The 72,089-nt window shown below is 39.2% G+C and overlaps 6 protein-coding genes and 1 long non-coding RNA gene across 21 annotated transcripts; 3 read left to right on the forward strand and 4 right to left on the reverse strand.

Annotated features, from left to right (window-relative positions):
• Positions 1-5,150: 5,150 nt before the first annotated feature.
• LOC126799011 (glycerol-3-phosphate 2-O-acyltransferase 6) lies at positions 5,151-8,035 on the forward strand. Its single transcript, XM_050526118.1, has 2 exons — positions 5,151-5,858; positions 6,882-8,035. Exons 1-2 carry the CDS (start codon positions 5,241-5,243, stop codon positions 7,758-7,760), a joined length of 1,497 nt encoding a protein of 498 aa, XP_050382075.1. The 5' UTR covers positions 5,151-5,240; the 3' UTR covers positions 7,761-8,035.
• Positions 8,036-16,867: 8,832 nt separating this feature from the next.
• On the forward strand, positions 16,868-34,259 carry LOC126797957 (protein ENDOPLASMIC RETICULUM-ARRESTED PEN3-like). 15 transcript variants are annotated; one of them, XM_050524739.1, is made up of 4 exons: positions 16,868-18,612; positions 18,727-18,779; positions 19,329-19,537; positions 33,603-34,259. In XM_050524739.1, exon 1 carries the CDS (start codon positions 16,919-16,921, stop codon positions 18,344-18,346), a length of 1,428 nt encoding a protein of 475 aa, XP_050380696.1. In that variant the 5' UTR covers positions 16,868-16,918; the 3' UTR covers positions 18,347-18,612; positions 18,727-18,779; positions 19,329-19,537; positions 33,603-34,259. The 15 variants fall into 15 exon arrangements, with proteins under 15 accessions (XP_050380696.1, XP_050380699.1, XP_050380694.1 ...); XM_050524742.1 differs by lacking the exon at positions 19,329-19,537 and adding an exon at positions 33,144-33,352; XM_050524737.1 differs by lacking the exon at positions 33,603-34,259 and adding an exon at positions 19,788-20,444.
• On the reverse strand, positions 20,673-21,546 carry LOC126797959 (NDR1/HIN1-like protein 10). The gene has a single exon (XM_050524750.1). The coding sequence runs from the start codon at positions 21,466-21,468 to the stop codon at positions 20,821-20,823; it is 648 nt and encodes a 215-aa protein (XP_050380707.1). The 5' UTR covers positions 21,469-21,546; the 3' UTR covers positions 20,673-20,820.
• Positions 26,139-29,523, reverse strand: LOC126796741 (uncharacterized). The gene is made up of 4 exons (XM_050523480.1): positions 27,819-29,523; positions 27,464-27,698; positions 26,997-27,267; positions 26,139-26,915 (listed from the first exon to the last, which is right to left on the reverse strand). Exons 1-4 carry the CDS (start codon positions 29,521-29,523, stop codon positions 26,139-26,141), a joined length of 2,988 nt encoding a protein of 995 aa, XP_050379437.1.
• Positions 30,391-32,680, forward strand: LOC126796742 (protein ENDOPLASMIC RETICULUM-ARRESTED PEN3-like). The gene is made up of 3 exons (XM_050523481.1): positions 30,391-30,433; positions 30,972-32,427; positions 32,542-32,680. Exons 1-2 carry the CDS (start codon positions 30,391-30,393, stop codon positions 32,159-32,161), a joined length of 1,233 nt encoding a protein of 410 aa, XP_050379438.1. The 3' UTR covers positions 32,162-32,427; positions 32,542-32,680.
• Positions 34,260-34,487: 228 nt separating the features above from the next.
• LOC126799969 (NDR1/HIN1-like protein 10) lies at positions 34,488-35,462 on the reverse strand. The gene has a single exon (XM_050527229.1). It carries the CDS (start codon positions 35,281-35,283, stop codon positions 34,636-34,638), a length of 648 nt encoding a protein of 215 aa, XP_050383186.1. The 5' UTR covers positions 35,284-35,462; the 3' UTR covers positions 34,488-34,635.
• A 9,170-nt stretch (positions 35,463-44,632) lies between these two features.
• On the reverse strand, positions 44,633-45,290 carry LOC126800134 (uncharacterized). The gene is made up of 2 exons (XR_007672686.1): positions 45,151-45,290; positions 44,633-45,009 (listed from the first exon to the last, which is right to left on the reverse strand). It is a non-coding gene; the product is annotated as an uncharacterized LOC126800134 (long non-coding RNA).
• Positions 45,291-72,089: the final 26,799 nt, after the last annotated feature.

Here is a 72,089-nt window from a genome sequence, read left to right on the forward strand (position 1 = left end):
GATAGTTATAACAACCTATAAAAGCGGTTATCGTTTGCCAAAAATGAAAATTAGAAGGCTAGAGAAGGTTGTCCTCAAACTTTCTTAGTCCCAGAGATATATTTAGTGAACCTGTTAACGTCGAAATTTCATATTCATATGAAATCGGCAATTAAATTGATTGAGGAATTAGATGCGCGCGGCTAGGGCAAGCGCATGTGGTCTTAGTGTCACTATTATGATGACATTAACTTTAAAGCAACAATGTCGTGAAGATGTGACCATCCAATTATCACGTCTTTATCGACCCATAAAACTAATTCGAATGATCATTTGCTCCGCGCAACACTATTAAGGGCACCACCTTTTTAGCTAGGTTAGGTCCTTTAATTAACCTGCTACTTCTGATATATTTGTTCTCCAATCACTATACATCAAATTATACAAGCCTATGTATGCAATTAATCAAAGCATGGACCATTGTACCGGTAAGGATGAGATCGATGTGTATAATGGGTTTATTGTTACGGTACTGAATATTATTCATAAAACGAAAACACATAATCAATTATTAATCTAAAGTACTCACCTGCTGCATTAACTGAGATTACCATTTTGCAAAATCTCCAAGCTTTGTATTTTCGTTCTCTTCTATAGTTCCTTCAACTCAATGTTTTTTTTTTTTAGAAAACCTTCAACTCAATGCTTGTTGTAGCAAGAACACATATATATAGTCTATATTCAGAGTGAAGTTTAACTCTGAAATTAAAGAGTGAAATTTCAATTTTGGCACACTTTTCAGTCAAAGTTTTTCCACCATAAGCAATTCAATATTTAGATATGTTATTCAAGATCATCTCTACAAAATTTCATCTAATTCGGACATTGTTAAGGTATTGAAATTAGATTAAATCAATGAATGAATTAAAACTGTTCAACATGAAACGTTTGTGTAAATCTCAATTTTAAAATCTCAAACCATTGTCGAATTAGATAAAACTTTTTAGAGATGATCTTGAATAGTATACCTAAATATTGAATCACTTATGGTAAAAAAAATTGATAGAGATTCATATCAGTTATTTGGATGAATTCTTACATTTGTTTTGGGTCAATAAATGAATTCTTACATTAATATATCGATAATGTGGATACTACAATTTACATCTTCAAATATTTCTTGATCCTGAGCAGGTATACACCAACGTATTGACGTAATCTTCATTTTAACATAATTGTTCATTCATCTTCCGACTTTAAAGGTAAATAAACACCCAAGCTAGTTTTCTTTTACTTGCATTGGTTCTTCACCCACCATTCATATTCAGCAATTATATGCAAAATGACCGCAAACCTCATATCATGAACAAGCACACGAGAGTAGTCTGAGTATATTCTCTTTAATTGTCAAATTTCAACTTCAGTTTGATGAAAGTCGAATGAACTACGAAAACCTAGAGTATCTGACTTCTCAAAGTAGTTAGAGATTATAATCACGATTACTTTCAATCTAAGCAATCTTTGATTATCCCATTCTCTTGTAATCAGGGCTATCTTGTGATCCAAGATAACCGAAAGCAATGCATGACACAAGCTAAACAACATTTACTTGACTCACAAGGGTTGGAAATAAGTTTGATTCTCTTTCGTGTTGACCAACTACGACCACAACTTTTATTAAAACAACTTCGCTTAATCCCAAAAAGAAAATTGGTAAACAACATACACAACTTTCTCCTATAATTATAAGCCCCAAAGAAAGAAAATTAGGACCGACAAAGCATGTATCTCTTGCCTTTGTCTTGTGGTGAATGAAATGAAATATTAAGGAGGATTTGCTCTTCTCCATACACCTTCCTTTTCGAGCATTTTAAACCCGAACTGGGCATTTCCATCAATTTATTGATGAGAACCGCGTAGCGTCGAGACAACTAGGGAAGTTAATAGCTAGCTACCAGCACAACCACCTTAGAAAACTTGGTTATGGTTCTTAGTGAAAGGATTATTTTATTACGTTTGCTAGATAGGCAGTAATCTGAAACGTGCTGTGGAGGACCAAAAGTTTTAAGAGTTAAAAGCAAGTGTCCACATGTTCCAGCAAATTTTTGTGAATCCGGAGTTTTTGTATTTCTATTTATAAAATTTAGAGCGGTATAAAAGGGCATCCTAACCAACGAACGTATTTAGCTAAAAATAAATTAAGTAATAATTGGAACATTACACCTTTTCTTAAGTATTATTTAGCTATTCTGTTGGAAGATAAAAGTTTGTAAAAAACTGGCTAAATGTCAAGTCAAATAACTAGCATCTTATAGAAGTCAAGAATCATTAGTAAATAAATATATCTATTTAGTGCTATTTCAAAATTAATTTATGTTAATAAACTACTACAATTTCTAGCGATATTGAAATTCCGGACCTGGAAATTTTTCTTTGCATCAAAAACTATTTATATAAGTGAGTAGGCTGACATCACATATGTATGTGACATTTCGAGATGAAGGTCTTCCTTAGTTCAAGGCCATTTAGTTGCCTTGGTTAAGAGACGCTTACGTTAATGACCCAATATTTATTATGTATTCTCAACCGTTAATTTGTTAATATATAACTGTATTAACAAATTAATGCAACGTATTTCAGTGCTCTGTATGTTCTATCATCCCGAAAACTACTTCGAATTAATCTAGTTTAAGGCATGGAAAGATCCTGCAAAGATATGTAATTTTTTACGCAATTAGTCGCACGTTTCCATACAGCCATACAACTGATACAAGTCGTTGGCTATACCAGCGGCTTATAATTAATATTGAAGTGTCGATAGCCAAAGAAAAGGCTTCCTAGCTGATCCCAACAACAAATTCCGCAACTGTATCAATTATGTGGGCATGAAGCTTTCAAGCTATCTGTTACTTGAAGAAAAGAGAGAGAGATATATCGATCCCATAGATCGATTGATTGAGTGAGGGGAAAAGAGGGTTAGTTTAAGTTGGTATCTACCACATCGATAAGCTTATGCAGTAGAAGAATTTCAGTGTCTAGTTTCATTTCATTCATCTATAATATATTTCATAACTTGCATGTAATAAAAGTTCTGGATTATTAGTCCACATTCTCCGTATGTATGTACATACTCCTCCAATGACTATTATAATGTAAGCCCTTGCGCACTAATCACAAAATCGGTCACAACGTACGTAAACACAATCTACTCTCACGTACAGACTACGTAAAAATCAAATCATATGAGCACTTGATCTTAGAACTGCAACATGTTAGATGAAACTAACTTATTCAAAGTCCTTGAAAACTATCCAACACATAGTGGGCAACATAGCCGCCACTCGGACCTGCATGCTTCATGACCATTTTATCATGACGATTTAGGGAACAACCATGCCTATAAAGGATTTTGGAGGGAGAGGGAGAGAGGGAGAGAGAGAGAGTTTCTAGATGATAAGTCAGTCTCATCCCGGTAAATTTCGGGACGAGATCAGAACTTCTCAGTTTAAAATTACGGGTTTTCATGCCTTCTTACCAATGAGGTAACATGAGTTTTTTTAACTGAGGAAAAAAATTCACTCATATGCTATATATTGAATTTACAAGAACTTCATCTTCGTGCCTAAATTGGTGGACCATTGAGGATTAGGATGCCGGCATTTATTCACGAAAAAAGGAGCGGAATGTGCAGAAGTTGAATTAACCTATGGTATAGCAAAATTTGGTATTTTGTTTTCCAATTTACTCTCTAATGCACAATTGGAAATACGTGGTTCAAGTATAGCAGTAGTAAGTGTTGCTGTTAAAGTTGGTACGAACTCGTTTAAAGGCATAGAACATATAGCTTTAGCTGGCTTTTACTTGATCAGATACAAAAACCCCAACTTATAGCCAAATAAAGGTTTATTAATGAGGGAGGAGGTCGGCGCCTAAAAACTAAAATTGTGGGCTAATTGAATGTTATTTCTAGTCTTGGCATCGACTTCCAACTACTCCCAGCAACTGCCAGAAAAAGATTATCTCTAGCTCACAGTTAATCCCCGTAACTCTAAACACAATGTTACATTCGGACAAAAACGCATCCATTGTTATAACGACTGGCTTGTATCTCGTGTACCATAGGTTCGAAAATTACTGATTACCTATAACACAAAAGAATGACTATTCATCTTTTTATTGGAGAAAATCATAAATTATCACATAGTTGGCAACGTCAACGATGTCTTTTTTTTTAACGATATCCACGAGATTTTTATAAAATAAAAGCATGAATATTCATTATATACTCTTCCTTGTTGTCGTGCAACATACAAAAGGTTTGAGTCAAAACTCAAACTCAGTCTATAACATATGTCTATTATTTAAATAACTGATAGTCAACGATATGTCATTTGTGTTTCAAAAAATTAATAATATTGTAAAAATCTAATTTATGTAGAATGAAATTCACAATCCAATTTACAATGCACCGTCTTAAATTTATTTTTTATTAGACATTCTTATGAAAGACAAAATATGTTATTCACGATGAAATTAAAGTACTCAAATAACTAAAACAAAACTGAAAGAAGAGTATGTGGTGCGACTGCCATTCGATTAAAAAGTAATTGACTTGGAGGTGATAATGTAAGATATGATTTGTAAAATGATAATGTGAATGAGAAGTGATCGATATAATTTTTCATTAGTACCAAGCTGTCGTGTAAACTTTTCTAGACCAATGTTTGCCATACAATTGTCGATGAAAGGTACCAAACCCCCTGTAAACTTCCAAGTAGGAAAGGCAGAAGCTTGAACCTGCGTCTATATTTGAGAGCAAGTTAAACAAAAATAACAATTCAACTAAGAAACACTAACGTGAGTTACCTTAATCACTTGGATGATTCGTGACTCGGGTTGTATATATGTAGTAGCATATTTTATCGATTAGGTAAAACTAGGCACTCCTACAGATGAACCATCTCATAAGAAAAACGACCAAGAAGTTTCAGACATAGAGTCAATATGCAGCATTTCCCAATTAAACCATAATATTATCATTGCATTAGAAACTTACAACTTGGAACAACATGCAAGCTCATCTTTCCCCCTCCTTTAAAAACCCCCCATCTCCTACTCCCTTCTCATAACATAAAGAGAGCTTTGCTTACTATCAACAGCTCTCACCCCCACACAAGTTCTGTGACAAAACATTCAACCACACACCGTTATTTCTCCATCACTCTCCCTCCCTTTCTTTCTCTCCGGAGTCTCCGGTGGCCATGGGGGCACGGTGTCGTTTCGAGCCGATTTCGAGATGCAGCACGGAGGGACGATCAAACCAGACGGTGGCTGCAGACCTCGACGGTACCCTCCTCGTGTCCCGAAGCGCTTTCCCTTATTTCATGCTCGTTGCTCTTGAAGCCGGTAGTCTTCTAAGAGCACTAGTACTACTAGTATCCGTACCATTCGTGTATTTCATCTACCTGTTCATATCGGAGTCCGTAGCGATCAACACCTTCATCTTCATTTCTTTCGCCGGTCTAAGGCTGAGGGACATTGAGATGGTTGCCAGGTCCGTCTTGCCCAAGTTTTACGCAGAAGACGTTCACCCGCAGACTTGGAAAGTGTTCAACTCGTTCGGCAAGCGATACATCATTACAGCCAACCCCAGAGTTCTTGTGGAGCCTTTCGTCAAGAACTTTCTTGGTGCCGATAAGGTTCTCGGGACAGAGTTGGAAGTGACCAGGTCCGGGAGGGCTACTGGTTTTGTCCAAAAACCAGGTGTTCTTGTCAGTGAACACAAAAGAGATGCCATTATCAAGGAGTTCGGCGAGGACTTACCGGATGTGGGTCTCGGAGATAGAGAAACTGACCATGACTTCATGTCCATTTGCAAGGTAATGCTAGTTAATTCTCATTCTTGATTCCCCCTCTGGTAATTCTACCGGATTTGTTTGTCATAATAATGAGCCGGCATTGGTAGAAGCTTATATTCATATCTGGATTTGGTAAATAGGTTCAGTGATTACGACGGTATTCTACCTCTGTATTTGTTTTTGATTAGTTCTTCTATCTTTTTCAATATGAAGCATTCAAGTTCGAACATTGTTCTTGCATTGTGAGCTAGATATAACTTGTCCAATTTGCAGGAAAAGTAAATGCCATTTAACTAGGTTTATACGAGTTGGTGAGCGCCTTCATGACAACAATATGGTCGGTTGTGCTACAAGTAATATTAATGATAAACTTTTACCCAAAAAGCATATGCCTAGGCGTTTTGAAGTTTTACAATGCAATTCTATTCAACTTTCTTATATATCATCTCCAAAAATTTTGAGATCTTAAAGTTCTTAGTTAGTAGAGTACTTCAAGCACATTTATTTGACATTGTGTGACAACTGACACAATATGATCTTCATGATCAACCCACTCTCTCTATTTAATCCATTTTCTCATAATTTTGTACCTTGGATAGAGATATGAGTCATATGACTCGTATGAGAGCCGTAGATGGCTATACCATTTCCTCATTTACTTTTCAAGCACCTTCCTTGTGACCCTCGTATTCTGCATGTCTTCGTGCTATATATGGTGGACTGTTTTTGTTTTCCTGTTTCTTTTGATATGATTTTTCTTCTCATATACCACCAAATTTCTGCTGCAAAAAAATATTAATAATGAAAAAAATAATTCGGTTCCTAACGTGATTGTGTTTGGTAGCTTGAGTCCAGGAGCTTCTTTCTTTATAGAAATAGTATTGTTAGGTTTAAACACAATTGTGGTGCATTTCTATATAAAGCAAGGCCCGAGGAGAATATATTACTAGACACTGTTACAATATTGTTTCCCTGCAATCCCACTTTTTTTTTTCTGAAGAAGAAAAAAATCCCACTAAATTTGACATTTGACTTACTTTGCAGGAAGGGTACATGGTTCCAAGGACAAAATGTGAGCCTTTGCCAAGAAACAAGCTTTTGAGCCCGGTTATATTTCAAGAAGGTCGTTTGGTACAAAGACCTACTCCTTTGGTTGCCTTGCTGACCTTTTTATGGATGCCAATTGGTATAATTCTGTCCATATTAAGAGTATACACCAACATTGTATTGCCTGAGAGAATTGCTAGATACAACTATAAGCTTCTGGGGATCAAGCTGACCGTTAAGGGCAACCCTCCACCGCCACCTAGAAAGGGCCACCCTGGGGTTCTATTTATCTGCAACCATCGTACAGTTTTAGACCCTGTTGTGACAGCAGTGGCACTAGGAAGAAAAATTAGTTGTGTGACATACAGCATTAGCAAATTTTCCGAACTAATTTCTCCGATCAAGGCGGTGGCATTGACGAGGGAAAGAGAGAAAGACGCCGAGAACATTAAGGCTTTGCTCGAGGAAGGTGACCTTGTGATTTGCCCTGAAGGAACTACTTGCAGAGAGCCATTTCTGCTGAGGTTCAGTGCACTCTTTGCTGAGCTTACTGATAGGATTGTTCCTATCGCAATTAACACTAAGCAAAGTGTATATTACGGGACAACAGTCCGTGGACACAAATGGATGGATCCTTATTTTGTGTTCATGAATCCAATGCCAACATATGAGATCACGTTTTTAAATCAGCTACCGATGGAACTCACTTGCAAAGGTGGGAAATCGCCGTATGAAGTGGCGAATTACATTCAGAGGGTATTGGCCGGAACTTTGGGGTTTGAGTGCACAAATTTGACTAGGAAGGATAAGTATTCAGCGATTGCCGGAACAGATGGTAGGGTTAATTCAATCAAAAAGGAGAAGGAAAAGGAATAGCCCTAGCTAAGGAGAGCTTGAGTTACCCCCGATGATGATATTAATCATCAAATTTAATCTACCTATTGTTTTCCAGTATCTTCTAAACTTTTCTCATAATAATGAAACTGATTGATTATTACAGTTATTATAAGAGAAATTACTCCTAATGTACACATTAGCTTCTGTATTCCCATATAGTTCGTTGCAACCATCTCGATCTGATCTCTTCCGGCTTGTCCGAGTTCACTTTTTAATTTGTATTTCAACATGAATGACAAATAGATGAAACATTTGTACTTGTAAATTACATGATATATATTCTTCCGTCACTTTCGAATATATATACACACACACAACATCTGATTGCATTTTCCGGAATATTACTACCGAAATTGATGATAAGTATGAGCTGCGATGGTGGAGAAAATGATAATTTGAGGAATCAAAGGTCATTCTAAGATGATTTGTGATGTTAAGGGTATTCAAACTCTTCCAGGAGTGGGAGAGAACGTGATTTAACAAATTATGGGGGTTAAAAAGCTGAATAAATCTGCACTTTTTGAATGTGCGGACTCCGCTTCAGAACCTGCCTATATATATATATATATTATTGCTTGAGATATAGCTATGTCAAATGTGCGGCTACATGACATCCATTGATTTACTGTTCTTGTGGTGGGTCGATTGGGTGGCCAAGCCCGTGCCTATATTAGGTGACTGGTATAAATATGGCATGTAAAGGGATTAATGTTGTCTCATCAATTATGATCCAAGCTCAATTTAAAGGAAAAAGACAAATTAGTTAGGGTGCGCTATTGACACCTCACAATTCACTTTGTTCATCCCACAATTTATTAATTTATTAAAATACTGTAATATTCTGATGTAAAATTACTATAATAGATAATAAATTATTAAATTTGTAATTCATTTTTATTTATTTCACAAAACACACATCTATTAAATAGTTAAAAATGAAACTAATGGAAAAGATCGAAATCCTTACACTTATAGTATATTGAAGAGCATATTCTTGGTTTTTATGTTAAAATTTGAACTTCAATGTGATCAAATTTGTTTTTTAATTGATATTTTTAACCTTAACTAAATTATATTATTGATATACGTATAAAATAGAGAACTATGTAATAAAAATTGTTAAAATAAATATGAACAAAGTAAGTTTAGAATTGAAAAAAATTGTGTAATGTAAAAAGAGAATGTAGGTTGAACAAAACAAACTTAAAATTGAAGAAATTATGTTGAGTTATTGAAAATGTACAATTTAAGTATTATAATTAAATGAATAAAGTAATTTAAAAATAGAAAAAGATACACGTAAACTTAAGTTGAAGAGAGAATATGGGGTGGCAATAGCCGCACCAATTAGTTATAACCCTAAATATATATAGATATTATTCCTGACATTTATCTGTACCAATTGGAAATTTCTTTCTCGTGGGAGATCGATATCACAAATCACTCGGCAATATTATGGACTGTACATTTGTAACCTTATATGATTAAATGTCATGTATGAAGGGTATCTATATATATCTGCGTCAACTGTTTGATAGATACATCCTGCGTCAACTGTTTGATCATCCTGGAATTGTATTTGACCGTCCACTGTTTGATAGATACATAGATATATTCCGGCAATAGTCTGTCTGCCATTATTTGATCGTCCAAGAAGTGTATTTATTTTTTTGACATTATTTCTAAAAAAAAAAGTGCATTTGTTTAGGCATTTCTTTCACTATAATTTCTCTTTTTTAAATACACCTTATAAATTTGACATGCATGCATGCAGACATGCAGTACAGAACATTGAGTGATTTGAGTAAAATTACTTACTAATTAGCTACGGTTATGATTTATGATTTAATTATCAATTAAGGTAATCCAACAGAAGTCTGAATTAATAAAATGCGTCGTAACCACGTAATCGATGTTAGGATTATATCGTACGCTCTAGCTTATATATGTCATTCTACATCTCTCCTATAATGTAGCGATTCTCTGTGTTTTTCTTAATTTTTATGCACTTTCTTTTTCAATAATCCATGGTTTCCCACAATGTAAAGGGCCAAATGCAGGTACATAGATCTATCAACTCAAATATTCAACCAACAATTAATTATCATAAATGGAGCATGAACATGTCTTAAGCCCCCAAGGCCCCCAACCAAAGTCCACACACTGTATTTTTGGAGGGTCTCCCGATCAAGCTAAATTAGATAGGCTGTGAAGTTATGGGGATTTTGGATGTGGTCCTTTAAGAGTCATTGAGTCATAGCCATGGATGTGACATGACCTCATGTATATAAGGCAGTAAGGGACCATATATATAAAAATGTACCGAAACTGTATTAGGTCGTAATATGGTTGTATGACAGCATGAGCTAGCGTCTCCTATATTTCTCCAGTTAGATCAATTTTGTCCCTTGAACTTAATTATATGTTTGCATTATCTTCATACAGGCTTTGTATTGACTAGCTGTGTGATAGCACGGGTTATGTTAATTCCATAGTAGTATGTAGTGCTTCTATTAATAATTCGATCCTGGCAAGCTGGGACCTTTCCACCACATATCACAATGCTACTCTTAAATTTCACATGCACTGGTTAGGCTAGCCACTGTGTTGGGTTACAACTTGAATACTCATCCTCCAAATAGAACAAATAACGATGGAATAAGAGACTCGATCAGAGACACGGCTTCCCTAATTAGTTAATCGATCGACTTTGCTAGTTGCTACTCATTTACTCCCATATATATGATATACATGCTGTGATAGTGAACTGTAATGAACTGGATTGAGGTGGTTGATCAGGTAGTCTTTCCTTACATGTGCCCTCAATTGTTTTTTGGTAATAAAATGTGTAAGTTAAATAAAAAAGGGAGGGCAATGCCCAGTACAACCACAGCCAAAGGCAAAGAAAAAACCAAAGAGACAACAGGCAAACCTACCGAATAGGAAAGCAAAGCAAATCAACAAGAAGAAAAGCCAGACACAAGGGCTAAGTAATAGCTAAGTTCCACTTTTTTGCAATAATTCTATTAGTGTTGGATGGCTTGAACTTGATGGACATGAGCCTGCATCTAATCAATGAGATAATATTTTTGAGGACCACAGAGGGAAGACATCTTTCATCCCGAAAAATGCGACCATTCCTCTCTTTCCAAATGAGATAAATAGTAAAATAGTTGCCGAAAGACCAAGCTTCTTGAAGGTAGACGAGAAAGACTTACCTCCCCACCGAGAAGATGCCCATCTAACAAACAGAGGCCAAGGAGGATTTAACCAAGGCACCCCACAAAACCCAAGATAACTGGCGGAGGCAGCATATGATCAATTGGGCCCGTTTTGATTTTCTTCACATTAGAGTCATTTGTGCCCCCACTCAAATATTAATTTTACCATGCGAAAGAAATTAACTGCTAATATGCATGGTCATATTCATGTATCATTTTCTTAGTTATGGTTTTATAGTTTTCTTTGTAATAACCCGAATTTTTAGAAACTAAATGTCGAGTATTTTCAAAGTGTTAAACTTGTGAAATTAATTCAAGACGACAATTGGAGGTTTGCGACATTTCGAAACGAAAACGGAAACGTTTTCGGATCGTTTAATTAGAAAATGTAACGTTACCGCAACGTATAGATCGACTTTTATTCCGTCGCTCGGTTGCGAAAACTTCCTTCACGAAAGTCGTAGAGCTCATCGATACGAATTCGTGGACACATCATGCGTTCGAATCGGACGTCGGATGCAAAAGTTATTAACGTCGGAAGTTCGTTTCCGATTTTGGAAATAGTATAAAAGGAAGGAGAGGAGATTAAAAATCAGAAAATCAGATTTTTTCTAAAAATCAGATCGGGGTACTGTTCACCCGACCCAAAAACCTTCTCCGGCCGATTTCTCCACCATCCGACGTAGCCTCGTGTCGTGCCACCTATCAAACTGACGGGCTCGACGAGCTCCATCTTTTGGGCTACGCCTTGCACTCCGGCGACAACCACACACGGTGTAGCAACCGCCAGAAGTTACTGCTGTGGCGGCGCCGCCTCCTCCGGCCACCATGGCTCAAAATTCTTGGGGGGTTTTGCTTGTCTCAGTCCCAGCAACATTCCCACAAAAGGAATCGAGCCAAATCGAAGTGTAAGTACCCGAATCAAAATTTCAATTTCTAGGGTTTGTGAATAGTGCCGATTTCATGTTCTTTGTTGTTTGGACTGTTTAGACTCGGATTTAGACCTTGGTGTCAACTAGGAAGTTGTTGGAAATGTTGTTTAGGTTGTGGTGGTAAAATTTGGTGATGATTGGTGGCGGTCGGTGAACAGTAACGCTGAAATGAATAGTAACTGTAAATAGTAACTCCGCATGAATAGTGATATGTAACAGTAACTGTGAATAGTGATCTGTAACAGTAAATGTGAACAGTGTCATGGTAAAACAGTAACTTTGAACAGTATTTTGGTAAAACAGTAACTGTGAACAGTGGTTTCGTAAAAACAGTGATTAGTAAACATAAAACAGTGTTCCGAGAACAATGTTTTATGAACAACATTTAGCTGTGCTGAACTCGTCACCTGATATTTTAAGTATCATTTTCTAAGCATTTATCGTGCTATTAGGTGACTGACGAAACGAGTGAGGAAATTACTTTCAGGGTCGTGGAAGTTGCACGCAGGAAAGAAGGTGAGTAAAATCTCACATATTTACGAATCTACCCTCGCGGTGATTCAAGATTTTCGCAAGAGTATTTAATAATGAATTACAACATGTATACAATTTGGTGGATTACATATATGTTGTATAATGGTAATAAATACATATATATATAATTCATTAAATTATATACTGTTATTAATTCATTAGAAATGGTCATTTCGATGACGGAAGTTTGTGTATTGAGCATGTGTGGTGAAATATGACATGTATAAGATATAGTGGACTATATATGTATTGTATAAATGGTAAATAAGTACGAATATATATAGTTTGCAATATAATATACTGTTATGATTTTTATTGTGATTATAGTGAGCATGTGATTTGAATTGTACAATATGATGTGAGATTATTGTACGTGATTTTTAACATTGAGATTGTTAAAATGTGAATTGTCTTCGGACCTGATTTTTGGTACAATATGATGTGGGATTATTGTACGTGTTTGGCAAATCGAAACCTAGCCTTTGGCCGGGCGAAAGTTACGATACAGTTAGAGCTCTAGTCTATCTGCCTTAGTACTGCATGTGAGGTAACAGGTGGTTATCTGCTCATGGGTACTCAGATTGTTTTGGATGTTGCGTAGCGGGTGGCTATCCAATATCGGCGGTGTATTACGAGAGGGGTAACAGATGTGTACCAGCGTTCTTGGTACCCGTATTATAAATGCATTTGGGTAACCAGAAGGGTTACTTAATTTCTCATGAGCGCTTCTTTTCATATTTCTTTGGGACAACCAGATGGGCCGTCCATTGACTCATGAGTGCATTTATATTTGTTTGATTTCTGGATTTTCGTATATATTGATATGCGAGTTATATATTTTCATTTTACTCATACGAGCTGTAAAGCTTACCGGGTTTGTGTTTACAATCCCGGTGCACCAATTCGATGGTGTGGTGGATAACTCTGCAGGTGTGGATTAGTGGGAATTGACGTACCGCTCAGTGGACTTGAAGTTATTTATCTCCAGCTGGTGTGAGGATTTTGTGTGACTATCTTGTGAGTTTGTTGTGAGGATTACGCAATTCCATTGTTATAATATTGAATTATAATTTGGGTTGTAATAATCGGTTTGACTGAGTTGTATTTTGAACTCAGAGATGATCCGCTGTGGCATTTTAAATGATTTCGATTCGTTAAGATTGTTTGGTGTTTAACGATTTTGAAATTTTGAGTTTTTAAGCTCGAAATTTTAGGGTCGTTACATTCTTTGCTAGAGTAATACTTCCCGCTATGTTCTTCTATTTTTGTGGTCTTGGATTGGAGATTTAGGAGGAGACCTAGACAGATTGTGTGTATGCATATATACCACATTGTTGATCTACTGCCTCCAGCACAACTACAAAAGACTTGGTTGAAACATCACAAAAAATAACTTTAACAAACTAAGGATGAGATACGATCAACTTCGGATCCCTTGGGGAAGGATTCAGGCAATGCTCTGTGACATAGCAACTCTACAAGAGAGAATGCAATATTTAGTGAGCTCGAGAGATCCAAGAGATGTTTATACTTATTGCTTCTCGCTTTTGTTGCTGGGTAATAGTTTTGCAGCTTTTTTAGAGTCTTAGCTCTTGTGTGTTACCTTTTATGAAGTTAAGACTCCTCCAATTTGTGTATTAACCTCATTTGGAGGTTAAAATTAATTAAAAGATTGGTTCAATGTCTGAATCTGAGATGGTGCATGCATATATTCATTCATTAAGACATTTTTGTGTGATTGATTCAAAAATTTTACCCCCTCTCATTTTTGTTTCTCCCTCCGCCACTGCCCAAGAACCTCTTTTCAAATAGGCAGGAAGAGAGAGCACATAAAGAAGAGATGACTAATAGTCTCAGGAAACAAACCACAAAGAGGACATAAAGGATTGATTAGAGGAGAATAAGCAACAATTATGTCAAGCGTTGCAAGCTCATCATGAACAGCCAACCAAAGGATAAAACTAGCTCTAGGAATATTATTGTTAAACCAAACAAGCTTAGCCCAATCAACAGTAGGATGGTGAGTTCGAAATTGGTCCATCGCAGAAGCAGTAGAGAAATGAGCAGTTGAAGAGGCTAACCAAATAAAAGAATCTATGTAGCTTGATGATTGATGATGATTAGAAAGCTGAAGGAGAACGATTGAGCATGCCTGGTGTTGCATGCATTTCCGATGTAGGATACTACCCTAAACACCGGCAATGACTAATCAGTCTGATCTAGCAGTACCGGAGTTTCTGAACTATAGCATAACGGAATAATGAGGACCTTAATTAATTGATTGCTCACCGGTCGTATTTAAGAATATGTATACCTACGTCGTGAAATTTATGAGCAAGGGACCGGCAGTACATCTACATTCAACTAGTCGATCGAACGACCAGGCTAGGTTCCAAACTACAAATCAACTGTACGTACGTACGTTCTGTTTACCCAGAGAGGTGTGCAGCTCTTCATGACGATCCAGGAGGATCAGCAGCTGCAGCTGCAGCTGATCGAAGAAGACGAACCAGTGGCGGTGCGCGAGTTCCGGATCGATGGCATCAGTTCCTGCTGGTTCTGTTTATATGTGCTAAGCAATAATTATGTTCAGCCATCAGTCCCGACTTGTTGTTCTTATTAGATCTCTTTGTATGCCAATACTGTGTTCATTAGGGTTTCTGCTGGAAGGAGTTATAGGTGGCAACTGATCAGGGATGAAGCCAGGAATTCAAAATAGATTAAGCTAACTTGTTTTAAACAAAATTTCAAGAAATATATAAATAATAAATAAGATTTTATATCCAATATCAACTGATTCAAAATATATAATGGAGGAATTTTAATTGTGTAAGATAAGATTAACACTGAATTGAGTTCAACTTATGTGTTGTATTTTCAAAGTAGGTAGCAGGTTACTCTTAGGGATAAAAAGAAGCAAAATTAGAACGTTTTATTATTAATTAATCGATCCTTAATGAGATTTAGTTATTAGTTGCAGAATATATGAATAGTAATATTCGTATTGAATTATTTCTTAATTTTTTTATTGATAAGAGTACTGTTTAACTTGGCTGGGCTAGATACTCACAAGTGTGTAAGATTAAGGATTAATAAGCCTAATTAATTAGAAATGATACAAAAACACTATGGGCTACAGCCCATGTAGTGTAACACTAATGCAACTGATGTTGTGTGCGTTATGTTTCATGTACTATGTACAGATCTATGTGAAGGTCGCCGATTGATGGTATTCGCCAAGAGCCTGCAAAGAAATAACTGTGTAGGTCACGAAGTTTATCAATGCTCAATTAATCTCTCGACGTCCCGTACGTGTATTCTGTTCACCTCAGTATAATGCCATAATGGCCCCTTGTGTCCAAGAGTATATACTCATAATTAATCCTCTCTCTATATATAGTGATTCATGTGTGACAATGGAGCTAGAACTGGAAACTTATGGCATTCGTTCAAGCAACATATTGAAGAAGCTCAAATTAGTGGTGTAGTTAATTATTCATTAATTTATTGATAGGTTTGATGTACTCGGAGTCTCGTACTTAATTACTTATTCCTTTACGTATTTTGTACAATGTTTTAGGACTTAACAAATAGTCCAAATACACTAAGCTACTTCTCTTATTTCCTTTTACAATGATTTACAGAGACACTGCTGGAACCGTCAACTACAACTACGACAACAACCAAGAAAAATAATAGAGGTGATACCGTGATAGTGCCATGATTTAAGATCACCGCCATAGCGCAATTTTTGCACTGCGATTCGTGTATGGCAAAGGCAGAGATAATTCGTAAAGGGTGTAGATATGAGGAGGAGGGAGACGAGGTGAATTGATGATGGACATTTACGTCTAGGCTGATCATAGAGGAGCCCTTAGGAAAGATTGAGAAGAGAGGAGGAAAGGGGCAAAGATGAAAAAATAGGCAAGAAGTCTGACAATTGAGACAAATTCGGGTAAATACACCCATAGATGAGAAAGCGAGAAGATTGATTGTCACCGACTCTCAAATGAGTCAAATCGGGAGAATACCTTACAACAGGTGATGATATCGAGACTAGCTAGTTATATAAATTGTTGTCATACCTTTTATATTTTATATGTTTACAATTTCGAAAATGTTCTTAACTTGTGACTCGTATATGTATACTGTGTTAAAAATGTGTGCAATTTCTCCATCTCCCAATCCTTTTGGGCTCGTAGCTTCATACACGGGCCAGTCCATTCTACAAATCGTCTTGTCTGTTAAATTGCTGTCAGTGGCCCAACGCGTGCACGCGCGCTGTGATTATCATCTCTTGCACGTAAATGACCAAGAAGAGCAATCTTTGAATTTTGTTTTGCAATTCAAGGGTATTATTGTAACATAACCTCACAGCTTTTATCAGCTAAACAACTAGAAGCTTTGAGTTGAACACCGCTTCAACCAATCTCCAATTTTACGGCGACTTATGGAAAACGGTAACCTCCACGCCGCCGCCGTGCTTCGCACCGACGACCGCATCAAGCTCAACGTCGGAGGAAAGCTCTTCGAAACCACCTTATCCACAATCCAGGCCGGCGGCCCCGACTCTCTCCTAGCCGCCCTCGCGACCCGGACCTCAGACGACCCGGACCCTGTCTTCATAGACCGCGACCCGGAGATTTTCTCCGTCATGCTCTCTCTCCTCCGCTCCGACGGCCTCCCTTCCACCGCTCGTCGATTCGCCAAGCAAGAGCTCGCCGATGAAGCTCTCTACTACGGCATCGAGTCGCTGCTCAAGTCGGCGATGCTGCCGCCGCCGCTGTCCGGAATCGACGCCTCGATTGTCACGACAGTACAGCCCGCCTCCGACGGCCTCCCCTCGGCGATCACAGCCGGCACCGACGGCTCCGTTTGGATCGCGCACGGCGGTCAAATATCCAGCTACGATTGGAATCTGAGCCACGCCGGAACGATCCGGACTCATTTGGAGGACATCAACTCGATTTGCCGAGTCTATCCCGAAATCGCCGCCGTAGGATCCGAAACCGATCCCGGACTCCACTTCTACGACTTCTCCGGCGTCCGAAACATGGGGTCGATCCACTGGACAGACCCGACCGACCCGAGAATCTTCAAGGCCCGAGTCACGGCGGTTGCAAACTCGCCGAGCTCAGTCTTCGCCGGCTTCGACTGCCCGCACAGAGAGAACTGCATCTTAGTGATCGACAAGTCAACGCTCAAGATCGTCGGCGAACTGAGCCGGCAATCCGGAAACTCGGCGAAGAATTTGGCTGTCGGAAAGCTGAAGTGGCTGCCGGAGATGGGCTTGATTGTTGGCAGCTCCGTCACTTCCGGCGCGTTTGGGTATTCAGGTTATATCAGAATGTGGGACCCGAGGTCGAAGGAGGTGGTTTGGGAGACGAACGAGCCAGGCTCGGGCCGGAGCAGTAGGTTCGGGGACTCGTTCGCGGATGCCGACGCGAACATTGAGGAGTCGACATTGTTCAAGGTGTGTTCCAAGTCTGGAGATTTGGCAATGGCAGACCTGCGTAATTTAGGGGATGATCCGTGGGTCTATTTACAAGATAAGAACCCAAGCATGAGGACTAAAGGGTGTGTGAATAGCAGTAGTAGTGTGGTTCATTGTTATGGAAACCAAACCTTTGTGGGGAGAGATGGTGAATTGGAGGTTTGGTCTAGGCTTCCGAAAGCCGAAAACAGGGTGGATAGAGAGAGTGAGGTTTGTGAGGGATTGTATAGGAGGAATTTTGTGGATAAAGAGGAGGATGCTCAGAGAGGGATTATAAAGAGAATCGAAGGCGGTGGGAATAGGCTGTTTGTTGTTAGAGAAGATGTTGAAGGCATTGAGGTTTGGGAGAGCTCTCATTCTTCTGGTGCAGTTTCGGTTTTGTGAAGCAGAACTAGGCTCTGTAATGTCCATGTGTTACTGTACCATATTTGAATTTGTGAGCAGTTGTTGACACATGTGTGAGGTTTAGATATCTCATTTACCTTCAGTATGGCTCAATTGTAACTGATCCAAGTCACATTTTCCTTTATTCATGCCAAAAGAGGAAATGCCTTGAAAGCAAGTTGGCAAATTAATTTCAGAGTGTTAACTATGAGCAATTTACTTCCCTTTCAATTAGCTGATACTCTGGATGGCTTGAATTTTGTTGTGTAAGCACTAAGCACTTTGATTTCCATGGTTTTGATAAGTAAAGATTCTCTGTTTTGTGTGCTTGTTAGTATTACCATTACACTTATCTCACTGCTTACAACTTAATTATGCAGAAGTGAGGAGGCAGTAAAACCATTTTGGAACAATTGCAGGCTGCTAACTGTTGGTAAGTACAATCATTTTGCATCAATGCAATCACGCTTTTCCCATGCCATTTACTTTGTAGTGCCTTGGTTGATATTGAAACCTTAATGCCGTGTGACTTTTGATTAGGACAATGAAAACGAGTGGTGAATTTGTAGAGCATAGGCATTTTGTGGTTCGGAAGTAGTTAATTTCTTGCATGATGTGCTATCTGGATGGCCAGAAATACTTGCCTAGCACCACACTCATTATCAACCCTATATATATTATTTTCTTGTTTTCAAGCATAGTGTAACATTTTGTTACCAATAATTACCCAAAATTGAAAGATAACATATTTCCCTAGTTCCTCTTATTTCATGGTGCACATATCTTGCTAGCAGCTATCTCATCAATGTTGTCGCAAGTAAACAGAAAGAAATGAGTTTCTGTCTCAAATATTTTGGTTAGTGTTGGATCCACTGGTCAGTTATCAAGTTTTTGTATACGTTTAATTATCTGTAGTCCAAAAATTGAAAGGATTTGCCTTGGTGGTTTCTCACTGCAAAGGACTAAGACTTTTGGAATGCAGGTAGGAAGGTGTTTTTCAATAGAAATACTAGCAGTACTTTGTAAAGCTAGAGGCACCTGTATTTTCTGCGAGGATGCTTGAACTGAAACAGAAAATCCTATTTGACATGGGATCAGATCTGCTGTAATAGGATTATCTGATTATCTGATGCATAAATGAGATTTGGAAGCTCAAGGTGAAAGTAGGCGTTTTTTAGGCAACTTGAACAGGTATGGCTCTATCTAGTTGAAGCCACAAATAGCAGAGAGCCATGGCCGACCTGCCTAGGGGTGTTTGTATTTTGGGTGCCCCAACAAATGTGGTGATAGTATTATTAGTATAGATGATTAGTACCCTGTTGATGTTTTCTGGATCCTCGGATCTATTGCGTCACGTTTCAACTCATTTAAAAAAAATTCTAAGACACATATCATCCCAAATCTTTTGTGTAAGGATCAAACTTCTCCTCTTGAAATCCAGGTGTGGTACAGAGCTACGATTTTGTTGCCAATCTTTACACAAAATATGGGATCAGTGGGACCTTTGCAGTCACTGAAGTGGAAAGACCAAGGTCATCATGCACGTCATTCCTAGCATCGTCCCATTATCTGGTAATTTTTGTTTTCTGCTGGAAGTCTGTTCTCTTGTCCGCCGAGTTCAGGAACTGCGACATCTCCATCTCATGTCTGGGGAAACAAGATCAAGGAAGATAGCTGCACAGGTATCACATGTTATTGCTTCTTTGTGGATACTCTGGCCATGTGTTCAATAAGCCTGGTGTGAAACATTTCGATACAACTATCCCCATTTGTATGCCTGCTCACACACGTTTCGCCTTGGAGAATCGGATATCAGCCTTATCTGCCATTTTCACAATCGGCTCTGAACCTCAATAAGTAGCAATATGATTGGTCCACGAATGACTTATTAAGAACAGGAATGTTTAGTAAAAGAGGAGGCAAGCCAAGTAGCTACGAACTTCCATGTACCATAAAGCGGAGTTACTGGATAGTAATAGTGCAGATGCGGTAGGACCTTGAAGCATCATCTAATTATCAAACCTCTGCGCGTTGCATTCAACTGTTGATGTAGATTATCACTTTCATTTGCGATGAGTATATCATAAAGATAGCATGATCAAACAAGTGGTTTCTTTCTGATAATTGAACTGCAATGCTTTTGTTAAAAAAAAAAAAACTTTTGTTCTGCTGTTAAGAGTACTGCTGGACCTTGGCTGCAGTATCTACAGCCTTTGGCTCTTCGAAGTTCTAATAGTTGAGGTCAGGCAAACATTGCAAGCCCCTCCGACGAAACCTCGTCAAGTTCCTCTAGATTATGCATATAGATATATAGTTGCACAAAAGACATGCTACTATGCCTCAATTACGAGTCAATCAAGCACCACTAGCATCCTTTATTATTTTTTGGATTACAGATCGAAGAATCAGTTTACTATACGACACATCTATAAAAAAAATTGACAAATGGAATTACAAGATGAAATTCATAACATTCATGAAAACCATGACAAGAAGAAACCAGCAACCGCAGAGACATCCCCGCACTTTGTAAGAGTGATATTGCCGCTGGAAGTTTGATTAAGAGTACTATTTGTAGTTCTCAAAGGAAGTTTCAGCTTGCAGTGGATATTTTCTGGGCCATAGTTGTGAAACTTGATCGTGCCCAACCTGAGTTTCACCCGAAGAGCAAGCACTGTATCGATAGTGTAAATTCCGGCAGCAGTCTCCTTGTTAAACTCAGAAATCTCCTTTTCACCAAACTTCAACACCTGCTGCCCTCGAACAGTTATGTCACGCAGAAAGGTGGTGTTCTTGTGGCCTTGGTAAAACGGTACTGTCGTGTTAGGCAGAGTCACTAGGGCAAACCGCTTCTTTTGGTAGTTACCGATGACTCGGATGCGCCGGTAGCTGATGCCAAGCCTTTTGTTGGGGTTTCTGATGGTGAGGTTGAAGGCAAGGTTGTAGTGGAGGGTGCTGTTGGTGGTGATGTTGGTGAAACTGAACTGCGTGAGATGGGCATCAGTGATTGTGATTTTAGGGTTTCGGGGAAGGACAATAACCCAGATGAGGAAGATGCACAGGAGTGAGAAGAACAGCGAACCACAGCCGCTACAGGCACATGAACTTCTGGCTTCAGGCATTTCTAGCTGACCACTTAAAGAAAGAGAAGAAGGTTAGTTCTAGAGGAGAAATTAACAAACACTGCACTGTTTTTTCAAGTCTTGGAGGAAAACTTATGGCCAACAAGTTTCAATATGATATAGGACGTCACTACCAGAATAAATGACTTAAGGGAGGAAATTATTTCGTCACCTAAGCACACATAGGCCTGACAAAAGAACTTAGGGGACGAAAGTTTCCTCGCCTTAGAATCGTCGCTTTAGGTGGGTCGTGTAACGTCTTAGACGAGGCACTGTATCAAATTCGTCGTCTAAGTAGAAAATTAGCCGACGACAACTCTTTCGTCCTGTTTATATCTACTTGACGAATAAGTTTGTCTTCTAAGATCTATTATGACGAGAAGATCTACACTTAGGTGACGAATATAGTGGTCATTTTGAATTTAAGTCGACGAAATTGTTCGTGATGTAAAATTTTAAGAGACTATTTTTGAGACGACGGAATTTTGCTTTTCGTGAGGTAAGCTTGTTTGCTTAGGCGACGAAACTATTAAAAACCTCATTTATCATATAAATTGTTTAATTACTAAATTTAATGTATAAATAAAGAGCACAACAAATTACTTAATATTTAATTTATAAATATATTTGTTCATACAAAGTAGGTAATATATAAGTAGTTAACAAGTTTTATCCTAGGTCATATACAAAAGGAAGGAATCTGCTGACATTTGATTACAATGTATGAATGAAAACACATACTCTTCACTGTTATGATGCAGATGCAGCTTCCCTAATCAACTATTAACAAAAATGCCAAGGATAGAGTCTATGACACTAGTTAGCTACCACCACCACTGAGGGAGTTTGTAATTGGTTGAGATGGATTGCTTGCAGTCCACATCTCCTCCAAACGCTTGATACGCTCCATGGCCTCTAGATTCTTCTCCTTAGCCTTTTGGGCGTCTTCCTTGGCTTCTCGGGCCTCTTGCTCGGCTCGTGTGAGTCGCTCTTTGGTCTCTCGGCCTTCCTCTTCCAAACGTGCAGCCCTACTTAAAGCCTCTTGAACAATCGCATTTGTCGATGTTGAGGATTGACCACATGCAGTGGAAGAATTTGATGATTGAGAGGTGACACCAAAAGTTGCTCTTCCCACACCCCGAACCTCATTTTTGTTTCGTGGTCCTAATGCATTTATAAAAACTTCAACTTGTGTCGGCTCATCAAAATAGTGTACAATTTGGTCATCGGGAACCTCAAACTCATCCCTCACTTTGGCTGTCACCCTATCAACCTCCTGTCTGATCTTTTGCTGCATTTAATTTGAAAAATGCATATATTGGTACACACATATATAATCACATTCATCAACTAGTTGATTGTTGCACACACATACAGTAGATGATTAAAGCACACATATTTGTACCTATGTCAACATGATTCTTTTTTTTTTACCCAATCACCAAGGAAGGTAGACAACACAAATGATAAATGTAATGTTGTTGAGCTCAATAAGAGCTAAGCTATACCCCTGATCTTAATCATGATTAAACCTCCATGTAAAACACAAATGCATGCTAAAGAATCTTTTTGTTTCTTTTGATATAGATTACAGAATGACTTTGTTGGATAGTTGGATATCCTAACCCATTTGGTCACTTCCTGCTTTAGAGTCAATCACAAAGGCATACCTAATTAATCAGCTACCATGTTTTCCATGTATACTCAAGTTAGCTAAACTGATTCTAACATATGCACCCTTCTATCTTATTTCATATTAAAGCTACCAATGCCAAACCTAGTTTACTCTTTATTTTTCCAAATCACAGTGATATTTTCTTGATGTGAGACCTAATTAAATTACAAAAACTGAATACATTCATATGAACAAGCAAATGCATATAATTATTCACATATTTCAACAAACAAGTGCCAACTTACTATATTTTTAATTGCTTCCGGGTGATCAGCAGGATACACAAGCTCGTAATTCTTAAGTAGGGCCATCGGTTCCCCCTTTTTCTTCAACTCAAGCGCCCCATAGATAAAAGGTGTCGGGCCTGTTGTGTGGTGCAATTTCTTCTCACCCCGGTTCTTGGTGTTGGCTTCCGATCGCTTCTGCATATGACAATAGCAAATATAAGAACTAACAGTCCCAAATTTGTTACAGTACCAGCATCAAATTTATTACAGTAACAACAACAAATATAAGAACTAACAGTAGCAAATGTCAGTGCAAATATAAGAACTAACAATCCCAAATTTGTCACAGTAGCAGTAGCATCAAATTTGTTATAGTAACAGCAGCAAATATAAGAACTAACAGTAGCCTATGTCAGTAGCAAAAATAAGAACAAACAGTCCCAAACTTGATCATGAAATAGCAAATTTGTTATAATGACAACAATTGTAACCTTCACTAGTTGATCATGAAAATAAATTAGCAAAGCAAGGAAATTAATATACCTTGAACTCAGGAGATTCAAAGTGTCCTAACATCCACTTCCACTCCTCCTTTCTATGTTTAAACTCTTTTGGTATTACATCAGGAGTTTCCTTATTGCGGTTTGTTTTGATCCAGCTCTTCCATTTACAATAGATTGAGGCAGCATGGTCGTGGATCCACTTGACCATCTTCTTATCATTCCAATCAATGTCATAATATAACTGCAAGTCATATATAAATATTTCAGCCCAATTCATGGTATATTAATTTGTTTGATACAAATACTTAAGACAAAAACAGTTTCTTGAGTTTTAAGACAAAAACAGTTTGTTTGATACAAAACACATTGAAGACTTGGTTTTAGCTAACCTTGAGTTCATCTAGCAGCTTCTCCCTCTCTTCATCCTCATGCTCCCACCAAGAAGGTTTTGTCATGGAAATAATGTCTCTCACAATGTGGCCTACATCATGAGTAAGCCAGCTATTTTTACCTCTAGTGTTTGGTCCGTGCAAAAACTCGCTGTCGAAGATAATTTTAACCTTCTCACCATGCACTCTCCAATGGTCATAGGCTTTTAATCCTTTCACCAACCCCCGAATGCGTTTTGGGGGTGGTGCTGCCACAAAAAAAAAAGCAACAATTAATCGCATGGTATACTTAAAGGGAATTCATAAAAATAGGCTTAAAAGGATTTTATATACACTTAAACGCATATTACCTCCATCTTCACGAGGACGAGGTAAGCGTCGAATACTGTAGGTGCCTTCGTCATTACTTTCAGGATCTGAATCTGATGCACCAGGGTCTGAACTGTCAATAGGGAGCGGGGGAGGGATAGGTGGTCTTGAACCAGGGGCTGGTGGTGTCCTTATTGGCTGTTCAGGGCCCTTTACTGAGCTGGCCATCTTGAAGAAGCGCTCAAATGCCTCTTGTTGTTGTTTTCTCTTCCCATTCGTTTGCGGCATAATTCCTGTACTTCCAATCACATAATCACAATCACAAACAAAAAAACAGTCATCCCACAGGAAAGTAAAGAAACAAGCATATATACAACTGCTGGAATGAGTATGAAAAAAAAACATAACAATTCAGTTCAGTTCTTGCCAAGGATAACATTAATTAATACATAAACACACATTTCCCACATCAAACCAGCTGTTCATTTAATAATAACAATCGAAACTTCAACTCCCTCTAATGTTTCAATTCTGAAACAATCAATAAAGCAATATCACAACCCTCATATAGAAAAAAAGAAGAACCCATTTCAATTTGGGAAACCCAGATTTCAAATTCAAAGCTTAAGTAGTTTTGTAGTTCATTCTGATTCGATTCAGTCAAAGAATATATGGAAGAAAGAACAACAACCCAATGATAGACTCTCCCTGATAAGAAATAAGAAATCGATTATAAGATTTTACCTTCTCTGGTAGACTCTCCTTGAAATCGATTTGATTCAAAGATTGGGTGCAGGTTTCGATTCAAAGATTTGGGTTGGAGGTGACAGGATCGACCTTCATTAGCTTGTCGATGGAGGTGATCGATTTAGTTGCTGGGTTCTGAAATGATGTGTTGCGATAAGGTTTTGGGGATTTTGAGAATGAGAGAGAGAAAGAGTCGAAGTGAGGATGAAAGTGTGATATATTAGGGGTTTTGATCTATCTAGCCAAGTATAAATTTTCGTCCCAAAAAAAATGGGGGAAATTAAACCGCCAAATATTTTGGCCACATAGCTTACGAAAATGTAATTGTTCGTCGGCTAAGTTTGCCGGTACTGTTCATGTATAGGTGACGAGCTCAGAATAGGGTGAATTATACCTTTTCGGAAAGGGAACGGCGCCAGAAATCAAACTCGTAGCTTCGCCACGACATGTGTGCTTTTTCGGGCATCGGAGGTCGTTTAGGCCCTCAAAATCAGCTTTTAGTGTTTTTCGAAATTATTTTGGATTTTGTTTTTGTTTGGATTTTATTTTATTTTAACCCATGGGTTTGATTAGGCTTATATTAGCACCCTAGGGTTTCATTTTAGTATTTAAGTCACCTCTGATCTTATGGTTGTATGAGAAACCTTAGTCTTGTGGATTCGAGTCGACTGCCGTTAATTGATTCTAATGGATTAGTAAGTTTTGTTGCATTAGTTTTAATCATCACTCTAGTGTATACTAAAACATTCATATATAATATTAAGGGTTTTAAATATTATTACACTTAATTAATATTGAAAAAAGAAACTAAAGTCGTTAATTAATTGTCTTCATTCCAATCCTCATCTTCTGTATCATTTGCCTCTGATTCCGTTGTGTACGATTCATTAAAGATGTCGTCTTCTGAAGCATAATTTCCTTCATCAATGGCACCATGGTCTCCCTGCCTATTTTGAGATGTAGATTCGTTTGGGATTGTGATGAATTGATCTCCTTGCACGAAGTGTAAGTGGTTGTTGATGCGAATATCATCTAAACCACATATTTGAGATGGGGAAGGCTCTTGATATGGTTCATGAACTTCATCGTTGTCCTCTTCATCATCAAGTTCTTCACCGCCAGAAAGTGTGGTCTCACTCCATATATTCCTATGTGACATAAAGTTAACTACTTTCCAAGGAGGGCCAGCTTTAGGATCATCAAGATAGAACACTTGTTTTGCCATGGTGGCGAGAATAAACGGCTCAGTGTCGTACCAGCTTGTCTCTGTATTCACTGATAACATACCATAATCCATCTTCGTACTCCTCGGCACATTCGGATTAGTATTGAACCATTTACACTTGAACAGTACAACGCTCATATTTCCATACATTAACTCGACAACGGCAAGTAGCACTCCGTAGTAGGGAAAGTTGTCCCCATGTACCATGACCCCATAGTTTTGGGTTTTGTGGTTTATATCTCGTTGAAGTGTTACAAACTTCACGCCGTTGACAAAACATCCCGCATGTACACTGTGGTGTTTTGGCTTGCATGCCAAATGGTACAATTCGGGTGTGCACCATTCACTATTCTGTTGTCTTAGGCTTCTCATCTACAAAATGGTGTAATAAATACATTATAAGTGAAATTATTAAAATGGACAATTATTTTGCAAGCTTGTGAATAAACGTACCCATGTTAGAAAGTAATCAGGAAACTTTCTTTTATGTGTCACGTTAGGCCTCCGATCTCTTGGATTGGCTTTAATGAGCTTCAAATGCTCATCAAGGAAATACTGAGCTTCTTTGCAGTGTTGTAGTACACACCAATGAGCTTCAGCTAGCTCAGGATCACTTAATCTCTCAAAATTTGGTAAAGTACCAAAGTGTCGTACCTCTCCTGAAACAACTGAAAGATTGAAGTGTTGTCTGGTACTAGCCATGGTTGAAGATTCCGCCCCATCACTATTTTGGAGATATAAGTTGCAATAGATCACACATTCATCTGCAATGTATGACTCCGCTATTGATCCTTCTGGGTTACTCTTGCTTTTACATAATCTTTTGTACTGCCCCAGTTGTCTGAAATTACACAATTAGTATATATAGTGTTGTTGTGAAGTGTAATTAAGGGCATAAAAAATGATGTAAAGATTTGCACCTTTCTTGGGGGTACATCCAGGTGCAGTGTACTGGACCAGAAAGCAAGATTTGTTCAGGAAGATGGACCATCAGGTGGATCATAATGACAAAGAAAGCGGGCGGAAAAACCCGCTCCAATTTGCACAAGATGTACACAATGTCTTCTTTCAATATAAGAACTTCTGACTTCTTGAGCTCTTTAGCGCATAGCTTTTGAAAGAACCGACAGAGTGCTATTATAGGTTCCACCACATCTGGATGCAAATAGGGTCGAATTATAACTGGAAGAAGTCGTTGCAACAAAACATGACAGTCATGAGTCTTCAATCCGCAAAACTTATTTTCTCGCTCTCTAATGCACCGAGATATATTACCTGCATACCCATGAGGATACTTTACTCCTTTAAACCAGGTGAATACATGTCTCTTCAAAGTTGGATGCACAGTGTAAGGAGCAAGAGGTAATTTCGTCACTGACCCCTTCTTTATTGGCCACAAATGTTCTCGTATTCGTAGCTTCTTTAGATCCTCGCGCGCTTTCACAGTATCCTTATTACCGTATTTAAGACTAAGAGTTGTTCCCATAATGATATTAGCTACATTCCCCTCTATGTGCATGACATCTAGGGCGTGTCTCAATACTGATTTCGACCAATAAGGTAAATCATAGAATCTACTTTTGTGTGTAAAACACATCATATCATCTGGGCGAGTTGTTCCCGTTATAGCAGGATCACCACTCAACACTCCAAAATCAAATGAGTTCAGCATCTCCAAAATTTCATCACCAGACCACACTCGGGGTTTAGTACGAAACTCGACTGTGCCATCAAATCCTTCTGCATCCTGCCGCCACGAGTGGTCAATTGGAAGCCATCTTCGGTGACCCAAGTAACACACCTTCCCAGCATGCCAATCAGAATGAACTTCATTCAAGCAGACCGGACATGCTTTGTACCCATGCACAGCTTGAGACGACAACATCCCATAACCAGGAAAATCACTTATAGTCCACATAACCGCTGCTCTCATAATGAATGAACTTCCACTGTGCCTGTCAAAAGTAAGGACTCCATTTTCCCATAATTTTAACAACTCATCGATCAATGGTTCCATATACACATCTAAACACTTTCCAGGAGACTTAGGACCAGGAATTAACAAAGACATCATACTAAATTCCTTCTTCATACACATCCAAGGAGGCAGGTTGTACGGCACAAGAATAACAGGCCATGTACTATGAGCCAAACTCATACTTCCAAAGGGATTGAATCCGTCTGTTGCAAGCCCGAGTCTTACATTTCGAACATCTGCTGCAAAATCAGGGAATGATCTATCAAAGGTTTTCCAAGCCTCGCCATCTGCAGGGTGTCTCAAAGTATCATCATCTACCCTTCTTTCCCCATGCCATCTCATTTCACTTGAAGTGTGTCTAGACATATACAAACGCTTTAGCCTCGGAATCAAAGGGAAATGACGAAGCACCTTTACTGGAACACTGTTTTCCTTAACTGTACCTTCCTTCCACCTCGACTCGAAGCATATTGGACATTCATCAAGCTCTGCTCTCGTTTTGTAAAACAGAACACAATCATTCTTGCACGCATGTATTTTATCATAGCCTAGGCCAAGGTCACCCAAAATCTTGTGCACCTTGTAATAACTATCAGGGAGATTGTTTGGTTGAGGAAGCATATTCTTAACATTCTTCAACATATTGTCAAAAGCCTCATTTGACCACCTGTTCTTCACTTTAAGCTGCATTTGTGACAAAATGGTCCCCAAAACAGTCTGAGGACTACCATCATATAGTGGAATCTGAACTCGTGCAAGCAGTCTAGTATACTTATCATAATCATGAGTGTTGGTGTACGGAAGCACATGAACTGTGTCAGTAGTTGTATCATAAATTGCATCTTCCTCATGCGTTGGAGCAAATGTAGGAAAACTGTCATGTAGAATGTTTATAGCTGGGTTCAAATGATCAGGCTCGAAACTACCACCAGATGTTCTGTCATAAGTAGGTTCATGATCAGCTACTTCGCCGTGCTTACTCCATGTTGTATAACTACGCATTATACCATTGTTACTTAGGTGGTCATACATTTTTTTTATAGTCTTCCACTTGGTATTGAGACATTTTAAGCACGGACACCTATGTTGTTTCTTTCCATCACCATGTTCATGTACAAACTGTAGAAAATCAAGGACTCCTTGTTGGTACTCAATGCTCTCCTTTGGTAAATGTATCCAACTCTTGTCTTTGTCCATATCCTGTTAATTACATATGAGAGATACAACAAATAATCACAAATCAAGTGTCACAAATACAAAATATTGTATTTTCTTTGATCTTGTTCATCACCTTATGCCTCCAGTTAGGGTCCTAATCCTAGTCAAGAGCACAACACATTTTTTCATATTTCGTATAATTTTTAAATATTCGATTTTAGTCCTCGGAAAATTTTGACAGCATCTCCCTATAGTTTCCAAGTGCACAAATATCTATACCTAGCTAGATGCACATAAGGTACAGTATTGGGAGACCCTATCAAAATATATATACCCATGCACGATCAAAATCGAATACTCAAGAATTATACGAAATGTGAATCAAAGTCTTGTGCTCTTGAAATAGGACAATTCAAAAATTATATATGATTCTTAAACGAGATTTCTAAGGAGTAGTATATATATATATATATAACAAATCATAAATTAAATAACATAAATTTCATAATACAAAAACAATTCTTTATATTAACTAATTTAACTTAATTCATAATTAAATAACATAAATTTAAAAAATTCTACACAAATCAATATAACTTCACAACAATCAAGAATGAGTATGTATAATTAATACACACAAATAACATAATCACACAAAAATGCAATCAATATATGCCTGGTATTGTTCAAGGAATAGTACTAATTAGAAAAATGGATGATATGGTAAGAAAGAATGAGAAAGAGAAGATACCAAGTTAGAATCCGATGGGTAATGATAGACTAAGCTGAGGATAAACCCGATTTGAAGAATTGAACATCTAACACTGAAAATCGCCGGAAATTTGTGTGGGAGAAAATTATCATGTTCATTCCTTTTTTTTCACGATCTGGAAACAGAACCTGCACTTATAGTCATTATTGAAGACTTAGGTTAGGAACATTTTCCTCCCTTAAGACTTTTCATTCGTCCCCTAAGAAATACCTTAGGAGACAAAAGCATATTCGTCGTTTAAGCCGTAAGCACACGACAAAAAAATTTGTTTGTCGTGTAAAAAGCATATTCTTAAACGAGAAAATCCTCTCTCGTCGCCTAACAGACTATTTAGGGGAGAAAATGCTCTGTCGTCGCCGAACTAACTACTTAGATGACGAAAGCTATTTTGCGTCGTTTAATCACCTATCCAGGCGACGAAAATTATTTCTTAAGAGGCGAGAATTATTGTGTCGTCTAACAAAGTCTTAGGTGACGAAGATTTTTCCTTTTCCTAGCCTAAGTGTTTTTTTCTGGTAAGCAAGAGCTCGCCGATTCGCCAAGCAAGAGCTCGCCGATGAAGCTCTCTACTACGGCATCGAGTCGCTGCTCAAGTCGGCGATGCTGCCGCCGCCGCTGTCCGGAATCGACGCCTCGATTGTCACGACAGTACAGCCCGCCTCCGACGGCCTCCCCTCGGCGATCACAGCCGGCACCGACGGCTCCGTTTGGATCGCGCACGGCGGTCAAATATCCAGCTACGATTGGAATCTGAGCCACGCCGGAACGATCCGGACTCATTTGGAGGACATCAACTCGATTTGCCGAGTCTATCCCGAAATCGCCGCCGTAGGATCCGAAACCGATCCCGGACTCCACTTCTACGACTTCTCCGGCGTCCGAAACATGGGGTCGATCCACTGGACAGACCCGACCGACCCGAGAATCTTCAAGGCCCGAGTCACGGCGGTTGCAAACTCGCCGAGCTCAGTCTTCGCCGGCTTCGACTGCCCGCACAGAGAGAACTGCATCTTAGTGATCGACAAGTCAACGCTCAAGATCGTCGGCGAACTGAGCCGGCAATCCGGAAACTCGGCGAAGAATTTGGCTGTCGGAAAGCTGAAGTGGCTGCCGGAGATGGGCTTGATTGTTGGCAGCTCCGTCACTTCCGGCGCGTTTGGGTATTCAGGTTATATCAGAATGTGGGACCCGAGGTCGAAGGAGGTGGTTTGGGAGACGAACGAGCCAGGCTCGGGCCGGAGCAGTAGGTTCGGGGACTCGTTCGCGGATGCCGACGCGAACATTGAGGAGTCGACATTGTTCAAGGTGTGTTCCAAGTCTGGAGATTTGGCAATGGCAGACCTGCGTAATTTAGGGGATGATCCGTGGGTCTATTTACAAGATAAGAACCCAAGCATGAGGACTAAAGGGTGTGTGAATAGCAGTAGTAGTGTGGTTCATTGTTATGGAAACCAAACCTTTGTGGGGAGAGATGGTGAATTGGAGGTTTGGTCTAGGCTTCCGAAAGCCGAAAACAGGGTGGATAGAGAGAGTGAGGTTTGTGAGGGATTGTATAGGAGGAATTTTGTGGATAAAGAGGAGGATGCTCAGAGAGGGATTATAAAGAGAATCGAAGGCGGTGGGAATAGGCTGTTTGTTGTTAGAGAAGATGTTGAAGGCATTGAGGTTTGGGAGAGCTCTCATTCTTCTGGTGCAGTTTCGGTTTTGTGAAGCAGAACTAGGCTCTGTAATGTCCATGTGTTACTGTACCATATTTGAATTTGTGAGCAGTTGTTGACACATGTGTGAGGTTTAGATATCTCATTTACCTTCAGTATGGCTCAATTGTAACTGATCCAAGTCACATTTTCCTTTATTCATGCCAAAAGAGGAAATGCCTTGAAAGCAAGTTGGCAAATTAATTTCAGAGTGTTAACTATGAGCAATTTACTTCCCTTTCAATTAGCTGATACTCTGGATGGCTTGAATTTTGTTGTGTAAGCACTAAGCACTTTGATTTCCATGGTTTTGATAAGTAAAGATTCTCTGTTTTGTGTGCTTGTTAGTATTACCATTACACTTATCTCACTGCTTACAACTTAATTATGCAGAAGTGAGGAGGCAGTAAAACCATTTTGGAACAATTGCAGGCTGCTAACTGTTGGTAAGTACAATCATTTTGCATCAATGCAATCACGCTTTTCCCATGCCATTTACTTTGTAGTGCCTTGGTTGATATTGAAACCTTAATGCCGTGTGACTTTTGATTAGGACAATGAAAACGAGTGGTGAATTTGTAGAGCATAGGCATTTTGTGGTTCGGAAGTAGTTAATTTCTTGCATGATGTGCTATCTGGATGGCCAGAAATACTTGCCTAGCACCACACTCATTATCAACCCTATATATATTATTTTCTTGTTTTCAAGCATAGTGTAACATTTTGTTACCAATAATTACCCAAAATTGAAAGATAACATATTTCCCTAGTTCCTCTTATTTCATGGTGCACATATCTTGCTAGCAGCTATCTCATCAATGTTGTCGCAAGTAAACAGAAAGAAATGAGTTTCTGTCTCAAATATTTTGGTTAGTGTTGGATCCACTGGTCAGTTATCAAGTTTTTGTATACGTTTAATTATCTGTAGTCCAAAAATTGAAAGGATTTGCCTTGGTGGTTTCTCACTGCAAAGGACTAAGACTTTTGGAATGCAGGTAGGAAGGTGTTTTTCAATAGAAATACTAGCAGTACTTTGTAAAGCTAGAGGCACCTGTATTTTCTGCGAGGATGCTTGAACTGAAACAGAAAATCCTATTTGACATGGGATCAGATCTGCTGTAATAGGATTATCTGATTATCTGATGCATAAATGAGATTTGGAAGCTCAAGGTGAAAGTAGGCGTTTTTTAGGCAACTTGAACAGGTATGGCTCTATCTAGTTGAAGCCACAAATAGCAGAGAGCCATGGCCGACCTGCCTAGGGGTGTTTGTATTTTGGGTGCCCCAACAAATGTGGTGATAGTATTATTAGTATAGATGATTAGTACCCTGTTGATGTTTTCTGGATCCTCGGATCTATTGCGTCACGTTTCAACTCATTTAAAAAAAATTCTAAGACACATATCATCCCAAATCTTTTGTGTAAGGATCAAACTTCTCCTCTTGAAATCCAGGTGTGGTACAGAGCTACGATTTTGTTGCCAATCTTTACACAAAATATGGGATCAGTGGGACCTTTGCAGTCACTGAAGTGGAAAGACCAAGGTCATCATGCACGTCATTCCTAGCATCGTCCCATTATCTGGTAATTTTTGTTTTCTGCTGGAAGTCTGTTCTCTTGTCCGCCGAGTTCAGGAACTGCGACATCTCCATCTCATGTCTGGGGAAACAAGATCAAGGAAGATAGCTGCACAGGTATCACATGTTATTGCTTCTTTGTGGATACTCTGGCCATGTGTTCAATAAGCCTGGTGTGAAACATTTCGATACAACTATCCCCATTTGTATGCCTGCTCACACACGTTTCGCCTTGGAGAATCGGATATCAGCCTTATCTGCCATTTTCACAATCGGCTCTGAACCTCAATAAGTAGCAATATGATTGGTCCACGAATGACTTATTAAGAACAGGAATGTTTAGTAAAAGAGGAGGCAAGCCAAGTAGCTACGAACTTCCATGTACCATAAAGCGGAGTTACTGGATAGTAATAGTGCAGATGCGGTAGGACCTTGAAGCATCATCTAATTATCAAACCTCTGCGCGTTGCATTCAACTGTTGATGTAGATTATCACTTTCATTTGCGATGAGTATATCATAAAGATAGCATGATCAAACAAGTGGTTTCTTTCTGATAATTGAACTGCAATGCTTTTGTTAAAAAAAAAAAAACTTTTGTTCTGCTGTTAAGAGTACTGCTGGACCTTGGCTGCAGTATCTACAGCCTTTGGCTCTTCGAAGTTCTAATAGTTGAGGTCAGGCAAACATTGCAAGCCCCTCCGACGAAACCTCGTCAAGTTCCTCTAGATTATGCATATAGATATATAGTTGCACAAAAGACATGCTACTATGCCTCAATTACGAGTCAATCAAGCACCACTAGCATCCTTTATTATTTTTTGGATTACAGATCGAAGAATCAGTTTACTATACGACACATCTATAAAAAAAATTGACAAATGGAATTACAAGATGAAATTCATAACATTCATGAAAACCATGACAAGAAGAAACCAGCAACCGCAGAGACATCCCCGCACTTTGTAAGAGTGATATTGCCGCTGGAAGTTTGATTAAGAGTACTATTTGTAGTTCTCAAAGGAAGTTTCAGCTTGCAGTGGATATTTTCTGGGCCATAGTTGTGAAACTTGATCGTGCCCAACCTGAGTTTCACCCGAAGAGCAAGCACTGTATCGATAGTGTAAATTCCGGCAGCAGTCTCCTTGTTAAACTCAGAAATCTCCTTTTCACCAAACTTCAACACCTGCTGCCCTCGAACAGTTATGTCACGCAGAAAGGTGGTGTTCTTGTGGCCTTGGTAAAACGGTACTGTCGTGTTAGGCAGAGTCACTAGGGCAAACCGCTTCTTTTGGTAGTTACCGATGACTCGGATGCGCCGGTAGCTGATGCCAAGCCTTTTGTTGGGGTTTCTGATGGTGAGGTTGAAGGCAAGGTTGTAGTGGAGGGTGCTGTTGGTGGTGATGTTGGTGAAACTGAACTGCGTGAGATGGGCATCAGTGATTGTGATTTTAGGGTTTCGGGGAAGGACAATAACCCAGATGAGGAAGATGCACAGGAGTGAGAAGAACAGCGAACCACAGCCGCTACAGGCACATGAACTTCTGGCTTCAGGCATTTCTAGCTGACCACTTAAAGAAAGAGAAGAAGGTTAGTTCTAGAGGAGAAATTAACAAACACTGCACTGTTTTTTCAAGTCTTGGAGGAAAACTTATGGCCAACAAGTTTCAATATGATATAGGACGTTCATTGACTTGAGAAATTATAATTCGAGTCAATTGTAGATAAACAAGCCAAGCCAACCTGGACTGGGCATATCTTACCTAGATAATCACATGCATTCACGACGACCTTGATTAAATTTTAAAGAGAATGCTAGCTATAACTACTTGCATTACACAGTTGAAGTTCCTTTTAATTAACATGTTGTCCAATTGTCCTCCTTCTAATGTAATATTTAAACTTTGTTAGGAATCAAGAAACCAAGAACACAAAAAACTGGGGAAATGACTTATATTGAATAAAACAGAAACTTGGCTTTATAAGCCTTACAAACTAACTTGAAAGATAAAATTGCAGCCCACCTATGATATGATCTAAAATATGGTAAAGTGCTAGAGGAAATATTCAAACCACTATCTACTTCCCTAACAAATATTGATTTATTCAACAGAAGCAAATCCTAACATAGATCCTGAAAAGTAGCAACCACTTTTTCTTCATGTAATATTTAAACTTGACCCTTTAAAATAAAATTTTGAAGAGCCACATTGTCTCTTCATTCTCAAGTATCAACGTCCATGTTAAATCATTTGATCATTAACCAAAAAGTTTTTCCATAATTCACGGATGAACTGCCTGAAGGCGTGAACCATCATATTTTTGGGATTGGTTTATAAACAATAATCTCATCACACTTAATTTACACAAATATTAGTAAAATATTCAAATGATAGTAATATTTATTCATAGAAGACACCTTATTTTGTGAATTACAGCATACTAAGTTCTGCCAAAATTATCTGGGGGGGGGGGGGGGGAATCATTTGTGTCGCCAGTCAATGTTAGATGACATAGCAATTGTGGGAGAGGAATAATGAAGGATTCAACTACTCTATATATTATATACCATATTCAATATCTCACATACAATATGGCCGTCATCGAGGTTATACGTCATATCTCATACGCCACGGATCTCCAATGGAGTTGTACAGTAGGTCTTACTTAATTTCTCTCCCCATCTATCTCTCTGTCGTTGAAATTTTTTAATGGAGGGACTATACTACTTTATATAATTTTTGTATGTTTTTTTTAGAATGATAATTTTGTATGATTTATAATTGTATATGGTGGAAAACTGGAAATCTACAACGTACTGCTGCAATACACGATTTATGATTGTATGATTTTGTGACTTTGGGAGTAGTTGCATTGGGTTAAACTGATGCAAGATGAGAAGGCCAGCATGCATTAGCCAATAGACACTCAATTAATTCGTAGATTTCGTTGTTCATTAAAATGATAGTATAAAAGATGTTAGAAACTAGTCAAACTACTACTTATGGTTCTAAAATTAAAGCAGCAGAAGACCCGCCGTGCCGGAGGTCGGTGTCCGCCTCAGGCTGCAATGCTGGCAACCCTCAAGGTACGTATATGGTCTATCACTGATGAGGCAACCGCAACTACAGTGCACAAATACACAACCCATAGTTAGTTATGATTTTGTTTTTAGCAGGCTACTCAAAGGTATCATACAAGAATTTAGTTTACAAATAACTCACTACTTAATTTGATAAAACAAATAAAAACCACAATTTACAAATAAGGACTAAATGATTGTAAGTTGTCACATGTCATAAAATATTTTACTTGTTAACCCCTCTTTGACCCATAGTGTTTGCTACTATTAATAGAGATGTTATCTGCTACTGTCGACTATAAAAACTAACTGATACTGTCGAGTTAAAAACTAGCTGCTACTGTCGACTTGGAAGACACCTGCTACTGTCAATTTGAAATGTACATGCTACTGTCGACTATAAATCTAACTGCTACTGTCGACTTGGAAGGTACATGCTACTGTCGACTATGAATCTAACTGTTATTGTCGACTTGGAATGTACCTACTACTGTCGACTATAAGTCTAGCTGTTACTGTCGACTGAGAAACTAACTGCTACTGTGGTTTTTAGTGAGTAAAATTCAAAATTTCAAAATTTCTCAAAACATATGGAATATGGTACTTAAATGAAAGCACATGACATAAAGAACAACTTTATATATTGGCTCACCTCCAAATTGTCCGTGGTTTGGCCGGAAAACTTAAATTTGCCGGAAAAAACTAAAAAATGAGGAGAGAGAAATTTGTTAGATATATGAGTGACATTTAATAATTTTCACGAAAATAAAGGTATTTTGGATATTTTTTATTTATTAATTAATCAGTTTTATTTTACTTATTATTTGAGCTTCAGCATATGTTCTAATTTATATAAGATATATAAAAAAATGAGTTTTTAGTTTATTCAAATGTGTTCTAAGTAATTTTCTATTTTGTTTTTAAAAATAACATGTTTTTCTTCACTTTTGTGCGTATTATTTGTATCATCAATTAACTTGTCCAAATGATGAAAGTGCTTAAATCAAACTCACCATTTCGCAACGAGTCCCCCTATCGCACGAGCGACATTTCTATGATACAGCCGCACAAGACACTGACGATACAATTATCCATGACACAGTCGTCGCACATCTTGATCCGATCTCTCTCTTTCGGTAGATTACAAATTATGTCTCTACGGAAATTTTGATGCTACAATGTTACATGCACAAATATATATATAGACTCATGCCCTCCTGTCCTAGCTCCTCTCTACATTTATATATAGTCCACCTTCAAGAGACATGCAATGACTCATTCAGAAATCGAGTTCAAGACAGCTTGAAGGCAAGCTAGGACTCGTTCATCCAATTTCTTTTAGAGAGAGTATATATGTTATTATTTGTTGGCGTGAATCATGCTCCGTGAATCACGGAGGGGGTTGTGAGATAGTGGATTGTGGGATAGTGGGATAGTGGGTGATGCTTTCTCATTATATATATAGCACATCAATATGTATAGATTGATTAAGAAAGTTTAATATAGTTTTTCACTTGGTATCAGAGCTTGCTCTGTTTTTCTGGGATTTTTGTTTTTTCTGGGTTCGGTACCTTCTGTTATTGATAAGATACATGCCAGATACATCACTTGTTCTTGGAGGAATCAGTTGCATTTTTTGAAGGAGGACACAAGATTGGTATCGTGGGTCGTACATGCAGTGGGAAGTCTACTCTCATAGGAGCTTTATTTCCCTCCCGTGAACTTCCGCCGTCGCCTCGTGTTCCCCTGCTGCAACTCCAAGTCAAGTCCCGCACCTCCCTCAATCTGGTCCCGGTCCTCACCGCCGCTGGTTAACCATCCACACAATCTGGTACGGCACGTGGCAGCCCCCTCCTGGAGACCGTCCAGCTCTACACCAACCAGACCGGCCGGAACAAGTCCCGCGCCTACCTCAGCCACGTTCACCTCCGGCGAATTCTCCTGCGAAACCGGCGACTTCTCCTGCGAAACCGGCGACTTCTCCACCAAAACCCTCAGCTGCCGCCGCACCAAACCGCACCAAACAACCCGGACCACCTTGATCTGCAGTGGTGGAGCTCGCTCTCTCCGTCGTCGGTCGCTCCCCAACGTCACCCCTCGGTGTCGACAGCTTCGCATCATCGTCGTCGACATCTCTATAGTGTTGATTTTGCAAGACGAGCCTTAATAAAGGAGAATCGAAGATGTTCTTGTAATTGCAGGCATGATTCTGTAATTACCGGTGATATTGATCCTTCAACTCAGTCATCAAAAGTTGATTCTCCTGGGCGCTGCTTTTTCTCGTTCCTTCGGGTCCTTTCCAGCACCATCCGACCCGGACCAGCAGCACCCGACCCGACCCGGACCAGTAGCACCCGACCCGACCCGGACCAGTAGCACCCGACCCGACCCGGACCAGATTTGATAGTCTTGTGGCCGGTGCTAGTTCACCGACGGTGCACTTACACCCCAAACAAGTTTCTATCAGTTTTTTTTTGGTAACAATACCTACCGCATCCGTAGTTGGTCGTCACAAAATTGGTATGGCTTTCAATATTTCTAACTTTGTTGAGTGCTATACATGGATTATTGATTCGGGTGCATCTGATCATATGACTTATGACAAATCTTATTTTACCGTATTGTCTCCTCCACCCGTACCCTATGTTACTAATGCTAATGGTGAGGCATTTCCCGTATTAGGGAAAGGGTCCGTTCGTATTACCCCTACCATAGAGCTTCACAATGTGCTCTATGTACCTGCTTTATCTCATCATTTGATATTTGTTCCCCAATTGAACGCTGATGCTAAATGCTCTGTGACATTTTTTCCCATGTATGTGATATTCCAGGATCTTCTCACCGGGGAGTTAATTGGTCGGGGGTATCTGAGGGGCCGGTTGTTTCATCTGGATCAGACATATGCGGGGGAGAAACCAGGGGCCCAGTCTCGGACCGCCTTAATCTCCACTTCTGACAAGTTAAGTGAAGTTTGGTTATGGCATCGTCGTTTAGGGCATCCATCTTTTAGTGTTATGAAAAAATATATGCCTACTTTGTTCATTAGCGTTGATGAGTCACTTTTACGTTGTGAGACATGTGTTTTGAGTAAGAGTCATCGATCTACTTATTCCCCTAGTACTTCTAATAACCATCGTATTCCTTTTGAATTAATTCATTCTGATGTTTGGGGACCCTCCAAAGAATCTACTGTGTCAGGGATGCGTTATTATGTGTCATTTATTGATGATTGCACCCGTCTTTCATGGATTGTTCTCCTCAAAACTAAAGATGAGGTTTTTCCCGCTTTTCAAGCCTTCTATACCACTGTCCAAACACAATATAATGCCACCATTAGAGTTCTTCGTTCTGATAATGGGGGGGGAATATGTGAATCATGTCTTTCAGGAGTTTCTTAACACACACGGAATTGTTCATCAAACAACGTGTCCTTATACACCTGAGCAAAATGGAGTTTCTGAAAGGAAAAATCGTCACTTACTTGACATGGCTCGGTGTATTCTTTTTAGTGCCCATATGCCCAAATACCTTTGGGGTGATGCTGTCATAACTTCCGCCCACCTCATTAATCGTCTTCCCTCTCGTGTCCTTCAGGGAAAAGTTCCATATGAGGTGCTTGCATCTCATGTCTCCTTACCCTCTTTTCATAATCTTCCTGCTCGTGTTTTCGGTTGTGTTGTTTTTGTCCATCTTCCAAAACACCAGAGATCTAAGTTAGATGCCCGAGCCGTTAAATGTGTGTTTGTTGGGTATGGTGGACATCAGAAAGGGTACCGGTGCTATCATCCGCCTACCAGGAAGTACTATGTCACTATGGATGTTACGTTCTTTGAGGACATGAGCTATTTTTCCTCTTCTGATATTGTTCTTCAGGGGGAGAATTCATATTTTGAAGAGTTGTATCATGGAGAGGGGGAGATAAGTGAGCCAGTAGATATGGTGACAGGTTCTATTGAGATTACCAATGTGTCAGCTACACATGCACCACCGGATGATTCCGGCAGTGAAGTCACTCCAGAAATTCAGGTACCAGCAGATGACAACACAACTACCCCTCATGTTTCTACACCTGACCAATGCTCTCCTGGTACGGAAGATCACTCATTTGAGGTTAGTCATTCTATTTGGACTAATACTAATGAGGCTAATAGTAGACAATATGTCTTGCCAAATAGGTCTACTCGGGGTCAGCCAACAAAAAAGTATGAACCTACCCTTCAGGCTAAAACTAAGTATCATGTGGCAAATTTTATGTCTACCAAAAGATTGTCTAAGTCATATGAATCATTTGTGAATCAAATATCTACTGTATCAGTACCTAACAAAGTGCAGGATGCATTAAGAGATCCAAAATGGAGGAAAGCAATGGAAGAAGAGATGAAAGCATTACAAAAAAACAATACTTTGGATCTTGTATCTCCACCACACGGCAATAAGACTGTGGGATGTCGTTGGGTGTTTACAGTGAAGCATAATCCAGATGGGACAGTGAGCCGGTATAAAGCACGCCTAGTAGCAAAAGGGTTCACCCAGACATATGGCATAGACTATGATGAGACATTTGCACCTGTTGCAAAGATAAACACTATTCGGGTATTGCTCTCTTGTGCTGCTTGCTTAAACTGGCCACTTAGACAGTTTGATGTTAAGAATGCATTCCTTCATGGAGAACTTACAGAGGAAGTGTACATGGATCTCCCGCCGGGGTATGCGGCCGCTTCTCCAAATAACTCCGTATGCAGATTGAGAAAATCTTTGTATGGTCTTAAACAGTCACCTCGTGCTTGGTTTGGAAGATTCTCACAATTCATGAGGAAAATTGGCTATATGCAGAGTAATTCAGACCACACATTATTTCTTAAACACCAACAAGGGAAGGTAACAGCCCTAATCATATATGTTGACGATATGGTAGTTACTGGTAATGATACTATTGAAGTAGACAGATTACAAAAGCAGCTAGCCACAGAGTTTGAGATGAAGGACCTAGGTACACTCAAGTACTTCTTGGGCATTGAGGTAGCCCGAGGAAGTGATGGTATCTATATGTGTCAGAGAAAGTACGTCCTTGATCTACTAACGGAGACAGGTATGTTAGATTGCACTCCAATTGATACTCCTATTGAGCAGAACCATCGGTTAGCAGAGTACCCAGATCAAGTGCCCACTGACAAAACTCGCTATCAAAGGCTAGTTGGACGCCTGATTTATTTGTCACATACCAGGCCAGATGTTGCGTATGCAGTAAGTGTGGTGAGTCAGTTTATGCATAATCCAAGTGTGGATCACATGGATGCTGTTGTGAGGATTTTGAGATACTTGAAGTCAGCTCCAGGGAGAGGAGTAATGTTTTCTAATCACAACAATATCCTTGAGATTTGTGGCTTCACAGATGCAGACTGGGCTAGAAATATTACAGATCGGAGATCCACATCAGGGTATTTTACCTTTGTTGGAGGTAATCTTGTTACATGGAGGAGTAAGAAACAAAATGTGGTAGCTCGATCTAGTGCTGAAGCAGAATACAGAGGTATGGCTCAGGGAGTGTGCGAATTGTTATGGCTTAGAAGTCTGCTACAAGATTTAGGTATTAACCCTCAATGTACTATGCAGCTGTACTGTGACAATAAGGCAGCTATTGATATCTCCCAGAATCCTGTGCAACATGATCGTACAAAACATGTGGAAGTTGATTGTCATTTTATAAAGGAGAAACTAGACGCAAAAATCATCAGTTTTCCTTTTGTTCCTACAGAATAGCAACTTGCCGATATGCTCACAAAGGGAGTGTCTAAAAAGGTCTTTTATGATTCACTTAGCAAGTTGGGCATGGTTGATATGTATGCGCCAACTTGAGGGGGAGTGTTGGCGTGAATCACGGAGGGGGTTGTGAGATAGTGGATTATGGGATAGTGGGATAGTGGGTGATGCTTTCTCATTATATATATAGCACATCAATATGTATAGATTGATTAAGAAAGTTTAATATAGTTTTTCACTTTATTATAAGCACCGATGAAAAACTCAAAGCTATACTATAGTCAGTGTAGTGTCAATGCTGGAGCAAAAATCGTTAGTGTTGATGCTGTCAATGCATTAGATCTCACAGATCTCTCCTCATAAGTCAATGTCCGCAGGGCCGGCTGTGTCAAAAATACCTCAAGGCAAAAAAAAAATTAGAGGTCTTTAAACTGCAGTCCTCTTATTTGTCTTTTTTAGTCATACATTTGAAACTATGGAATCACGAGGTGCCCGTGGTGAATGTGCAGTGGAGATGACATAACTATAATGAGGTCACTTATGCGGGAGGCATATCCGCACTTCTTATGACACTCAGTTAATTTCGAGAACAAAATTTCTTTAAGGGGGTAGAGTGTGAGCCCCTGTAAATTTTTTTTCTTTTCGGCATTGTTGTCACATTAACCGACATTTTTTTTTGAGATGTCAAATTTTTTGTTTATCGTTTTTGTGTTAAAATAGGTGTCGTCACGAGCGTGGAGGTATTCACAGAATATTTTTCCAACGCTCGGTTATTTTTCTATGTATTTACGAAGTTTATGATTGCTTAAGTCGCATTTTCAAATATTACACTTTTTACATTTTTAAATCTCAGCCCTTAATCTCCATCATTTGATCTCCGTCGTTGAATTTAAAGTAAAAAGAGAGCGTAGAGTGAGCTCTCCCACACACAAACTTCTCTCACATTTTTTTTCCATCTCTTTTTTCTTTCTTCTTCTCTCTCCGTCACTTTTTGAAACAGATAAACCTAGAGACTGCGACCTTTGACCGGTTGCGCTTCCGCAATCCGGCCACTTCAGGGATTGCCACCACCGCCATTCTCTCCTCCTCGACGAGCTCTACATAACCCGGTCATAACATTTGAGATTTGAACCGATCTCTGTCCCTTCGAAATTGGAGGGCCTTATTTTTAGAGGCCTCAGGCGCAGACCTGCTTCGCCTTGCCCCAGGGCCAGCCTAGAATGTTGGCTCTTGTTATCCCGGTTGTTTCATAACTTCTTTCTGGTCAACTGTAATGTACCGGCCACCAATAACAGAGAAATTATCTGGTATATCAGTGTGCCGATAAATCAAGTAATTGTAGCGTACAAAGGTAGACTATAGTTTTGTTCAATGCAGAAGGAGATCGAGTAGTCTCAACTAGCTAGCTCAACTATATTCACCATGAAGTTAAACCTCGCAATCATACTAGATACTTAATTAATGCATGCTCTGCAACTAATTACGACTTTAAACATTAATATATTGTAGATGAACACTGGATTTGGCATTAAAACTCGCAGAGACTGATCGAGAGACCACTATGAGTGCTAGACCAAGGCAGCAAAGTTGACCCTAGATTTCTTCAACAACCTCAAGCTCCCATGGCTGCACTTCTGTTGCTGCATGCATATTTTACACACTATTTTTTTGCGTGGACCAAAATGCCCCAGATTTGGAACTTGTAAGACCTTTTTCCTTTTACTGGTTTAATAGAGTAATTATTATGTGTACCCGTCACACCACGTGACACTAGCATGTTGTGTACCCAGTCAATCATAATACGCCATGGTATAATTAACATGCACATGGTGAAAATGACAAAAGTTTATTTATGTATAAGAACTAATCAGAAACAATCACAGTAAAAATGAACCAATAACATGAAGGAAGTACGCTACGTGGGATATGTGACAGGTATATATAATAATTTCTCGTTTAATATATCAATATATAACAACTAGCATTAGCAGTGCGTGGTTATATATATATATATATATATATATATATATATATATATATATATACATATGTTTTACGCCAGAACAAACAAAGAAATTATTATTTATTTTTCATTGATCGTACTGCTTCCATTAATCCCATTATTTATTTAAAAATGGGATTTAGAAAAGAGTTCGTACGTAGTACAACCTCAGGACCCTTTCAAAAAAAAAACATAATTAAGGGCATAGTAGTCGTAGTTTATTATTACATATGACAATTGGAAATTCACGTTCAGACATGAAGGTAATTACACAAAAACAAGATATGTTCCAATTTCGCTACATATATATATATATATATAGAGCAAAATAGCCAAGTACTCTCCAGTCTCAACTGCGCAACAACCTTTGATTCATACTCTCGACGTCACCTAAGACGCCGCAGCAGCCGCAGCAGCAGCAACAAGTCAGAACAGTAACACTGCAGAAAGAAAAAGAAAACCAGAATTACATGTGTTGAATTTGGAATATAACACAAGTTACCATCAGATCGAATCAGTTTTAAAATAAATACTGCGTTTGTATCTGATCATATCATCAAAATATGTTTTACCAAACTCACCAGGTAACAATAAGGGCCCATACAGAACCTAGGACAAACTCGATGATCCAACAACACATCTCTCTCCTTTTATTTCACAGAAAATCTATGCAACTTATGTGTCTAATGGAACAATGGATGCAAAGTCCAACGCTCCTCCATATATTTATACTCGAATGAATATTAGGTCTAATGGCAAGCTCAAAGGTTGTTCTCATCTACTTGTACGTATTCGCATTATAAAATCCATCTAGAAACGCTTACATCAGGGGCTATACGTCAACCCATTCATCCCATATATAATGACTTTGGTAAACGCTTATACACTAATGGCTAATGCAACAATAGTCGAAAAAAAAAGGCGCCAATTGTGGATAATGAAAAAAATTAAAACTTGCGCAATGTGGAAGCAACTCATAGTTGCAATACGAATGAAGTCTATATTATATATCCTTTACGTTGATTTTTCAAACACCCACTTCTGCATTAGGTGGAAATGATTAACATAAAGTCTTTCATATAAATGCAAGCCGGCGAAGGCCATTAGGTTATGTTTCTTCATTACATGACAAAGCCTCAAAGCATTGACCAAATCGATCACTTGATCAATAAGAATGTGAATGAGGATTTTACAAGTGTTTCAAGCCTCTTTTTCCGATTAGGATCGCAAACACAGAATTACAACCAAAACCCTCGTCTACATCCCCCTCCATGTTGATCAAACCGGTAAGGTCTAAAAGGCTGAGAGAGGGAGGTAGCTGAGAAGACTGATACGTACGTAAAATTAGGAACACAGTAACCCGAATGAGCTAAATCTTCAGTCATAAATTTGAAGCATGGGTAGTGTAACGTACACACAGAAGCGAATATCCAGAGCTTGATCTATCTATTTATCCAAGGTCAACGCGAGCAACCAGAGAGGACATAGATTAACAATTTGGAGTCTCCTTCAATAAAAACCGGCTGATTGGAGTGAATTGAGAGATGGAGAATACCGTCATGCAAAGTTTTACTTTCAGCAGAATCCAAAAACTAATTAACCCGTAAACTTAATGTGATGGAGTTGGAGAAAGACACTACAAGAAATATGGTCTGAGGGGACAACTAACAAATGTCCCATTTGATACCTATAGGGACACATATATGTCTCTATTGAGCTACAGAGACATTTAACACATATGTACCTTTTGCTAGTGTTCCTATTATTAACTTGGGCATATAATTTATATGCCCCAAATATAAGTAGGTCACATAGTATCTCAAACCACAAACTAGATTACAAATGGTAATGTGTATATACACTACACCAATTTGGGACACTTATATGTGCCTATTCACTTAATTTTTACTACCTTTTGATCCTGGTCCCTATAGTGTGGAGTAATTGCCCGTCAAAATTACATATATATATATATATCATAACAATATATATACTATTGTAAATATTAATCACAAAAATTCATTACTGTATATATTTTCCATTGAAACCAGATATTCACCAAGACATCAACAAAATCTAAAACACAATATTTACATTCTCAAAACAACTATACAATTAACCACCTCAATTGTACACAAGCCTATGTTCTTGAAACTAATCTAACTAAACTTTGATACTTGAATCTAACCACTTCAGAATTACTCGCCCCATACCTCTACTGCTCCCACTCCAGAAGTCATACCTCTACTGCTCCCACTCCAGAAGTATTTGCTCCCATACTAGAATCTGCTCCAGTGGTACTTCACCTCTCCTAGAACAGCCAAACATTCTTGATAAGCTTATTGATATATACAAAAAAAAATAGAACGAGGAAATTACAATAATTAATACAATGCTTTGAGAAATGCTTCTAAACTTCATAAACAAAAATCACCAAACTTAAAAAACGAACAGTATGACTTACATATTGGTTTATGAAATGATGGGGGCACCCTAACCCGTTGTATGGTTTACGTTTAGCAAGAATATTCATATCCACAGAAGCACTGAGACTGAGACTGAAACAAAATATTGAAAGCAAGAACATAAGTAAAGCCACATATTATTAAATGATAAAGACAACAACAAAGATTACCACATGAGCACTTGCCATTTTTTTCATAACTTCAACGAGTTTAATCTCACACTTAATCTGCAGACTTATCAAACATACGTCTATGAGTCAGGTGGTAGATACATACCTATAATAACATTAAATTACAATATCAAAAATAGAATATATGATAGGCGCAAAAGCACCTACAAAAATACCCTATTATCAAATCAATTATATCAATGTAATAAATGGAAAATATGGGTCATTACCCATAGAAGATTGGTGAAACTAAGACTTAAAAACACAAACAGATGCGTAAACCAGAAATCTGACAGACTCGACCTAGGCGTGGAAACCTAATTAATTAGCTAATCTAGACTCAACCAAAAATTACGAAATTAAATAAACACTAACCAGACACAGTGACAGACTACCACACAAATTTGGAGGGTATTCAGAATTGGTTTGATTGGTGAACAAAAATAAATAAGACAGAAGTACTGCTAAAACATAATATTAAAAAGTAAATATGGATGTAGATATGAGAAAAACAATAGCTAGGAACTTCTCTCCACCACTAGATATGCTTCAATCACCCTAAAACAATGTCAATAATTATAGATGAATGCACTCATAGTTAAGCCAATGTCGTTAGGTCATTAACCGTATTACGTTCTCTTACTTGTCATGTTAAGCGAACTGTCGATATCGACTTAACTATATTCTCAATTAATTTATCTATGAAATATCGAAATCTAGACCAAAATAATTAAAATCATGAAGTTCTAAGAACGTTTGAGTAACAACAAAGAATCTAAGGTCAATTTTGGTAGTCTTAGATTACTAAGGAATCACTTCACACAAATACCTACAAATAACTTGTTATCTCTCATAGAATAAGCAACGATATGTCAGTCATATACATATTCAAGATAATAAAACTCTAAAACATGCATCAAAGTATCGACCTAATGAGACGTGCAATAGAATTATCAATGAACAATCAGTGAAGAAATTCTCATCTAAAATTATATAAATCAATTAGAGTTTGAAATCGAAGACATATCTAGAGCTTTGATTAGCCCCTAACTATCAAGGAATTTAGTTACACATAATCTTGAATAAAAGCATCAAAGAATACATGAGAGATGAATTAAAGGAGAAGAGACCGAACTTCCTTTTTCTTGTGGAGGCTTGATGAGATTTTAGCACCTTGAGGATATGTGAGTTGTAGCTTGAGGAGATTGAAGGTGACTTCGCTTCGGCTCTCCATATCCGTCTTCTCCCATTTCTCTTATCTTCTCTCTATTTTTTCTTCCCCCCCTCTCTCTCTTTCTCTTGGTTGGTTGTGGAAAAATGGTGTGTATGGAGATGGTCGTGATGAAAGTTTTTATAGAGGAGAATGGTGGTGGAAAAAGTAGAAAAAGTGAGAAATAATGATGTAATGAGTGTGGTGAGTGATCATGGAAGGAAGTGGGTGAAAAAGGAGGAAATGAGTGATCATGGAAAGAAGTGGGTGATCATGGAGGAAGTGGATGATTGCTAGGTAATGATGGAACTAGAGGTGATGATTACACCCAAAATCAAATTAGATTTTTGCATAATATAGGTGTGGATTTTTAGACAATGAGGAGCCATGATTTTGTGAGAAAGAGAGAAAAATGGTGTGGTTAAATCTCAACTAAAAAGATGAGATCTAGATGTGATAAAACAATGTGTTGCTCATTCCTTACTCCATAAAATTAGCCCAAAAATGCATGGCACCACCACTTTTGGTGGTGCTCAGAAAATTACCGGAATTTCACATTTTTTCTCTTCTTGTCAAGATATTTGAGTTATGAATTAGATTTCCATCTCTTTCTTCTCTCTTATTCTTTATTCCACTTCCAAGTACCTAAAAACAAATAATGTTAAGTAAAAATATAAAAACATAACAAAATAGCTAAGTAAAAGGAATAATTAACACAATAAAAGTCACATAAATATGTTACTATCAATATAATAATGTAATAACCCACCTCAGTGATCTTAAACTTTGAGCAGAACAGACCATATCTATACCATGTTAAGGTGAAGTTATAACGCAAAGCCATTTCCTGAATCAATTGTCTGAAGCAAAATCATTGGGCACTCAAATTAGTAAGCTCACAAACGTACATGCTTAATTAAAGCGGTTCAATTGAAATTTTTTTTCCATAAGTATGACATGTTAAATAAACGGTGAATAAAATCATAGCGTTTCTAATATGAGGTTTTCTTCATTAATTGCATTCAAAGGCTAAAAAAAGTTACATTGACTTAGCAAAAGCTGATGTAGAACACTTAACATGAAAGAAATGGTAGGTAATGGCAGCAACAATCATTTTAACAAATTTCGAAGGATGTAACCTTACCGAATTTATCTATGAATTGCAATGTTAGCTTAAAGGTATTGAAGTAACAAGCTTCATAATCTATAGTGGTACAAATAAAGACTACGAGAATTAAATTTTTTTTGGCAGAGCCAATTGGTTTGTAGAGAAAGATGAGAAATACCTTACAATTAATTGTTCCTATAGAAGCTGAGGGAGAGCTGCTACATATAGTTGACCACCTTTTGTACACAAGACACTTAGTGGATGTTGAAGTACTTTAGAATCTATTCTATCTTGGTCCCCAAACTACATATAAGAATCATCATTATGATGTTCATATTAGATAAGTTATTCAAATCACCTTAATCAAATTGTCTAAACAAAACTGGTCACCACCAGCTAGCAATCTTGATCCTCCTGTTTATAGAACAAGTGCCTTGATGGAACTACTCTCATTATCAACAACATACAGCTTCGTCATATCTAAAACAACCAAAAATAGTTATATAACCAGCAAAACTTCAATTACAAGAATAAAATATGAGAAGCCTTAAATAATGATTCAATGTTATGGAAATAATATAACTAGAATCTTTAATATAATGGAAATGTTATCCAAGTCAATATTTCACCTATAGTTCTTCATTGTTCCTAATAAAAAAAAGGTTTACACCTTGTAATTGAAGGTGGTTCTAATATTATCTAAGTGCATTCTCTCCCTTTCCCTTTGCAAAAGAGCCTTTGGTTCCATTCCAACTAGTGTGTTTCCTTAACAAAGTCAATCTCCCTAGTAGGGAGTCCCTACAATTCCAAAGCTATATTATAACAGGAACACATTTCTCTACAATTGTCTACATGACAATTTATTATACATCATCACAATCGATCAAGTGTAAATGTCTAATGCATAAGACTCGTAAAATTTTGAATTTCAAGAGCTACCTTCAGTCTTCGTTTGGCTTCACTCCAATGACGTCGGTGATGCCACTAACTTTTGAAGATCTAATTCCCAGTAAAGAAGCGAATGTTGAAGCATATAGCTCAACCTAAAAGATCCAACCCACAAAATTAACATCAATTGAGGGGAATACATAACATTAGAGGCAATCAAATCCAATGAATATACATATGAAATTGAAAAACAAAACCATTGTATCATCCTTGATTAAGTTTTGAAATTGGGATCGTCACATGGGCTGGGATTGGGAGAAGATAATATGAGGCCATTCACATCTACACTGAAAAAGATGGTGTTGTGCATCTGAATCGGCAAGAGGACAATAGAATATAGTAGAGAGGAGAGAGATCAACGGTCAATTTAGAATGAGTGCTAAAGAAGAAATAAATCTGGCATAGATCTCAACTCTCAAGTCGGGAGAGAGCAAGAGAGATAGAGAGAGGACAGAGAAAACCTAGATCTATCTAGGTCGAGAGAAATAGGCATTATAACTATTATAACTATTGGGCGTTGGATCAATTAAGGTCTCATCCAACGGCTACTAATATCTGAAGTTGATAAACATACAATAAGTATTCTACTATGGGTATATACATGTATATTATCAAACAAAAATTATACAAAAGAGGAACACATAAGTGTCCATATATACAAGTATAAGAATTTTGGGACACATAAGTGTATTTTTTGCTAAAATAGGGACACATGATTTGTGCCTACTAAATATTTGGCACAAATGCTAATATATGTCCCCGAATGAAAAGATTTAAGGACACTAGTTCAAATGTCTCTAAACTAAATGTCCATATAGCCCTTATTTCTAGTAGTGAGACATGCATATATTATATATTAAAGTAGAAAGTTAAGAAGAAAATCAGAGACATAACTAATCTATAATTTACATCAAAGACCAACACTAATTAATTGGAGTTTCAACTCCTGCTTAACCTAAAAATATTTGGTCGTATAGCTCACTAAGCTAGCTAACTAATGAAGTATTCAATCTTGTCACTATCCACAATTCGTAATGTGGATAATTTTTTCCCATAATCCGTGTTATAAATATGTCGAAATCATCTATGACTTTATCATTTTGTACATATTCCCTCTGGAACTTCACATGTAAGGGCCAAGGTGTCCCCGCCCTTTGGTCTTTGTATAATATTTTTGAACTAAAAGCCTAGCCAACTACCGTTCCGTCTAGCTCAAACTTGTATGTAGATCTAGCTATAAATATAACAAAGAGTACTAAGCCATATTGTACAACTCGGCCAGCAAAGTATTGTATATTTGCATTGAACTTCCAGTAGTGCTCGAGAAAAAAAAAAGAGATCGATTAGAGATGTTGAGTACCTTCCTGCAAATTCTCTTGGTTTGTGCTTATGTCTGGTGAGTTTGCACAAAGTGTCCCTTTTAAATTTCTGTTTAAACATTTAACACTTTTTAATCATTAACACGATGCATCATGAAACATGCATGCATTATCAATATACAGAGTTATAATCTAACTTCTAGTGTGTACGCCGGTACCTTATTTGCAGTCTCTTTGCCTCTGTGATATGTATTTGCGGGTATTGCTCGAATCCCCGGAGTAATTGAGTTTAAATGGCTTGGCAGATTGAATTGAAGCTGGAGGTTGTCCGAAGTTGACGTACGTATATGTATATCAGTATATGTTCCAAATTAAGGACTATTCTCTAATTACCTTTCCTTTTCATTCCTTTGCTAATTATCTAGCTTCTTGAAATGTTGGTTACTGATGATCATTGATCAATTTTAGTTTGGCATGTAATAAATAAGCCTGGGACTCACCAGTTTTTACTTAATTATGACTCGATTAAGATATCGCAGAACGGATTGTAATTGGAGGTATTATGAAATAAACTTTACTTGTATCTGGAGTTCTAGAGTTACAACTCCCAGAGATGATCTTTTTTTTTCATAGTATGTAATTCATTAACAGATGGATTGAAACAATGGATTGAAAAAAAAAAGGTTATAACAGATGAATAACGGCTACGTATAACAAGTCATATTATAATCTTTAGCAACCAGACACTTGGCTATTTTGGAGAACAAATTCAGTTTTATCAGTTTTTACTTTTTAATTAGTAGCTGAGGAGTTTAATCAAGTGACTCACAATTTTAGCAGCTGGATTAAAACTCCGAAGTGACTCGATCACAATTTTAATTTTTACTATCTCGATCACTTTTAATTTAAGAGTGGTAGGATATTCACTTGGAATAACAAATTCAGAATGCATAATAAGGATATAAAATGATAAATGGTGAGCACCATGCATCCTAAATTGATCTTTAGCTCTGTTTCTTTTCTTTAATTAACTCTGGATCGGAAGTATATGCAACGTCTGCCTCTTTAAAACCTAGATTGAAACATTTGGTTCATGCATGTAATTAATTGAAAGTGAATGGTGCTGGAAATTACCTCTGATAAAGGTCAAATGTCTAAAATAATCTAATTTCCTACAAGTGTATAGAAAGTGCGGATTTCTTTATAGAAAATACTTGTACTATATTGTCTAACAACATACTATCTAATTCGTAAGAGAGAGGTTGGGAGTTTAGTTGGCAAAAGACTCGTGACATCAGTTGAGTTGTGTATTCTATATAAAGAACAACAAAACACATATAGAAAAAAGTAATGCTAGGTGAATCACAGCTTTATAAAAAAAAAAGTCTATTTGCTAATTACTACATGTTGTTAAGAATATATACCGGTACCTCACATGAAGAAATGACATGGTTTGTGGATTTTTAAGAGTTTAGGTTGATCTATCTATTGTCGCTTAGCTTTTGATGTAAATCGCAAACAACTTTATTATGATAGGTAGACATGTATGTGAGTAATGTGACTATATATGTACGTGTAGAGTGATGACTGACGATGAAAGTGTAAATTAAGTCTCGATTTGGACCCCGACCATCCAAGTCTTTCTTTTTGCTTGAGGTTTCAGTTTAATTATATCTTGTTTCATCAGTTTAGATCTTGCTTCATGATGGCTAAGTAATTTCATTTCATATGGCGAGATTAATTAAGGAAATGAGTGATATCTTATAAAAGCTGCTAACTTAATTGACTAGAACATGTAGCCGTCAATCTGTTCAAGCACTTTGGTGGAATACCAATGGCACAACCTACCTTAGGGGAGGAAGCAGTGGTGACTTTCAATGACGGCGCGGATCTCATAGATATCGGGCTCTTCTTGTGCGGTCGTTTCCTAAACAATAAACCAGTGGCGGTTCCTTCACTGGCGGTGGCTATATCAAATGTGTGGCGTTTGAAGGAGAGGGTGGTGATTCATGAGGAGAAGAGGGGCGTGTGTGTGTTCCAATTCAAAGATCCAGAACAGAAGAAGAGGGTGCTTCAAGATGTGCCATGGTTTTTCAACAATGACATGCTTTTGTTGGAAGATTACTATGGAGTTCGAGATATGAAGGATATCTCTATGAATTTCCTTAAGGTGTGGGTTGCTGTTTTTGGGCTGAGGCTGGGCATGCGAAATGAATGATCTTTGGCCCGTATCGGAAACGTGCTCAGTCGATTTGTGAAGCTAGATCACACAGCTCTAAAGCGATAGGCTCATGTTCAAGGAATTCCCATTGGTGCATGATGTTCGTCGTTGGACCCTGTTTTGGCAATCTTTCAATTTTGCATCAGTGGTCACAAAAGATCTGGAGTTTTTGTATGAAAAATGCAAAGGGTTATGCCGGGAGTGTGGATTATTTGGACATGGTAGAGGGGTTTGTGATCAAGCCATGTGTGTGGTGGAGGTGGCTGGGAGTTCGACGGCAGTAGAGGTAGAGTTTTTGAAGGAGAACCCGACAGTGAAGGTGGAGACTTTGAAGGTTGTAGAGGTTTCAAGGGTGGAAGCGAAGGTAGGAGGTCTTGTGCAATCGGTGACGCCGGTCTGGACTTGGATTATTCTCCAAAATTTCAAGCGGGAAACCCTAGTTCAAAGTTAGGGTTGACTATGTTAAATGCGGGTCAAGGCTGGCCGGTTTTGACTAAGGCTTTTATTGGGCCTGGAGCGGAAGGGAAGGCTATTGGGCTCATGGCAGCTTCTGTGCCAATCCATGTTGTTGGTCTTGTGGCAATTGGGCCGCTTGTGAAACCAAGTTGTAATGGGCCGGATTTTATAACTGGGTCTGAAGCTTCTACAATTGAGTCTTTCACTAGGCTCTTGAAGTCATTTGGAGGGGTGGTGACACCCCCCCCCCCCCCCCCCGAGTCTGAAAAGAGCGAGGCCGACTTCTCCATCTGTGGGGGAGTGTGTGAAAATCCCAGGGACTGCTTAAGTTGGGGTGCCCTCCTGGTAGTCAAAATAAGAAGCTTAAAACAGATAAGAAGAAACCAATGCCTTTAGAGTTGAGTTTTCAGGTATTAGTAATGACTCCAAGCCCTAGCTCTAAGGGCAAGGAGAAAGTTTAAATTTCTTTTGGGGTTTTCATCCGCTTAATCACTATGTATGGGTTGTGGATGAGTCTTTTCTATTTTTTTTTGTTTTGGTTGTATTAGTTGTTTGTTTGGTTAGCATTTTTCCCTGCTTGGTTTGGGGTTAGCTTTTGTTTTTTCTTGCATTGGGCTTCGGTTTTTAGATAAGTGGTCTATCATATGTATCACTTCAGTGTTTTTCACTATGAATCTTTGTCTATCACGAAAAGTGATAGCTGGTGGATATGTAATGACCGCTTTGACATGCGCGTGCGCATTAAAAATTTGACTAGAACATGTCAAGTTAGATCAAGTAACATTATATGGTGTTTTCTTTACGGAAAGTTATTCGATAAGAATCTCATAAAATAAGGCTGAGATGTTTTTGATAAAACTAGTTGCCAATTGCTACAGCCATATGTTCATTATGTTGTACGTTGTCTTTTAAGAAAAAAAAAAAAGGCTAGGCCAACCAGCTAGCATTATATATATGAACGTGATTTTGATGAGATATCTTAATTTTTGAAAGGGGATAAGAGATCTTAATTTTATTGATGTTTTATCAGGTTTTAGTTCCTCTATCTTCTCTCTCCCATCTAACCGAGCTCTCAGAAAGTGTGCTTGACTGTACCTACAAATGTCTACAACATCGGTTATTTCTCATCTGATAGATGGTCGTAAGCTGCAGACCCGCATAATCTTTGAGAGTCACTAGTCCACGAACTATTAACATCTCTTCATTACCTTTTTTTTTCTTGTTTACATTTCCTTAATTTCTTTTCTGCCCTTGCAGCTCAGGATCTACCGAATTTGCTTACCACATATATCATTTCGGTAGTTGCTACATATCTAACGGGTGTATGGGGCTCAATATCACGAGCGTGCTGTTTTAATCAACCTGTATTCAGGGCATGATGCCGCTAAGCTTGAAGTTCAGTGCTGTAAGTTGCTTCGATCTGTCGCAGATTACGGTTACTGATACATATTAGAAATTTTACTTTAATTTGTTACTTATAAGATCCCTAAGGGTGTGTTTGGGTAAGGAACTTTAAGGAGGGAGAGGACTTTTATAAGGAACTTTTATAATCCTTTATCACATGTCCCTTGTTTGGCAAAAAATACGGGAGGGATATGAATGACCCGGAACTTGAAAGAGGATATTTTTTAGGGATTTCAACTAAGAACAATTCTCTTTTTAAGTTCCACCTATCTTGGCGTCATTTTAAAATTCCAAAAGCCACGGAGACCGAATTCGATTTCTCGCGAATTCAACTCTTTTAATCGTTGATTCCCAGGTTTATTCCACACCTTGGGCTTGTGATTCTCTTTGCAATATAAGGTTCCATGGTTAGAATTTGCGTGTTTAGATCTCCAATTTGGGCGATCTATTTTATGTGTATAACTTGTTTATTATCCTTGAGATAGTTTAATTTCTTAAACATATGCTTCTGCTTATCGAATTAATGAAAGTGATATGAAACTTGTTCTTGGTTATGGGTTTTGTAATGGGATACAAAACTTGTTCTGGGTTATGGGTTTGTAATGGGAAACGAAAACAGAGTATGGTAAATCTTGATGTTGGTTATTTTGTTCAAATACGATGAGAATATTTGATATGTTTCTATGCTTTACTTGTGGAGAGGCCTCCCCAGTTTATGAATTGGACGATACAATGCCAGGTCTTCTTCCTTTCTCTGGGTTTTTATTTTTATTTTTGAATAATTAGATATGGGTTTTATTTGTTTTGATAAATATGTTACTGGGTTTTGTTAGACTACTTAGAATCTTAACTTGTTATTGGGTTGCTGAATGCTGAGGATTTTGTATGCATAGGAAGAACATGTGTGTGCAAATTATTGCTGACTTCAGTTTCAAAGTTTGAATGTGTGTGCACATTTAGATTGTGTAAATAAGCAATGCACATAATCTGTTTGTTAAAATGTCAGAATGATACAACCTCTAATATGACTGTAACTGTGTATGTAATCTTAATGCCTCTTCTAATAAAGTGTTGATTGATTTGGGAAAGCTATTAGTTTGAATAACAGGTGTAGGCTTTATGCAGTACGCATGACCAAAATGACATTATTGATGACTTTTGTAACTTGATTATTTGAACATTGGAGCTACTTCTGTAACTTGGTTATGAAAATGCCGAAATGAGATTTGATGATTTCTATAACTTGGTTATCGAAATGCCGAAATGAGATGTTTGATGATTTATGTAACATGGTCATTTAAAATCTCATCACCTTCAAAACCCTTCACTTCCAAATCCCTTCACTTACAAATTCTTTAGAACCTCATAGTCCCTTACTCAAACACACTCTAAGTGAAAAAGGGTTTTCCATTGGTCCGATAAATAGGTTTGAAAATGATTGACCGATAAAATTTTGTCTATGCATGTGGTTCGGAACTATTAGCATACTGATGTCAATCCGATTCAAGAAATTGCAATCAAGATTTAATATGTTGCTATTCACACACATAATACGAGATGTAATTTTTTTTTTGTGAAAATTAATGAAAATCTTCATTTATACATTGGTAAAATGAATAAAATCCAATATGAACGCAGGGCTTTGTGCTTTTGACATTGTCATCCCCACCCGTTCTTTCTTGGGCAACAGGCACTTGCGGCAGGGATGAACCAGAATGCATTGGCCAAGTACAAAAGATTCTATGCTGTTGCAGTTTCTTGTCACGTAACCAGAGGATTAACGACATATGGATTGACGTCATTTCTCATTGAGATCATGTACTCACCATCAGAAGCCGATGATTCGTTGACCACAACGCCGGAATCAGATGGCGGTGAGGGGAACAGACCGGCAGGCTCCGACAGTAATGTTGTTGCTATGTTACTCGTGCTAATAGTTTTGGTGCCTTTAGTTTCACTGGCGGCAATTGGATATATAAACCGTTGGTCATGGAAGTTTGGGTTCCCAGCCATATTCATCGTGGCCAGCGCGTTAAGTATTCGTAAGTCATATCAACCTCAATTTAGAGCAGAAGGAGCCCTCGTGCCTCTGTTTTTAGGAAAATAGATTTCAGAAGTTCCTATTCTTGATTCCGGTATCGCTGAGCTTCATCTTACTATGTGTTGTATCTTCTCGTGGAAACACTTTCTTTATCGAACAAGCCGAGGACATGAATCTATGTTGGAAGCTTGTGGGTTCCAATAATAATCCTTCCACTATTCCAAAATTCTCACAAGGAAGGGCCATTAAATTGTAGTCTTCCAAAATTGGGGATTGCATTCTCGATGGTATTTGCAATTCTGAGTTGTATCACAGCTGCAAGAGTGGAGACCAGGAGATTAGGCTTGGTTACAAGGCAGGGTGTGACTGATGAACCCAAAGCAATCATTCCCATAACCATGTTCTGGTTGCTTCCGCAGTTTCTTCTCCTCGGGTTGTTGTTTAGGCCTAAAATAATACTCCGGTATTATTTAGATTCTTTAGGCTCGTGGACCGGTTATTTGGGGAAAATCTATCGAAGAGCAAGATTATGTTCCTTATTGGAATAGATTTCGGGACTGATGCTGTATAAAATCTGAGTTGAATAAGGAAGGTGAATCCAAATCAACTAAGAGGTTCTTAAGATTTGATCCGCAAGAAAGAACAATATGTGTTCTCTATATAAAGAGGTCGAATGTGCAAAATAATAGACACACAACGTCAAACAAACTATCGCGCAACCGCATAGTCAAATCTCCCCACGGAGTAAAAATCCGATTAGCTTCGGCAACCAAGTCTCCCATCGGAGCGGAGCTACCCAGATGTACGCCTCGCGCTGCATGTAGGAACAAGTCCGATTAACTTCGGCAACTAGAGTCAAGTTCATCGAGTCGCTAGCTTAGCTTCTAGCAAACACAAAAGTCTGCACTAGTCAGCAATTCCCTACAGCAGGAGAGTCCCGCTATCAACGACATATTATAAGCTCTGCTTTTCCCCAAGCGGTCTAAAGTAAGATCGACCATCTACTTGAGGTGGAGTGAAAGGTACCTAGCAACTCCGGTTGTGTATAGGTCATTCGAACTTCAGCGGTTTATCAGTAACTACAGAACAATCGTTCGAGAAGAAGACAGTACGTGAGCGCAATCATCATCAACAAACAAGAGTTATACCTAACTTAAAGGTACTGGCACGCCAAGCAACAACAGAGAACGAAGGTTAGAACCATCTAGGGTTCAAAACCAGGACTTGCTTATTGTTCCCTGAGTAGATCTTTTTCCCAGTTCGAACAGTTGTCTGAAGCGATTTCAGAGAAGAGCATTGTTGTTTTCTTCATTAATGAGTTGGCCCTGGAATCCAGTGACGAGGACGAGACAACAAGAGAATCAAATCATAAGTACATGAAATTCTTAGCTCAGGCTCTTAGTGGAGTCGGAATTATATTCGGTTTGTTGTTGGTATATATGGTAAGTGTTAGCCCCTTAGTGCCGAGTATGCCTGGGCACGGCATGAGCCTTGGGCCATGCCTGGGCAAGGCACGCACATGTGAAGTCTAAGCATGTGCATGGTTAAGCAAGGCAAGTCAGTGGCTGGATATTAGCCTCGCTAGCACACTGGCAGGCGGAGACATTAGCCTCGCTAGCTAACAAGATCAGTAGCAGGGACGTTAGCCTCGCTAGCAGATCAGTGGCAGGGATATTAGCCTCACCAGAAGACAGTACAGGCATATTAGCCTCGTTAGCAGATACCAGTGCGGGAGTATTAGCCTCACCAGCGTAAGTGCAGGCAGATTAGCCTCACTAGCAGGACCAGCGTGGGGATATTAGCCTCGCTAGGACTGACAACCAAGACCAGCATTGAGAGTAGGCAATGCATGGCAAGGCGCGGACAGCAGGGTGGCGGCGCGCAGGGGAAACAGTGGCAGACAAGCATAGGCAGTAAACAAGCAGGCATGCGCGCGCGCAGCGTGCATGCAAGTCGATAGCAGAGGCTGCGACAGTTGGCATGCAGGGGCATGCATGACACATGCACGGCAGTTACCAAGCACTATCCAGTTAGTGGGCGGTTACTACCCACTGAGCAAGTGGAAGGGCAGTTATCAAGCATACACGGCAGTTACCAAGCATTATCAACTAATGGGCGGTTACTAGCAAGTGGGGAGCAGTTACCAAGCATGACAAGGTAGTTACTGAGTAGTGGGAAGTTATCCATGCTTGGTGGGCAGTTATTCCTGTGAGGTGGTTACCAATGCTTGAAGATAGGACCAGTAGTTACTTGCAAGGTAGTGGGATGGCATGGAAGTTACAAGGCTTGCTTGGCAAGCATGCAGGCTGCCACATAACCCTAGGGCGGTTGGGGGTGTCAACCGCCATGCACAATTGCAGTGCAACAATACCTAAGCCAATGGGGTTGTCATTGGAGAGGTTAGAGAGTATTGGTGTTTTTGTAAAACAGCAAGACATACGAGAGTAGTGCATCATAGGCATAGGGAGAACTAGGCAGATCGAGCATGTTCGATTGCTAAGGCTGAAAGTCTCTTGTACTCTTGTATTCCTTTAATAAAGTTAAAGGTTGGGGAAGGGTCCCCGTAAACACGAGTGTCTTGTGAGTGTGTGTGTTGAATGTTTGAGTGTGCATGTTGAATGTCTCATTGTAGCTCATAAGAAATAGATCTGCTGTGCAACTCTACACGAGTGTGTGAATGTAAAGAGGCTGGTTAGGTAGGGGAGGCTATCTAACGCCATCATAGGGCGAAAAGTTTAATACTAGACTACAACCCTGTGACAATTTGGTATCAGAGCGCAAGTTTAATTACTTGAGCTCGTTACTTCAATCATGCCTACAAACAAAGGAACATTGTCGGAACGCGTAGCGCGACTCGAAGATTTTGTTGGTGACCCACGGACAGAGGGAGCAGTTTCCTTGTCAGTGCAGTGTGCACAAATGGAGCAGACCATGCTCGAGACGGATGCGGAGTTCAAGCGGTTCGTGACGGAGGTAAATGGCAAACTGTCTTCTATCATGGAAGAAGTTGCCCACTTGACCGTAGAAGTGAAGGACACTGAAGAGTTAGAGAACGAGATCAATGTTCTCAAGAAGGCCCTCAACAATGAAAGTTCTTCTACATCGAAAGTTAAAGTGCCGGAACCGAAGCCTTTCAATGGTGTGCGCAATGCCAAAGAATTGGAGAATTTCCTTTGGGACATGGAGCAGTACTTCACTGCTGCTCATATCCCCATCCAGGAGCAGGTATCCATTACAAGCATGTATCTTGCCGGAGATGCTAAGTTATGGTGGCGGACTCGTGTACAAGATGATGCAAATGTGGGCAGACCAAAGATCGACGAGTGGGATACGCTAAAAAGGGAATTGAAGGGTCAGTTCCTACCTTGCAACGCCGCTTGGGTTGCAAGGGACTCACTCAAGAAGCTGAAACACACAAACACCATACGAGAATATGTCAAGGATTTCAGTTCCTTGATGTTGGACATTTCAAATATGTCAGAAGAGGATAAGCTATTCAACTTCATGTCCGGATTACAACCCTGGGCGCAGGCTGAACTGCGGAGGCAAGGTGTAAAGGATTTACAAGGAGCCATGGCAGCAGCGGATGGCTTAGTTGACTTCAAGTACGGACATGTTTCTTCTACAAACTCAAAGAAGATTTCCGAAAGCAAGAAGGGCAAAGAAACCACTTCCAGACCGGGAAAGAAGTTTGATAGTAAGAAGAAAGGTGCCGGGAGTAGCAAAAAGAATTCGAACCAGTCCTATGATAGAGATAGGAGATCTACTGCTGGTTGCTTCCTATGCGGAGGTCCACATCGTGCAAAGGATTGCCCGAAGCGAGAGAAACTCAATGCCTTGATTGCGGAAAGCAGTGAAGAATGGGGATACTACCACACTCTTATCACCATTACAACTTCTCAATGCCATGACAACCGAGAAGGAAGGTCCACCAAAAGGACTCATGTATACAATGGTTAGAGTGAATGGCACGGAGACACTTGCTATGTTGGACACGGGAGCATCAAACAACTTTGTCGCTGTAAGAGAGGCAAGTAGGTTGTGTCTGAAAGTAGAGCAGAATTCTTGCAAGCTAAAGGCAGTGAACTCGGATGCCAAACCAGTTCAAGGTACCGCAAGGGTGACTTTGGAAGTTGGTGATTGGGAGGACGAGTGTGGCCTGATGATAGTCCCTCTAGACGACTTTGATTTGATCCTTGGGATAGACTTCTTCGTGAAGGCTAAAGTAGCGGTGGCCCCCTACTTAAGTGGGTTCTTCATACATGATGAAAGAGCCCCATGCTTTGTTAAAGCATCGTTTGCCGGTCGCTTGCTGGACAGCAAACAAAAGAAGAAAGTAATGTCGGCCCAACAATTGAAGGCGGGATTGAAAAAAGGGGAACAAACTCTCATTGCAGCCTTGATCGAAATCAAGCCGGAGCAGTTTGTCGAGGTTCCCGAGGAAGTTAGGGAAGTTTTGGAAGAGTTCAAGGACGTGATGCCCAAGGAGCTGCCCAAGACACTTCCTCCCCGTCTTGTTGATCATAAGATCGAGTTGGAGCCTGGTGCAAGGACCCCTGCACAGGCCCCCTACAGAATGGCACCATCGGAGTTGGCGGAATTGCGGAAGCAATTAGATGAGTTGCTGGACGCTGGTTATGTGCAACCATCGAAAGCGCCTTATGGAGCCCCAGTTTTGTTCCAAAAGAAGCAAGACGGATCTTTGCGCATGTGCGTGGACTATCGCGCACTCAACAAGGTGACAATCAAGAACAAGTATCCGATTCCAAATGCGGCAGATTTGTTCGATCGATTAAGCAAAGCATCCTACTTCACAAAACTGGATCTGCGAGCAGGATATTGGCAAGTCAGAATTGCAGAAGGAGATGAAGCAAAGACGGCGTGTGTGACTAGATATGGGTCATATGAGTTCTTAGTGATGCCTTTTGGCCTCACCAACGCACCTGCTACATTCTGCAATCTCATGAATGACACGCTATACGAGTTCCTCGATCGCTTTGTTGTAGTGTACCTCGATGATATTGTGATCTACAGCGAGTCTTTGGATGATCACCTTGATCACCTTAGACAAGTGTTCTCTCGGCTTAGAGAACACCAGCTCTTTGTTAAGAAAGAAAAGTGTGAGTTTTGTCGCCAAGAAGTTATGTTTTTGGGACATTGGGTGAGCAAAGGTCACATTCGAATGGATGAAAGGAAGACCAAGGCCATAATAGATTGGCCAGCCCCTACCAAGGTGCATGATCTGCGTTCATTTCTTGGTTTAGCAAACTACTACCGTAGGTTCATCAAGAATTACTCAAAGAAGGTAAGTCCCTTGACGGATCTGCTAAAGAAGGACCAGAAATGGGCATGGACGGAGGAGTGTCGGAATGCTTTTGAAAAATTGAAGGAAGCAGTCACTACGGCACCCGTGCTCAGTCTTCCAGATTTTGAGAAACCTTTTGAAGTACACACGGATGCCTCGGACCGAGCAATTGGAGGCGTGCTTGTACAAGAAGGTCATCCATTGGCATTTGAAAGCCGAAAGTTGAAGGATGTGGAGCAGCGTTATTCAACCCATGAAAAGGAGATGGTTGCTGTTATTCATTGCTTAGATGTTTGGAGACATTATTTGTTGGGAACGAAGTTCACGGTGTTTACCGACAACGTGGCTAATACTTACTTCAAGACTCAAAAGAAATTGACTCCGAAGCAAGCAAGATGGCAAGAGTTCCTAGCGGAATTTGACTTTGAATGGGTACACAAGCCAGGGAGGCAGAATGACGTAGCCGACGCTCTCAGCCGGAAGGAGGTGCAAGCATTTGTTGCAGCCCTTACAACGGTACACTCAGATTTTCTGGAACGAGTCAAAGAGCAAGCCAAGGTTGATAAGTCCTACACCAAATTGCAGCAAGATGTGAAAGACGGTTTGGTGCGAAGGTATTGGCTCAGTGAAGATTTGCTTTATGCAAAGGGCGGCAGACTATATGTTCCCATCGGAGGGGGACTTAGAAATGAGTTGATGAAAGGTACTCATGATCCACTGTGGGCTGGACATCCCGGAGTAGAACGCATGCTAGCACTACTCACTAGGTCATACTATTGGCCTAAGATGGATCAAGATGTGGAGCTGTATGTCAAAACTTGTGTTGTATGCCAACAGGACAAGTCGGAGAAGAAAAAGGCTGCGGGACTGCTGCAACCCCTGCCTATTCCTGAAAGACCATGGCAATCTGCTTCCATGGATTTCATTGGCGGTTTGCCAAATGTAGATGGAATGTCTTCCATCATGGTCGTTGTAGACCGATTTTCCAAGTATGCTATTTTCATACCAACACCACAAGCATGCCCAGCGGACACGGCAGCGGAGCTTTTCTTTAAGCACGTGGTGAAGTATTTTGGGATACCCGAAGACATAATCAGTGATCGCGACACTAGATTTACTGGTAGATTTTGGACTTCGTTGTTCAACATGATTGGTACGGAGTTGAAGTTCTCAACAGCCAATCATCCTCAAACGGATGGCCAAACGGAGAGGATTAATGCCTTACTTGAAGAGTATTTGCGGCATTATGTTACAGCAAGTCAGCAGAATTGGCTCAGTCTCATGGATGCAGCCCAGTTCAGTTACAATCTGCACAGGTCTTCGTCGACTGGTATGAGTCCGGCAGAAATAGCATTGGGGCAGCAACCCCAAACACCCGTTGAAGTGGCTAGGCAGAAGGCAGGAGGTCAATGCCCTGCTGCATATAAGTTTGCTTGGGAAAAGCAGGAACTGATTGAGCAAGCCCGAGATAGCTTGGCAAAAGCTCAAAGACGCATGAAGAAAAGTGCGGATGCAAGCAGGAGGTCACTCGAGTTCAACGTTGGTGACATGGTGTTATTGAAATTGACACCACATATTTGGAAAAAGATAAATTCCAAGGCTGTGCACCGAGGCTTAATTCCTAAGTACGATGGTCCATTTGAAGTGGCGAAGCGGGTTGGAAAGGTAGCTTACAAGCTGAAGCTACCCGAACGATTGAAAGTTCATCCTAAATTCCATGTAAGTTATCTAAAGCCTTTTCACAAAGATTTAGTTGATATGGGACGTCAACAAGTGAAGAGAGCACCTCCTGTTATTCGAAAGCAATTCGACAAGCAATTGGAGAAGATACTTGATCACCGGACCTTGGGGCAAAGTAAGAAGAATCGTCGAACCGACTTCTTAGTACAATGGAAAGGAAGTAGCACGGCAGATGCAACTTGGGAGAGGGATGTTACCCTATGGCAGTTTGAAAAGCAGATTCAAGACTACCTCAAAAACCCATCGACGACGAGGGCGTCGTCCAGCTCTGGTGGGGGAGGTTTGTTAGCCCCTTAGTGCCGAGTATGCCTGGGCACGGCATGAGCCTTGGGCCATGCCTGGGCAAGGCACACACATGTGAAGTCTAAGCATGTGCATGGTTAAGCAAGGCAAGCCAGTGGCTGGATATTAGCCTCGCTAGCACACTGGCATGCGGAGACATTAGCCTCGCTAGCTAACAAGATCAGTAGCAGGGACGTTAGCCTCGCTAGCAGATCAGTGGCAGGGATATTAGCCTCACCAGATGACAGTGCAGGCATATTAGCCTCGTTAGCAGATACCAGTGCGGGAGTATTAGCCTCACCAGCATAAGTGCAGGCAGATTAGCCTCACTAGCATACGTGCAGGCAGATTAGCCTCACTAGCAGGACTAGCGCGGGGATATTAGCCTCGCTAGGACTGACAACCAAGACCAGCATTGAGAGTAGGCAATGCATGGCAAGGCGCGGACAGCAGGGTGGCGGCGCGCAGGGGAAATAGTGGCAGACAAGCATAGGCAGCAAACAAGCAGGCATGCGCGCGCGCAGCGTGCATGCAAGTCGATAGCATAGGCTGCGACAGTTGGCATGCAGGGGCATGCATGACACCTGCACGCCAGTTACCAAGCACTATCCAGTTAGTGGGCGGTTACTACCCACTGAGCAAGTGGAAGGGCAGTTATCAAGCATACACGGCAGTTACCAAGCATTATCAACTAATGGGCGGTTACTAGCAAGTGGGGAGCAGTTACCAAGCATGACAAGGCAGTTACTGAGTAGTGGGAAGTTATCCATGCTTGGTGGGCAGTTATTCCTGTGAGGTGGTTACCAATGCTTGAAGATAGGACCAGCAGTTACTTGCAAGGTAGTGGGATGGCATGGAAGTTACAAGGCTTGCTTGGCAAGCATGCAGGCTGCCACATAACCCTAGGGCGGTTGGGGGTGTCAACCGCCATGCACAATTGCAGTGCAACAATACCTAAGCCAATGGGGTTGTCATTGGAGAGGTTAGAGAGTATTTGTGTTTTTGTAAAACAGCAAGACATACGAGAGTAGTGCATCATAGGCATAGGGAGAACTAGGCAGATCGAGCATGTTCGATTGCTAAGGCTGAAAGTCTCTTGTACTCTTGTATTCCTTTAATAAAGTTAAAGGTTGGGGAAGGGTCCCCGTAAACACGAGTGTCTTGTGAGTGTGTGTGTTGAATGTTTGAGTGTGCATGTTGAATGTCCCATTGTAGCTCCTAAGAAATAGATCCGCTGTGCAACTCTACACGAGTGTGTGAATGTAAAGAGGCTGGTTAGGTAGGGGAGGCTATCTAACGCCATCATAGGGCGAAAAGTTTAATACTAGACTACAACCCTGTGACAGTAAGGGACGTAACTGCTGCAAATGGAGGGACTGGTTGGTTCGGAAACACTGTAAACACGAGTCGTTTGGACAATTACTACTGGACCTTGGCAACATTAAGTGCTGCTAATCTGGTGTTGTTTGTTGTTGTGATCTCTTCGCATCACTTTTGCACTAAATCGAGGGCAGTGGAAGATGAGCAACCTTCTTCCAGTACTACTGTCCCATTGATTGCACAATTAATTGTTTTTTTTTCTTTCTCTATATTATATGTTGGAACCTTTAAATCCGGAAGTGATTATATAAACTAGATTACTTAGTTATGGACGTGTTTATGACTATCCAGTATGGTATCATTTCCATTCGGATGAAGGTGGTTTGTTGAGTCTAAATTTACAGTAATCTAATTAATGATTCAAATTATATTCACATTTGGAAAAAAAAAACTTGCATAAAACCTAATATGTACGTGCGCGTCTGAACTATCTCTTATAGTCTTATTTGTCTATTTTTCGCAATGTGAATAAAAAATTTAAACCATTCAAAAGTTAACTAAACTGATAAAGATCATGTTTGCAAAAAATTAATGTAAACAAAAATCGTCTTCATAGTCGATTGCATCAAATAAATTGATGGTTGATCATGAGACTACTGACTTTCACCATAACCATTCATTTGTTTGATGCAATCGACAAAGAAAATAATTTTTGTTTATGTTAATCTTTTATAGATATGATTTGTAGTAATAAACTAAGCTTTTGAATGGTTAAAATCATGTATTCGTATTCTCAAAGTGTAAAAATTCGGACGCACATGTACATATTAGGTTGTACGTAAGTTTTTTCCTTCACATTTTTGGTACGAGTGAGTGATTACTGTGATTTGATGGGCTAGGGTTTGCATAAGTAGGGAGCAATGCAGTAGTTGGAACTTGGAAATAAGCTTCAAACAGCTAAAATTTTTGTATTCACTCTTTAGGATGCCCTATTATTATTGTTGTATTATAATTGTTATTAGTTTTTTTCGTTCATTTTTCTATATAAAAGAATATAAGGGTTCGTTCATGACACGAAGTTATTAACGCACCAAATTCTACATAAAATGGTATTGATGACATCATCTTTAACAAAAAATCATGTGAGTAAGTGTGTGTTAATAGTAAAAATAGTGTTAATAGCACAACCCTTAGTAAATACATTGTTGTAATGTTTGGTGCCCTTTGAAGAAGATGATAAAGAACCTAGCATTTGGCTTCTTGAACCACAACTACCATGAAGCAATGTTCTCCGTGTTTAGGAGAATCAGTACGTGGTGAATATTTTGCACTCATCAACTTCTTCTTCAAATACCAAATATGGATGTTTTATTAAAAACAAAATACTAGTCACTCCTCAAACTATCACAAATTTGACAGTTTACTCATTCAAGTTTCAATTTTAATTGATCACTCCTTATACTTTCCAATTTCGAGCAATCTCGTCATTCTGTCATTTTTCCATCCAATTTGAGTGTTAAGTTGTTTTTTGGGCAAATATAAATTGGATGGACTTAACACCCAAATTGGATGGAAATATGACGAAATGACCAGATTGCTTGAATTTAAAAAGTATAAAGAATGATCAGTTGAAATTGAAACTTGAAGAAGTAAACTGTCGAGTTTGTAAAACTGTGAGGAGTGACTGTATTTTATCCTTTTATTAATATGTTCAGCCAGTGTTCTCTAATGTTAGTTGTTAGGTAGTTAGTTACTCGTTAGTATTCTTTGCATATGATTGTTTGTTGAATTTCGACGAAGGAGCACGTCATGGTTTTCTATAGCACGGCTCCAAAACATTAGATCTTGATGTTCACAACTTATTCCACAAGTAAATGTATTTAAAGATGCGTTAGGGGAACAAGTATCAAATAGCAAAGCTAGTTGCGGAAGTTTTGTTCCGTCCAGATATCGGATCTATTTAGGGTTTTTTTACAAAAGTTTTGTTTCGTCTGGCGGTGCGTCTATTGACGTTGCTACCGGACGGGAGTTGTGCCTGGGTCAATCAGTGGCTGGGCAAGGTGGTTGAGGGTGGTGGATCGACGGTGGTTGGTTGCTCCCAAAATTTGTTTTCTCAGATTGTTGGTTTCAGTTTGGGTTGCAAGGATTGAAGTCCAACGACGATGTTGCTACCGCTTTTGAGTTGCCGAGTTGGTCTCGTCGAGGAGTGGTGCTGGTGCCGATTGAGGTGCGTGAAGGGGACCAGAGGCGCTAATGGTATGGCTGGGTTTCTATCCTTGCCTAGATCGGATCTTGGCGAGTTTTCGTTGTATGGTTTTGATTCACGGCATGCAGTGCTGGTGGGGGTGGGTTTGGATGGTGGTTCAATGGTGGTAGTCGACGTTGGTGTTGGGTTGCCGTCTCTGTAGGTGAAGGCGGTGGCGGCGATTCAGTGGCAAATTTTTGGGTGGTTGAGCGCCGGAGATCTATTGTGGTGGGCCTGGGTTGGGTCAACTGGAGTTGTGTGGTGGGCTTAGGTATTAGGCCTAGGTCTGGTTTTTTATTTTTTTTAGGTTTTTGTCAAGTTCTGTCGTCCCTGCTCTCGATTGTGGGTTTGGTTTTAGATAGGTTTTGCTCGTGTCGTTGAGTGCACATGTTTATGGTGCATTTCATATCCAAATATTATTTAAATGGCAGTTCTTTCTTGGTGTCGATGTATTGGGGAGGTTTGTCTCTGCAAATATGCCGAAAATTTTGGTATGTGATGCTATTGGAGCGGTTCTCTTCTTGAGATTGACGACAAGTAGGTTATCGGATAGTTCTAGAATCAGACTTCTTTTGGTTTGAGATTGGGCCTTTTTGGCTTATGTCTATCGCGTTTGTGATAATCCTATGACTAACAGTCTTAGTGTAATTGTTATATTATTTTGGTACTACAATTTGCTTTTTCAAAAAATATATATATATATATGTTAGGGTATTTTAAGATGAGTTAGTACTATCGATGTTAGTGTCATACAAAAGTTAGATTAAATGAATGACTAAAATCGTATTATATCGTTTAAAGATGCGTTAGGACTTAGGGTATTTTAAGATGAGTTAGTACTATCGAAGTATCGATGTTAGTATTATACACGTTTCTTTTTGCTAGTATAATTTTCCCTCATCCGGCAGCCCGCCTGTACGTTTGGTATACGAGTCATATCAGAGAGACCCAGACTTAAGAGCTTGTGTTAGCTATCATCAGACGTCAAGAATTCCGCTTTGTTTAATGTTTCTGTAAATCCGAGACCATCTACTATTGAACTTAATTTAATCTGATCGATAATTAAGTAGACGCTATATTAAATCTAGGACCTTTCAGTCAATAACAGTACTTGCGTTCATTCGTATGTGTTTCTTTCTTCTTTCTTACGTTCACACTTCACAGGACAGTTTTTCCTGTGCATGTGTGATCGCTAGACTTCTCAGGCCAGATTAAACAATAGAAAGACAAAGTAATTAGGCTTTTTTGCAGTATTATCATCATCGATGATATTAGGCAGATTTTGTCAACAAAGATGATATTAGCCTATTAGGCACGTAGTTGTTAGTTGTTAGTTGTTAGTTGTTAGTTGTAATTAAATGTTCATCACTACATTATAAAGCACATCTATATACAGATATATTAATCGTCGACGTAATTAAACAACTGGTGTCAATCACTTCAATGAAATAATTAAAAAGATAAATAGGTTTCAAGAACACAGAGCAGCGTTGGTTAGAGGAGTTGATAGTTGTAGATAAGACCGACACTTGCCGGAATCTGTGCAATATATTAGATCAGTACTAGCTTAGTAGCTTTTAACTTCAAATACTCGTTACTTTCATTATCTTTCTTTTTTTGTTACAGTTACTTTCATTATCTTTTCATTCTTTAATTTCTTACAGGAAATTAGTTGAAAATATTTTCTGTTTGTTTTTGGTCTTCTTCAAGGGAATTTCCCTAATTATCTCTATGTATGTGATACACCTATTTACTAATATCAAAATAAATGTATTGTTATTGTGGTAAATAGGGTGATGTTTTCGGTAATTCTAGTTTTATTAGTTGTAAATACTCCACTCATAATATTTTACAAGATTATAAATAAATAGATGACAATGTGATAAATTCGTTTAATTATTTGTAAATATAAAAAACACATGTTGTAACTTTGTTCTCAATGTTGTAAATTTAGTTCAATAAAATTGTAATTTTAATTCTAAAAGTACCAAATGAGGGTATGCTATATGTTGAGACTCATAATTTGGGAGCGAGGTTTGGGTAATTATTGTGAAGAGCAAATGAAATAAGGATAAGTGTTCCGGGAGAATTACTATTCTACCATTTTGTGTATCTTAGCCTTGTTAGGTTTCCTGTTAGAGATAGATTAACATCTATGTAATATATTACGACTCTAAATCCTACGGGATTGTGGTTTTGTAATACCTAAATATAGGCCCACATATCATTCAATAAATATACAATTATTTCATCTTGCATCACGTTATCAGCACTTTGCTCTAAAACTATAAACTTTTAGAGCCCTAGAAATCCTATTTCCCCACCCCCCCGGGCCGCCCTTGTCTTCGGCCTCCGGCAATCTTCCCGTCGGCAGTCCTCGTCGGCAACAGCCCCTGCCGCTCCCCGCAGCCCCTGTAGACCCCCTGCAGCCCCTGTCGACCCCCGCAGCCCCTGTATGCAGCCCCGCAGCTCCGCAAGGTCTCCTCCGCATTCACCCCGCAAAATCATTTTTTTGCCCCGCAAGACCCCGCATCAAAACATTCGAAATTTCTCATCCAGCATATTCACGGAAGCAACACGAACTTAACAAGCAAAGTCTTTGCTCCAGAGAAGTTACTCTCGTCTTCTCCACACCTTCAAAAGTAATTTTTGATTAACGTTCTTTTTTTTAACGTATATATATATATATATGTTATATCGGGTGCTATTAGCCTTCTTCATGTCTCATTTCCGGTCTTTCTTATAACGCCGATGTGACCAAAGAAGGATATGATTTCCCACTTGGTCGATGTTTTTCGTGTGACGGTCCTGGGGGAGTCACGATTGTTTTGAAATGGAAGTTAATCAATTTTCGTGTGGTCGCCTGAGTGCACCGCTGTTTTGGGCGCAATCATGAGTATCACAGTTTACATCGATTTTTCTTGTGACCATATACGTCACCCATTCTAATTCCTATTATACTTGAATCTAATCAATTTTGTATTCGTTTTTGTAGATGTCATCGCCATCTCGACCAGAATTTGGCCTTCTTGATCTAGAAGGAAAGGAATACCACAGTTGGGTTTCCGACATGGAGCTCGCTTTCGAGAGCCGAGGGATCCAAGGCATGTTTGCCGACCCTCCTGCTAATTTCCCACCTATGACCAAGACTCAAGCTCTCATCTTCATGAGACGTCACATCCATGCAACTCTCAAGAGGCAATACTTAAATGTAAAATATCCTAAAGAATTATGGGACAAATTACGCTTGCGGTACAACAATGTTTATGATAAGCTTCTCCCTGAC

Source organism: Argentina anserina, chromosome 6, assembly GCF_933775445.1.
Source record: "Argentina anserina chromosome 6, drPotAnse1.1, whole genome shotgun sequence".
NCBI lineage: Eukaryota > Viridiplantae > Streptophyta > Magnoliopsida > Rosales > Rosaceae > Argentina > Argentina anserina.

Bases quoted from the DNA above. Each gene is read 5' to 3' on its own strand.
- LOC126799969 (XM_050527229.1), bottom strand. From the start codon at position 35,283: ATGCCTGAAGCCAGAAGTTCATGTGCCTGTAGCGGCTGTGGTTCGCTG.
- LOC126796741 (XM_050523480.1), bottom strand. From the start codon at position 29,523: ATGCGTAGTTATACAACATGGAGTAAGCACGGCGAAGTAGCTGATCAT. The intron at 27,699-27,818 runs GTAATATATCTC...ATTTGCATCCAG, and splicing joins GTATCCTCATGGGTATGCAG to ATGTGGTGGAACCTATAATA. The intron at 27,268-27,463 runs GTGCAAATCTTT...TCTCCAAAATAG, and splicing joins TGGATGTACCCCCAAGAAAG to TGATGGGGCGGAATCTTCAA.
- LOC126797957 (XM_050524739.1), top strand. From the start codon at position 16,919: ATGGAAAACGGTAACCTCCACGCCGCCGCCGTGCTTCGCACCGACGAC.
- LOC126796742 (XM_050523481.1), top strand. From the start codon at position 30,391: ATGGATGATATGGTAAGAAAGAATGAGAAAGAGAAGATACCAA. The intron at 30,434-30,971 runs GTTAGAATCCGA...TTTTCTGGTAAG, and splicing joins TGAGAAAGAGAAGATACCAA to CAAGAGCTCGCCGATTCGCC.
- LOC126799011 (XM_050526118.1), top strand. From the start codon at position 5,241: ATGGGGGCACGGTGTCGTTTCGAGCCGATTTCGAGATGCAGCACGGAG. The intron at 5,859-6,881 runs GTAATGCTAGTT...CTTACTTTGCAG, and splicing joins ACTTCATGTCCATTTGCAAG to GAAGGGTACATGGTTCCAAG.
- LOC126797959 (XM_050524750.1), bottom strand. From the start codon at position 21,468: ATGCCTGAAGCCAGAAGTTCATGTGCCTGTAGCGGCTGTGGTTCGCTG.